At 37.5% G+C, this 68879-nt stretch overlaps 9 protein-coding genes, 1 long non-coding RNA gene, 1 other non-coding gene and 1 pseudogene across 15 annotated transcripts; 7 read left to right on the forward strand and 5 right to left on the reverse strand.

Annotated features, from left to right (window-relative positions):
- Positions 1–1846: 1846 nt before the first annotated feature.
- LOC147922885 (uncharacterized) lies at positions 1847–3232 on the forward strand. Its single transcript, XM_087497825.1, has 3 exons — positions 1847–2010; positions 2154–2758; positions 2880–3232. Exons 1-3 carry the CDS (start codon positions 1847–1849, stop codon positions 3230–3232), a joined length of 1122 nt encoding a protein of 373 aa, XP_087353951.1.
- A 1932-nt stretch (positions 3233–5164) lies between these two features.
- On the reverse strand, positions 5165–6946 carry LOC104761010 (uncharacterized). The gene is made up of 7 exons (XM_010484028.3): positions 6691–6946; positions 6322–6387; positions 6134–6247; positions 6004–6057; positions 5872–5922; positions 5611–5775; positions 5165–5522 (listed from the first exon to the last, which is right to left on the reverse strand). The coding sequence occupies exons 1-7, from the start codon at positions 6862–6864 to the stop codon at positions 5373–5375; spliced, it is 774 nt and encodes a 257-aa protein (XP_010482330.1). The 5' UTR covers positions 6865–6946; the 3' UTR covers positions 5165–5372.
- A 2255-nt stretch (positions 6947–9201) lies between these two features.
- Positions 9202–10404, forward strand: LOC104761011 (high-affinity nitrate transporter 3.1). Its single transcript, XM_010484029.2, has 2 exons — positions 9202–9506; positions 9676–10404. The coding sequence occupies exons 1-2, from the start codon at positions 9356–9358 to the stop codon at positions 10155–10157; spliced, it is 633 nt and encodes a 210-aa protein (XP_010482331.1). The 5' UTR covers positions 9202–9355; the 3' UTR covers positions 10158–10404.
- A 3640-nt stretch (positions 10405–14044) lies between these two features.
- LOC147922886 (uncharacterized) lies at positions 14045–18726 on the reverse strand (annotated as a pseudogene).
- A 2195-nt stretch (positions 18727–20921) lies between these two features.
- On the forward strand, positions 20922–24747 carry LOC104761012 (quinolinate synthase, chloroplastic). 2 transcript variants are annotated; one of them, XM_010484030.2, is made up of 7 exons: positions 20922–22408; positions 22670–22954; positions 23034–23252; positions 23339–23518; positions 23595–24086; positions 24180–24341; positions 24425–24747. In XM_010484030.2, exons 1-7 carry the CDS (start codon positions 21656–21658, stop codon positions 24485–24487), a joined length of 2154 nt encoding a protein of 717 aa, XP_010482332.1. In that variant the 5' UTR covers positions 20922–21655; the 3' UTR covers positions 24488–24747. The 2 variants fall into 2 exon arrangements, with proteins under 2 accessions (XP_010482332.1, XP_087354788.1); XM_087498662.1 differs by having other exon boundaries at positions 22268–22408; positions 22489–22954.
- A 638-nt stretch (positions 24748–25385) lies between these two features.
- On the reverse strand, positions 25386–28413 carry LOC104761013 (autophagy-related protein 16). Of its 2 annotated transcripts, none has more exons than XM_010484031.3 (5): positions 28112–28413; positions 27892–28018; positions 27205–27386; positions 26939–27134; positions 25386–26843 (listed from the first exon to the last, which is right to left on the reverse strand). In XM_010484031.3, coding segments are annotated over exons 1-5 (1530 nt in total). In that variant the 5' UTR covers positions 28114–28413; the 3' UTR covers positions 25386–25820. The 2 variants fall into 2 exon arrangements, with proteins under 2 accessions (XP_010482333.2, XP_087353590.1); XM_087497464.1 differs by having other exon boundaries at positions 25386–26771; positions 28112–28377.
- A 148-nt stretch (positions 28414–28561) lies between these two features.
- LOC104761015 (protein-L-isoaspartate O-methyltransferase 2) lies at positions 28562–29965 on the forward strand. Of its 2 annotated transcripts, none has more exons than XM_010484033.3 (4): positions 28562–28846; positions 28964–29231; positions 29321–29485; positions 29607–29965. In XM_010484033.3, the coding sequence occupies exons 1-4, from the start codon at positions 28682–28684 to the stop codon at positions 29855–29857; spliced, it is 849 nt and encodes a 282-aa protein (XP_010482335.2). In that variant the 5' UTR covers positions 28562–28681; the 3' UTR covers positions 29858–29965. The 2 variants fall into 2 exon arrangements, with proteins under 2 accessions (XP_010482335.2, XP_087353591.1); XM_087497465.1 differs by having other exon boundaries at positions 28611–28846; positions 28961–29231.
- LOC104761014 (RNA-binding protein CP31B, chloroplastic) lies at positions 29855–31431 on the reverse strand. The gene is made up of 4 exons (XM_010484032.3): positions 30870–31431; positions 30577–30678; positions 30218–30502; positions 29855–30122 (listed from the first exon to the last, which is right to left on the reverse strand). Exons 1-4 carry the CDS (start codon positions 31218–31220, stop codon positions 30060–30062), a joined length of 801 nt encoding a protein of 266 aa, XP_010482334.1. The 5' UTR covers positions 31221–31431; the 3' UTR covers positions 29855–30059.
- Positions 31432–36494: 5063 nt separating this feature from the next.
- LOC147922887 (uncharacterized) lies at positions 36495–38956 on the forward strand. Its single transcript, XR_015588117.1, has 3 exons — positions 36495–36630; positions 36724–36833; positions 38821–38956. It is a non-coding gene; the product is annotated as an uncharacterized LOC147922887 (long non-coding RNA).
- A 287-nt stretch (positions 38957–39243) lies between these two features.
- On the forward strand, positions 39244–40532 carry LOC104763322 (uncharacterized). Its single transcript, XM_087497826.1, is given in 2 exon segments — positions 39244–39868; positions 39952–40532. Coding segments are annotated over 2 exon segments (1206 nt in total).
- Positions 40533–49231: 8699 nt separating this feature from the next.
- Positions 49232–49337, reverse strand: LOC147922888 (small nucleolar RNA R71). Its single transcript, XR_015589864.1, has one exon. It is a non-coding gene; the product is annotated as a small nucleolar RNA R71 (small nucleolar RNA).
- A 15890-nt stretch (positions 49338–65227) lies between these two features.
- Positions 65228–66918, forward strand: LOC147922889 (UPF0725 protein At1g02770-like). 2 transcript variants are annotated; one of them, XM_087497469.1, is made up of 6 exons: positions 65228–65388; positions 65626–65734; positions 65816–66002; positions 66092–66189; positions 66285–66371; positions 66475–66918. In XM_087497469.1, the coding sequence occupies exons 3-6, from the start codon at positions 65885–65887 to the stop codon at positions 66781–66783; spliced, it is 612 nt and encodes a 203-aa protein (XP_087353595.1). In that variant the 5' UTR covers positions 65228–65388; positions 65626–65734; positions 65816–65884; the 3' UTR covers positions 66784–66918. The 2 variants fall into 2 exon arrangements, with proteins under 2 accessions (XP_087353595.1, XP_087353596.1); XM_087497470.1 differs by lacking the exon at positions 65228–65388 and adding an exon at positions 65438–65476.
- Positions 66919–68879: the final 1961 nt, after the last annotated feature.

The following is a 68879-nucleotide window of genomic DNA, read 5'->3' on the forward strand; positions in this document are numbered from 1 at the left end:
CATTCACACCGGAAGGCGCCAAAGGATTCCAACACCCCCATTTTGATCCCCTGGTCATCAAAGTAGCTATGGGTGAATTCGACGTTGAAAGAGTCTTGGTCGATACCGGGAGCACCGTCAAGGTTTTTTCTGGCGGACACTAGAAAAAATGGGCGTCACACCAGAGCAGGTGAATCCCGAGACTCGAACATTGACCGGCTACGATGGGATTGCAAAAATTTCGATGGGCGATGTAAAACTACAAGTGCGTGATGGCGGAGTGACCCGGAAAACTAGGTTCGTGGTCATCGATGCACCCCCAATTTACAACGCCATTTTGGGGGAATTTTGGATATACTCAATGCAAGTCGTACCGTCAACTTACCATCTCTGCCTCAAATTCCCGACCACCACAGGGATCTGCACGCTCTACGACGATCAGAGGATGACCCAATCTTGTTCCGTAATCGAAAAGAAACAAAGGAAAGAGGAGGGCGCATAGCAATTACATAGCGGGGACCATCTCACCGGTCCCCATAAGCCGGAGCGAGACCTGCTCAAGTCTCCGAAGTATCGGATCATCCAGGCAAACATCGACCCTTCGGACCCTTCACGAACTATTGGCATCGGGGCCGAACTGGAGGACCATATAAAGATAAAGCTCATCGTCTTCCTGCAATCTTGATCCTCCACATTCGCTTGGTCGATAGAGGACATGGTCGGGATTAGCCCCGAAGTCATCTACCACAGGATCAACGTCGACCCCACGTTCAAACCAATCAGGCAAAAACGTAGGCGCTTGGTTCCAGATCGGGCAAAATCAGTCCAAGACGAAGTCGAGCGACTACTCAAAGCAGACCAAATAATGGAGGTCCAATACCCCGATTGGTTGGCTAACCCAGTCGTGGTCAAAAAGAAGAACGACAAGTGGAAAGTCTCTCTCGACTTCCCCGATCTCAACAAGGCGTGTCCGAAGGATAGCTTGCCTTTGCCGCACATAGACCGTCTCGTCGAGGCCACACCGGGGAGCCAAATGCTCTCGTTCATGGACGCCTTTTTGGGATACAATCAGATCGCCATGTGCTCGACGGATAGCGAAAAAACAGCATTCATCACAGATAGGGGAACCTACTGTTACAAAGTCATGCCGTTCGGACTGAAGAATGTCGGGGCAACCTACCAATGGTTGGTAAACATGATATTCGCTAACCTGCTCGGGCGCACAATGGAGGTCTACATCGACGATATGTTGGTCAAATCTTTGATCGCATATCAAAACATTTAACACCTTGCCGAATGTTTCGACATCTTGGACCAATTCTAGATCCAGCTGAATCCGACGAAGTGCACATTTGGGGTCACATCAGGCGAATTCCTAGGATACATCGTTACCGAACGAGGAATAGAGGCAAACCCAAAACTGATTGAAGCTATACTTAGACTGCCTTCTCCAACTAACAAACGGGAGGTGCAATGCCTGACCGGTCGGATCGCTGCTCTAAATCACTTTATTGCCCGATCAACAAATAAATGCCTTCCTTTCTATCAACTCCTCCGAGGAAGCAAGGATTTTCATTGGGACGAAGGCTGCGAGATCGCCTATCGACAGTTGAAGGAGTACCTGACCAACCACCCAGTGCTAGTCAAACCTGAGGATGGCGAAACGTTATACCTCTACGTCTTGGTTTCCGGTTCGGCAGTCAGTGGCATATTGGTCTGAAACGACCGCGGCGACCAAAAACCAATCTTCTAAACTAGCAAAGCCCTCAACGATGCGGAGTCACGGTATCCCACGCTAGAAAAATTGGCCCTCGCTGTGATCGTAGCCGCACAAATAATCCTCCATAGCCCCCTCCAATCCGGACGTATGGCGAAATGGGCGGTCGAATTGAGTGAATACGATATCGAATATTGTTCTCTTCCAAGCTTGAAGTCACAAGTTCTGGCCGATTTCATCACCAAGTTGTCGATGGTTCATCGTCTCATAAAGGGTCCGGCGTGGGACTTATTCTCTGATCTCCCACCGGCGAAGTACTTGAGCAAACACTAAAACTCAACTTCAAAGCGTCAAACAACGAAACGGAGTACGAAACCATTCTTGTGGGACCTCGGTTAGCACGAGGACTCGGAGTAAAACACCTGAAAGTTTTCTGCGACTCCCAACTGGTTGTCAGCCAGTTTAGTGGCGAGTTCGATGCTAAACACGAGCGAATGGGAGCATATTGTCTGTTAGTCAGGACACTATCGGGGGAATTCGTTTCTTTTTCTCTAACAAAGATCCCGCGAAGCGAGGACGTATCAGCAAATGCTCTTGCGGTCGTGGCGAACTGCTCGGATCCGGATTTGCGGCGCACCATTCCGGTCAAATGCATCGAAGCACCCAACATCGACCCAGCCAGCCTAATCTCCGTCATCAATGACGATTCGGTTCCGATGGAAGTCGACGAACCAAAAGAGGACCTGACGGATGTCACGAAGCCACCCGATGATTGTCAAATCGAGATTAAGCTCTACATTTCCGACGGAGTCGTTCCGCCGGATCGATGGGCAGCCCAACGTTTGAAAGCCCGAAGTGCCAAATACATCCTCTTGGATGGAAACTTATTCCGTCGCAGTTCGTCCGGGATACTCCTTACCTGCGTTGGTCGCGAAGAGGCCGAACGAATCATGATGGAAGTACACGAAGGTGACGGTGGTAACCACTCTGGCGGATGGGCACTTGCCTTAAAAATAAAAAAGGACGGTCATTTCTGGCCAACCATGATTGCCGACTGTGAAGGTTTCTCGGCAAAGTGCGAAGCTTGCCAGCGTCACGGACCGATGCGACACGTCCCGTCCGAGCTGTTGAATACCGTCACAGCTCTGTATCCTTTCATGCGCTGGGCCATGGACCTTTATAGGACCTATGCCGCCGTCAAGATCAAAGAAGTTCATCCTTGTATTAACCGATTACTTCACCAAGTGGGTAGAAGCGGAGGCGTTCACTAAGATTCAGTCTTTAGACGTGACCAATTTCATATGGAAAAATGTTATATGTCGTCATGGACTCCCTTACGAGATTGTCACCGACAACGGCACGCAGTTCACCTTGCTCATTACCAGGCGTTTCCTGAGCAAGTGGCGAATTCGTCTCAGTACCTCGACTCCCCGATATCCTCAAGGGAATGGTCAAGCCGAGGCCACGAATAAGTCGATCATCGATGGACTGAAGAAACGACTCGGGCGAAGAAAGGGAGCATGGGCAGATTCCTGAACCACGCCATACATCCGACTCGAGCGACCCGACTCGCACGTCTTAGAAGATTCTTGAACCGCCTTTCTATCTTGCTGTTTTGTGTATTTGGGTTTTCCTTCGGATATTGTATTTACCCTAGGGTTTATGAGTAGCCACCAAAACATTTTCTGAGTTTGTAATCAAGATTTCTCTTAATCTATTTAGTTTTTGCATTTGATTTCTTCTACAAAGTTGTTTATCGCATCTCTATCTATCTAATCATGCTTGATTTAATGTTTTCTAGGTTTGTGTTCTTGATTATGATGTTTTCTGGGTTTGAGTAGTGTTAGTGTTCTTGAGGATGTGATATATTAGGTGAAGAATCGTAGTGTATAGGGTGTTCAAGCTTAGATTTGTGTGTCTCTAATCAATTGGAACTAGGTATTAGACATTTGAGCACCTACCAAGTGTTTGATGAAATGTCTGATCCAGCTAGTGCAAGAGACTTACATTCCTAGCCTAAGAGATTAGTTATCAAGCATGTATGTTGACGTGAATGAACTTTTTTGTAATGCCTGCTTGATCATGTTTCTCTAGCGAGAGTTAAGTTTGGAAGTGATTGAGTCTGAGTAGTTTCTGTCAAGAGATTGGATTAACTAAGTTGTGATGTTCATTGTCTAGGGATAACTTGATTGTGCTATGTTGAACACTCTGTAAACTAGGAGACTCCGCCTATATCAACTACTCACATCCTAAAGACCTCTACCTTACTAATTGTTATTTCATTCTTGAGACTGTTTTGGTTCTTGTTGTTTAGTTCATACTTGACTCGTTTTAGCTTTTACTTACGCATGATCGCTTATTGCCTTGTATTTTATTCATGTTTTGCATTTTGATCCTTTTAGGTTGACAGACAAAAATCTTCTCTTTAAATTAGCTTGACTTGTGATATCTTGATTGGATCTTGAATGACTAACATTATTTCATTTGGATTGATGATATCTAGTGTACTGCATTAACATGATAGTACTGTAGGATAATTGATAGTAAAATCCTAGTTTCAAAAAGGATCCAACAACAGAAACAACTTGCAATGTTAGTTTCAGACGAGGAAATCAAGTGCGTCGGTAAGTGTAATTCTTTTTTAAAAAACATTCATCGTTAGTGTTGAAAACGTTAGGCTAGTTGTAATTAATTAGAAAAAACTAAATCACTAAATTATAGGATCCGTGCTATAGCACAGATTGAAATTTCTTTTATTTATATTATAATTTTAGAATAAAATATGATTCCGAAGATCACGGTTAATGTTAGGACTTTAAAATTTTTTAAAATCAATCATATAAATTATATTTTATTCTAAAATTATAATATAAATAAAATAAATTTCAATCTGTGCTCTAGCACAGATCTTAATCTAGCATTAAGGTTTAATTTTTAATTTTTAATTTCTGAATAGGATCCCAAAAATCACGATTAATCTTGTTAAATTAGCGAGATTTGAGTCATTTTTTATGATTGAGAGTATATTTTTATCTCTTTAATAACTTTTTTATTGATGTGGTTTATCAATAAAATCTGTGGAAAATAAATTGTTAATATTATGATTCTAGATATTTGGAACCATATTCGTGATCTTTCAAAAATAAAGTTTGGAATATCTATGAACTATCAATTTGGAATAACCCGTTTAAGATTTTCAGTTACAATTAAGTTTTTATTTGTTACAATTAATATATGGATTAATTTATAATCTATGTTTAATCTATTTGTAACTATTTATTAAAATTATAAAATCTACCAAAACAATGTTATGTATTTCCGTTTTATTATAAAGGGATAATGATGTAACATGACATTAATTTATAAGATTATTAACGTTAGTTTTCTATTTTCTTTTTGGTAAGCAATCTCTTACTTGATTGGTGTTCAGTTTTTCTAAATCGAATGATATAATTAAGTAAAAGATCATATAAAAATGATTTATGTTTTAGAAATTTGAGATTAAAGATCATAGTAGACACATGCTTGAGTTGTAATAAAAAGAAAATTGCAATGAAAATTAATTTGTTCCCCCAGTTTGCTTGACATACAAAAAAACCTCCCGCTGATGAAAAGCAATATCGTCGAGTGTGTTTAGTCAACCCAATGACTTTAACTACAATCATTACAAGCCGAGTTATTGTGACGAATCATTATTTGTCTTCCCAAAGATTTTGGTCGAGTTAACCCACTTCTCGAAGCCATATCTTGCGTTTTCGATATATGCCTCCAAGGTAACTTGTACTTTCTCCAAGTGTGGTTTCCCTATGGTCATAACTCGGCTTACCTAGAAAAATAAGACTATGTTCACAACAATGTTTCATGTAATTTCAAAAGAGAAGCAGACGATTGAATAAAGATGGAAACATATTAACCTCAAGATAGTCGTATGAAATGTCGAATGCTTGGATGAGATGTGGGGTCAGAGCCTGCTTACACGTATGGAACAACTTGATGGACTTATCGGTGAAGTATTGAACGTTTGGCTCGAGATAGATGGTTAATGTCACATACGCATCTTTGATGCTTGGAATCCATTTCTGTGAATTCTAAAGTTAATAAGAATAAAACACAAAGAGCTTCTCTTTTAACGGAAACCAAAAACTTCCAGGGTTAATTCTGAGTCCAACACTAACCTTTTGAAGAGTTCGGCTAAGATGTTGATTCCATAGAGTCATAATATATGCCTGAAACCATTGAAAAAGAGGGTCTTATAAAGATTAATCACTAAGATTGTATCGATGTCATGCACCTTGTTTTAGAATTACCAAAGTTTTATTTGGGACTAGACCAAACTTAGACAAGAGCCACTTCCCATCGATCTGTACACAAGGCAAAAAAAAATATAGTAAACTTTTGAATATATACATCAAATCCCAAAGACACCATGTTCCTTACATTTTCAAGCTTTGAGCTAAGTTCCGCAACTTTCTTATCCGCGATTTCAGCTCGAGTTTCCACTTCGAGACTCCTCTTGCGTTGTACTTCCACTTCTTGTCGTAGTTCAAGTATCTGCCAATGCAGAACTGAATTGAGGTAACAAAAAACAAAAATGAAATAATACACAACTCAAACTACAAACCAACCTGTTTCTGAAGTTCATAATTGTTTCCTCCTTCTGCTTCACTTGCGTGCTTCACTGGATTCTCAGTCTAAATAAAGCATTAATAAGTAAATAAGTTTCTTCGACATACATATTTTAGACAAATAAATCAAAAACAGAGATGAATCCAAATCTCACTTCAAGAGACAACCACATCTTATACACGATGCAGACATGCAGCTGAGTAATTGTAAAGTTTTTTCAAATTTGGGAAGAAACAAAACGTTACAAAGTGATATCCTTTTGCAAATATATTAAACCCTAAGAAAACTCAATTTTCTTTTCTGAATTTCTCATAAAACATACAAAGAAACATTTACATAACTTCATATGAAATCCAATGAACCGTTACCTGAGGAAGAAGCTTCTTCGTTATCGGTGTATAATAGTAACAGAGAAGAGGTACGAGTAACAGAAACATGAGTGACTTAGAATACGCCATTTTTGGAGCACTGGAAGATAGAGAGTCGCCAGAGACAGAGTGACAAAGCGTACCCAAGTCACATAAATTAAAGGGGCTTCTCATCTTTTCTTTAATTACATATATCTGTTAATCTACTTTTAATAAATACTACTATATAAATGGGCAATTTACATTATAATTGTGATTGTTTTGTATAAAAATGCAATTGCAAATACAGTATGTGCGTTGGGCTAATTATGCAATTGCGTTACATTTACAAATATGTGGGCAGATTAATTACAGAGTTTTTCAATTATATTTGTGATTTTATTATTTTTATATAGATGAAAATGCACATTTGAGGTAGTCCTGAGACGGAGCCGGATATCCGGGATTTTTCAGGGTATCCGAATCCGGCTTCACATGAAACATGTCGTCCTATTAACATTCCATGTGTCAAACTAAAGATATTTTGCATGTTTTGATGAATCAACTCTTGAATAAATGTGTCGTCGTAACATCAATCTTAATCCGTTTGCGAGATTTTATAGTTCTCTTTTCTTTTTGATTAATTTAAAATATTTTGATTTACATAATGATTTAATATTTTGAAAAAAGAAAAGAAAAAATCAAACAAGGTGAAATATGATGATTAAAAACCAATTCAACTGGATATGATTTTTTAAGAAATTTAATTTAATTGGCTGTTAAACATGTTTTCGTGAAATTATTAAAGGATTTTGGGAAAAGATAAATTTGAAACTAATTAAAATCATTTAGTCATGTAAACCAAATCTAAAACAAAATTGAGAAATGCCAAGAAAGCGAACTAAAACTATATGAAAAGCTAATTTAATTGAGGCTAAAACAAATAAGTAATGTAAAAAAAATTATCAAAAAAAAAAAAAACAAATGAGTAATGAAAGTGAGCCCTCAAGGACTTTGGATAATTGAGTATCATATTTTATGTCGCTGCTTATTGGCTAAAGCAACACTGAGCAAGTCGATGAGCATGGTCGGCAGGCTTAGCTGATGGTCAAAGTTCTTGATGACTGAATTAGGCTTCTGTGTTATATGGGATATTGGGGTGTGAATTCGAGAAGTAAAGAAACATAGTAATGTCAGATTAATAGATGAAGTTGACTTTTGTATCTAAATTGGCACTCAGTCAACACAAACTTGGTTTCTTTTCTTTTCTTTAAAAAACAAAAAGGGGCTTAAATTAGACATATTTGAGGTTTTCTTTTACATATTGATCATGTTTGCGTGTTTTTTTGGTATATATTTTCACCTTCCCTACGATGGTCTCTCAAGACTAGATTTTTTTGTGTTGTCCAAACGGATCGGATCGTTGGCAAATATGTAAACTAAATAGTGCTTTTAGATGATGAGATGTGTTGTGATTTTTTTGGTGTAATCTCATTTGACTTTTAGCTGATATCCTTTTGGTCAGAGGAGCGTGCGCTTTGCCTTACCGAAATGGGCATGTTCCTGCGTCGTACGAGAGAATGCAAAAGGTGAGCATATCTGCATATATATATGGCTCTGTTCTTTTTCGTGTTGTTGGATCAGCAACTGCGACACGTTAAAACGACAGCAATAACATCAATCAAAAATCAAAACGACAACGGCAGTGGCAAGATGATGACGCGGACGTGTTTATTAGAGAGAGAAAAAGTGTTGCGGGGAAAGAGAAGAATCGCCGGATTTTCCAGCGACCGTTGCAGCATCTCATTTCAACAGCACAGCGACTCTTATTTACAACGGCAGCGATGCTTATTCATAACAGTACCAATTTTCCTTGTTTATTTTTCAGTCGCAGTCGCTCATCCAACAACTTGAAAAAGAACAGGGCCATAGTATTGCAGCTTTAAAAGCCTTTCACTACCATATACGGACGTAGGACATGTTGCCTGGAGTATGTCGGGAATATTAATAATTTGTTATCTTCTAACGGTAGTTCCGGCAAACATTATCCACATATGATTAATATTGGTTTTTGTAGTTGAAAAATCCTCAACTATGATATATATTACAGAATTATAGAGGTGTAAAAGCTATTAGTCACAAAAAGAAGTTTCAATTACACCAAAGTGTCTTGCTCATTCCATACATTATTTCTAGAAAGAAAAAATCATTCTCTAAACGATTAGTATATTTTCTGAAGGATTCATAGAAAAAAGTGGATACAATTAGAATATGTAGAGTATCTTATAGCGATGTGTCAAGGAATATTTAATTGTTTGGAATCTGAAACTGAATTATTCAGTTGCTAAATTATAAAACTAAAACTCATATCTCATCCTTTGGCATGTTTAGGAGCCATCTCAGCTGGACGAAGACAACACAGACACTTGTGCCAGAGAGGGAACACAATCTTCCCAAGTCTTCCAAAGGGTAATCTCAGACCAAACCGTTGACTTTGTCCTTATTAATTGTTTATGCTAACCCCAAGATATTATTTGATCCAAGGATATTACCATAAATCACTATATAAAGACATAAATGTGCACCCCACTTTTCTTATCAAACATAAAAGTCAGCAAAACACAGAGGCATATTCCTCTTTTCTTCATAAGCCTTGATATCTTGGTATTCAGATTCAAGGATATCCATGGCGATCCAAAAGATCCTCTTCGCTTCACTTCTCATATGCTCACTGATCCAATCCAGCCATGGGGCAGAAAAAGAAAGGCTCTTCTCCGAGCTTGAGAAAGGTTCACTTGAGGTCACCACTAAACCAAGCCGAGAAGGAGCTGGTGTCGGTAAGTATAATTCTCTTTAAAAGACATTCATGATCATTAGTGTTGAAAAAGTTAGTTGTAATTACTTAGAAATAAGTGAAAAATAATGATGTAACATGACATTAATTTATAAGACTATTAATATACATCAAAAAAGGCTGATCAAAGATGGATATGTGGTGGTTTTTAGTTTTGGATGCCGGAATAGACAAGATAAGCATTACATGGAAGCTAAGCTCCACGGGGTCTAAAAAGGAGGCTGAATTTAAAACCATTAAAGTAAAGCTATGCTACGCTCCACCTAGCCAAGTTGACCGACCATGGCGCAAGACCCATGACGAGCTCTTCAAAGACAAGACCTGCCCACACAAGATCGTGGCCAGGCCTTATGACAAAACCACTCAATCTATTGACTGGATCCTTGAGCGTGACATCCCCACCGGAACCTACTTCGTTCGTGCCTACGCGGTTGATGAACACGACCATGAAGTTGCCTTTGGACAAAGCACGAACGAAGCCAAGACGACCAGCCTCTTCAGCGTTCAGGCTATCAGTGGTCGCCACAAGTCCCTAGATATTGCTTCCGTCTGCTTCAGTGTCTTCTCCGTTTTGGCTTTGCTCGTCTTCTTTGTCAACGAGAAGAGGAAGGCCAAGATAGAGCAAAGCAAATGAGTCTGTTTACTTTGCGTGTTTGTGACGTTGAACCCCTAAAAAAAAGCGTTGACTTTGAACTTTCTTGTTTACCAATTGCTTTTGTCTTGTTGCTTACTTCTTCCCTATGTATTTTTTTTTTTCATGTGTTTGTACCATTACGCCATTCATACGGAGCAAAACTAATCCTACGGTGGTGATGCGTTGTGTGATTTCTGTATTCTTATATACTTTTTGATATATATTCTTACACACTTTGTTTCACAAAGTTTCGAATTTGAAAGTTCTATGTAAATCGTATTCAAAATACCACAAATACAATTCAGCTATTACTTTGTAATAAAATTCATAACTATTAAGTATTAATAATAGTTTTGAAGATGGAGACATATCATGTAAAAATATATATAATTTCAAAATACAATATATGACATTTCTTTTTTCCCTTTAACAAAAGCAAACAAAAAAACAAAAAAAGACTTCTTGCAAAGTTGGAAAGAGATGGAAAGAAACAATTAATGTTTGTCGTCTAAACCTGAAAATTTGATATGCTTATTAAATTTAAAAAGTGATAAGCATGATGAACTGCTGACAGCGATCCTGATCACCATTAAAATCTAGTTTGGGGTTACTTAAAATGTCAAATATGTCGACACATAGTGAAGATTAATAAAGACAATTGTAATAAAATATGATAGATGCACTGACGTCAGTTAATGTGTTTATGATTATAATATATTAACGCACAAATGCATACGTACAATGAGGCAAAAATGTAAATATATAGCTATCGTTTAATATTTCGTTCATGCAAAAGTCATTGTTACGCTGTCTGATTAAAATATGTAAATTGGTTCTCTACAAGAGTTGTTGCCCACCGTCTCCTCTCATCATCTACCAAATTGAGCCACTTGTTGGGGAAACCAAAAGGTCATGTCATAATCAATAGGGCTTATCAATAAGCTGTGCTGGTTATTACAAAATTGCATACTAGCCGATCGAATGACGAAATCATTATTGTGTGGTTTAGTATTATACTATTATCAGTAAACGATACATTGACTTTCGCATCCTTTAGAAGTGGTGGTGGAACCCATTCCCAAGAGACATGGAGCCAAACAAGCCACGTTCACATGGTTAAGTTCTCTGTACGGAGGTAGTACCTTTTTTATGGTCAGCTAAAAACAAACATTATACTATATTTTTATATTTTTCTTAATTTTGCTATATATCTTTTGAACAATGAAAAAGGAAGAAACTGCCAAATTGGTTTTGCAAACCTTATCTTATTAAAAATATCAAGATATAAATGAAACAAAAAAATATATGAAAAGAAGAATGTATAACTGAGAATATGCGGCGACGTGACCCGTTAAGTTGAGTTCAGTTTCCAATCGTTATCATTTTTCTATTTTTTGGAAATAATAAAATGATTAAACCAATGAAAAGAAAGATATATATTTTTTTGAATTTAATGTAAAACTATATTTAAAAGAAAAATATACTTTGTTACAACTGGTGCAACGTTTGTTTAAAAATTTTAAAACTAAAAAATAGACAGAATATTAGAAATATAGAACTAAAGCAAAAAAGTTATTATCGGAATTGCAACCATAGTTGGTATGCTTCATCATAACGGTGATCTCCCATCTTCCTGATTGCAGTTAGCTAAGAAAGATATATTTTCAAAAGATAAGAATATCCCAACTTTATTGTATATATGATAACTCTAAACAAAACAAATAGTAATATATATGTATATTACACACATATACAGTTTATGTGTATTAATATTAATATATTATACAAAGTAAGAAAATAATATAGACATGATAAAAATAGATTTATATACTTTATGTCTATTTATTGACAAAAAAGCGAAAAATAAATAGTAGCTATCCACTTCACTATAGTTAAATTGTCAAACCAAATGCGCATGCACATATTTGGCCAAAGTCAGTCTTGGTATCCGGAAGTAACTTTGTTGTCTGATCAGACTGGTCTTCACTCTTTAAATCCCTTTCTATGTGATTTTTGTGATATATATATATATATATATATATATATATATATATATATATTTTGTTTTTGTTGCTTTAAAACAGTTGCAAAGAACACCTATATAAAAAATGTTAGTCATTCAACAAGTTATCATTATTCATGTTTAATTGTATATAATCAAGTGTGTGAAAAATATCCATAATGATTTATCTTTTGAAAGAATTTTTGAGCATGAAAAGTTGTTAAATCATTTAGCGATATAATATTAATGAGAATAATCCTTAAGTTATGATTTACATCAGAAAACCTATTTGTGTCGTGATGATTACATGTGGTATTGGAAGAAGATGTATATAAACACATGTAAAGTTTGTGTAAGATGTAAGACAATTACTTAAGTTCTTAACTAATTTACCTCTAAAACTCACCTTAAATTGTACGACAGTTACTTAAGATCAACCTTTTGAGATTTTATTGTGATTATTATTCTTCTAACGATTAATGGACATTTAATTTTGTTGTTGGAAAATCTAGAATCATAACTCTAATATGTAATTCTAGATAAATAGCATGATAATGACTCCAATTAACCAGACTCGAAAAATAACTTGATCTGGATTTTAATGAAGAAAGATGTTTTCATCACATACATTATTATATGATTTACCTTTGAGATGATTTTGTTGTACTTGGCAAAGAAGAATTTAATTATTTCAAAGAAAATCACAAATTCAAGTTTTAAGATAAGTTAAAAAAATCATTTATCCACAAATATTTGAATACTAGGGATGGATCCGCACATACGTGCGGAATTATGTTTAATAAAATATTTGAATGAAGTTTTAAAAATTTGTAATAAATTTCACTTAAACCTTGATCGGATCCGCACGTACGTATGAGATGATATTTGTAAAACAAACTTAATATACATTTTAAGGCATGATTGGTTTAAACGCAATAGTTGCAGGAGTTTGTGAAAGCGAGCATTTGCAGTTTGAAGCATGATTCAGCGGTTTTAAAATAGGTGCGTTTCTTAGAAATCTAAGACCGGTTGATCAGCAAGTAAAACAATAGATGATGAAAAAAATATTATCAAAACAAATACAATTTATAATTATAAAGCTTTATAAACACCAAAAACTATATTTATGAAAAAATAGAAAAATCGAACATGAATAATAATGATTAGATAATTATTCAAAAATTAGAAAAATAATTTTTATAGTGAAATACAAATAATTAATGGTACGAAAATATATTTAGCATTAATATATCCCTACATCTTGATGAAATGGAAGGATAATAATAATCTTGACTTAAACTATCTAATTTAATAATCGTGAAGTCTTCCATATTATAAATTTAAAGTGAAGTCTAATAATCTATCCACGATCCGAATAATATTAGACCGGGTCATGTAAGGTCCGCGTCTTTTTACGCGATCAGATTACCAGTTTGTCTCTAAAAAAAATTTTCCTTGTTTTTCTGATTTTTTTGACGTGAGGGCATTATATGGAATCTCGTTTTTTTTACTTTTTTTATGCCTAAGTGTGTTTCTCAATTAATAGTATAGATTATCAAAATAATTGCTATTCTGACTATCCAAAGTTTTAAATAAAATTTGAATCACCAAATTTAATATATATATATATATATATAGTATAATATTAAATGCATCACAAACAAAATATTTTTATTATGATATATTTTTATGTACTTGTGTGAAAGCCTACTTTAAAAACATGGGATTGGAAACTACAAATTACTTAGTTGTTTCATAGGCCACAATATCACATGTTCAATTTAGTATAATAGTTGCAATTCCACCTCACTTCCTATGTCACTCCAACCTAAGTTTGATTCAAATTATCTATTTTTTTTTATCAAAATATTATGAAAACTTAAATTTAACTCGAGTTACATAGAAGGCGGAGAGCCTTTTTTGCCAAACCATCGGCTTGAGTGTTTTGAGATCGGGGAATGAAACTGAAACTACAGAAATCGAAATGCGAAGTTAAGAGAAGGACATCGTGGAGAGTCCCATGAAGTTCCTTGAGTCGGATCTTCCCATGGAGAGCTTGGACTAGCTGTTGCGAGTCGGAAGCGAACGATATGTTTGATATGTTCAAAAAGCGATTGTAACTCTTATCGCAACAAGAGTTGTCATCGCTTTGGCCATCAAGGGTGAAGCTACATGATTTTCGGATGCTGAACCTCAAATCTTCACCTGAGCATGTGGGTCTTTTATTATCCAGCCATAGCCTGCTGATCCAGATTCTGACCATGCCGCGTCGGTAGATCTAGGTTTCTGAACCGTTGCGGAGTGTAGGAGTTGGGAATTTTGCCATTCCTTGGCTCTTGTAATTGCCAGGAGTAGGTTATCTTTTGCTGGGTAAGAATCTTATTGAAGAGGAGTTTATTTCGGGAGGTCTAAATCGACCAGAAGATCCACGGAGTCAGGGGTCCATTCCCTATACCTGTTGGGGGTAAGCATACCAATTTGTTTGATTTTTTTATACCTGTATGAACATTACTGATGCTTTCCGGGTGAAATGATCCAGTTGCAGGTATTAGAGACCAGATACGTTTTGCGAATGGGCAATGGAAGAATAGATGTAGGACATATTCATCTGCATCGCAGTGGGGGCATTTGGCTGAGTCGGTTATGTGTCTGTTATGGAGGTTCCACCCTACTGGTAGGGCATTTTGGGCCATTTTCCATACCAATAGCTTTGATTTTGGAGAGGTTTTGAGATTCCAAATGTTACCTCGCCAATTAAAAGGTGTTGATCCACTGTGACTTGATTCCTCGGTCTCATTGTGGATGGATTCTTGCTTCGTTGCTTCAAAGTAGCCAGATTTTGTCGAATATGCTCCGTCTCTTGTTGGAAGCCATGCCCAGGTATCCACTGCTCCTGTACCGCTTGGTTTTAATTTCAGTATATCCTGTTCATACATAGGGGGAATTTGTCTACTCTAGTCTTTGTTCAAGCTATTTGAATGAGGATGGATAAGGTCGGCCACTGTTAGGTTTTTGGTGGATTTTGTTGGAGGACCTATCGAGGTTAAAGGGGAAGAGAGTGATAACCATGGGGATCTCCATACAGGTATATCAGTTCCCAAGCCCGCAAGTCTGCCAGTATTTGCTTTGAGGAGATCTCGACCCAGGCAGAGGCTTTTCCATCTGTGTGAAGCTGAGTTAGGGGCCAAGCATTCCATCAGGGTGGAATATCTACAATACTTCCCCATGAGGACTTTAGCCACGAGACTGTTTGTTTGGTAAGTAATCGCCAACTCAGTTTTGCTAGTAGAGCCTGGTTGAATAGCTTTATATCTCTAAGTCCCAGTCCTCCCGTTTTCAATGGTTTTGCGATCTTCTTCCAAGCTATCCATGCCATTTTCTTCTTTTCCATCTTAGTATCCCACCAGAAGCGGGTTAGTGCTGATTGGATTCGTTTACACAGGGAAACAGGGAGTTTGAAGCAGGACATAGTATACGAGGGCATGGTGGTTAGGACTGACTTAAGCATAGTCAGTTTTCCGGCAGTGGAAAGGAAGCGTGAGGACCAGCTAAGGGCTCTTTGTTTGATGCGATCTACAATAGAGGAAAACAGATCCTTCTTTTTTCGGCCAAACAATTCAGTTAATCCGAGATACTTCCCCTGTCCTCCTTCCTTCTGTATTTTAAGGATGTTTTTGGCTTTTTGCTTAATTTCATGAGGAGTTTTGCTAGAGAAAGTGATTGAAGATTTCACCTGGTTAATTTTTTGACCTGATGATGTTTCGTATTTTTGCAGGATTCGTTGGAGTGTCAGACAGCTGTGTTGATCAGACCGGATGAAGAACATAGTGTCGTCAGGAAAGAGCAAATGGTTCACTCTGGGGCTTCCTTTTGCCACGCGTAATCCTATCAGGTTTCCATTCTGTTGAGCCTTTAAACACAGTCCTGAGAGGACTTCACTACAGATGATGAAGATATATGGTGAGAGTAGGTCTCCTTGTCGGATTCCTCTCTGAGGGTGGACTAATCCTTTGGCTTGACCGTTTAGCAAGAAGAAGTAGGAAACAGTCAATACGCATTGCATCATCCATCCTATCCAGGTACTATGAAAACCCATTCTCTCTAAAGCTTCTTTGATAAAATCCCATTCTAGCCTGTCATAAGCTTTTGTCATATCTGTTTTAACTGCCATGAAACATCTCTTTTTTGCCCCTGATGTTTTCAGGTAATGCATGGCCTCATGTGTGATAAGTACATTGTCAGAGATGGCTCTTTGGGGGACAAAAGCGGATTGGTTTTCCGAGATGCACTCATTTAGGACATGTTGGAGTCTTTTTGATAAAATTTTTGTTATTATCTTGTAGTATACCGAGCAGAGGGCAATAGGTCTATAGTCGACTGTTTTTTGGGCTGTAGTAGTCTTTGGTATAAGTCTGACATGAGTATGATTGATCTTTGCAGGCAGGATACCCGATATGAAGAAAGTTTGAACCTCCGCAATGATAGCATCTCCCGCTGAGGACCAATTTGACTGAAAGAAACTAGCGGAGAATCCATCCGGGCCTGGGGCTTTGTCAGGGTGAATGTCAAAGCAAGCCTGTTGGATCTCCAAAGGAGTTGGCATGGATATTAGCGTATCATTCATCATGGAGGTAACACACGGGGTTATTGCCTCCTGCACCACTGATCGCCTTTCTCCCTCCTGCGATGTGTACAGATCATGGTAGTACAGAAATATTGTTGATTGATCTCCTGTTTTTTGTAGCTGCATGGAAATATTCTGAGTTTCTATCACCTAGAGCTAGCCAAAGCTGTCTACTCCGCTGTTTCCAGAACTCTTCCTCTTGTTTATACGCGATAGTGAGTTTCTGGTTTATGTAGTCAATGGTGCTTTGATCTGAGTTGTTATCGCACATGGTTTCTTCCAGCTGATCTTGGAGAGATGATATTTCTTTTTGACTGTTGAGGTACTGTTCTTTACTCCATTTTATAATCGCCAGTCTACAGAGTTGTAGTCGTCTATCAATTGGGGCACTTGGTTCCAGTTCCCATGCTTTTTGCACAATATCTCTTATTTCCGGTTTGTCCTTGAATCTTCTATCATACCTGAACAAGCTTTTATGTTGGCGTTTGACAGGGTCGAAAGAGGAGACTAGGGGTCTATGGTCTGAACCTTCGAAAGGGAGGTATTCACTCCTACCAGACGGGTAGGCCTGGATCCAGTCGCTATTTGCCATCGCTCTATCTAGTCGACATCTAACAAGATGTGAATATCTCTTTCCACGCTAGGACAGAAAATTTCCGGAATGCTTCAGATCATAGAGATCGCAAGAGGACATACAAGTTCGAAGATCAATGAAGGAGCTTTCAGATCTTACCGGTCCTCCTGCTTTCTCATCATTACAAATGATATCATTGAAATGGCCGGTTAGAAACCAAGGACCCGTTCTTGGTGAGACATAGCTTTGGAGATCAATCCATGCCTGATATCTTTTAGACCTCTCCAGTTCACCATACAAGAAGGTAGCAAAGAATTCTCTTCCTTTTGTTGTTATTTTGGTATCTATAAAATGATGATTTGAATTGATGATTTGTAGCTCAATATTAGATTTCCAGAATAAAGCAAGTCCACGTGCAGCTGGGGAAGCTGGGGGAATCAGGTGTTGATGAGGGTAGTCTAGCCACTGCAGCGTTTTTTGAACCACGTCAGGTGCGTTTTTTGTTTCCATCAGAAATAGGATATCTGGGAAAATCTTTTTCCGAATGGCCCGGAGTCTCTGAACTGTTATGGGGTTCCCCAACCCACAACAGTTCCAACTTACAACTCTTAAGGAAGAGGAGGTGGCAGATTCTGAAAATCCACCTTCTTCTTCTTACTCGCAGGTAATAGGGCGACTCTGGGAGGATTTGAAGAACTAGTCGACTGCCTACTTGTGTTGCCTAGCTGGTGATCTCGATGCTGACTTGTACTAGTGACCGTTTTGGAGCTTATCTTTTGATTTGATATTACTGGACCCGAGTTGGATTTAGAATTGGGAGTGGAGGGCTTGCGCGGTGAGCCTTATGTGAGGTTTCTTTTTTGCGTTTTTGCTCCTCGTAGTGGGTTAATGCTTTTTCCTCCCTGTTTTTGTGTAGGGGGCGTCCTCTTCCACGTTTACTTGTTTCTCCAGTGGTACGGTGGGTCTTAGTAAGTGTTGTTGCCAGGGTGGAAACTTGTGTGGTTGTCACTTCCTTGTCAGGGGTAGGTTCCTCCGGGAAGGTAAGTGCTAGTCGGTTTGATGCTAAAATTGCGTTTGCGGTTTCCTCCATGATATTTTCAGAGTCACTTTGAATGACTCTCAGTCTCCTAGCAGCACTTTCTATTGGGTCTGGACATGAGATGTATTGTATTGTTACTTCTTGGAGATCGTTCATGACTTGTTCTTTGGACTGTTGCTCACCTAGATGTTGTGAGGTTCCTATCTGCTGGTTGCATTCCTCCCTATGTTGGTCCCCTTCAGGCGGGGGGGGGGGGTGACAAGATCCGGATTTTCGAAGTTTCTCTCCAGGGGGGTCTTCTTGCTCTTGAAGAGACTGATGGTTCTCCATTGAGATCAGGAGATGATCTTGTTTTCTCTCTCCATTGAAGGCTACGCCTTGGTAGGTCTGAGGTCCTTGTGAGGTAAGTCTCTCTTGGTCTGTAGCTTTGGGTATTATGATCTCTCTAACTGTGTGATACTGTTCTCTGGCCTCATACTGATCTGTCTTTATAAGTCATATCTTCAAATTGTCTCTTCTTTGGATAGTACCTGGGACGGTGTGGATTGGGTCTATCAGGGGACTGATGGCTAACTCTTGGTGGTAGAAAATTGTCTTGTGGAGTGTAGTAGTTCCTGGAGGCAGAGGGGTGTTTTGATGTGATTGTATCCTGTTTTTCTGAGGGGTTGTGGACTTGCCTTGGACAGTAGTTCTTGTCATGTGTAAGCCGTAGGCAGTAGAAACAGTGGTTTTTGAGATTTTTGTACTCCAGAAAGATTAGAGCTTCACTTCCGTCCGCGAACTCTATTATTGTTTCCTTCGTTATAGGTTCTAGACCGTTCAAGAGGAGTTTGAGTAGAACAGAAGAGGGTGTGATATCCCAGTCAAGAATCTCGCCTAAAGCTTCACCTATTGAATGAACCATCTCTTTTTTCCGGTAGTGTTTGGGAAAACCTTGGATCTCTAACCAGAAAGGGATTTGGGACGGGAAATAGGGTGATATAACCGGTTCCCATCGTTGGATAATGACCATCTAGTGATCAAAATGATAGGGTCTATTAGCTAACACTTGGTTGATATCATCTTCCGATTCAAAGGTGAATTGGAAAATACCTTGGCCTAGATCTGATCCGTTTGCTTTTCCTTGCAGGTTCCAGCGGTTAAGGAGGAAGGGGAAGATAGCCCACATTCTTTGGATCTTGGGGTTTGTAAGTCTTCCGATGAGGGTTAAGGAGTTTTCCCGTATGAGATCTGTAGTATCCAGTTCAGGGGCTCTGATTCGCTTCTTTGGGGGAGGAGAGTAATCCCGTTGAAGTTCCTTGCCTTTTAGGTATTGCGGGATACGGTTTGCCATTTTGAAGGTTCAATGGTTTGCTGTTTGGAGGATTTGAAGCCGTGGAACGGAAGAAGGTGGGAGTAACGAGGTAGAAACTTTGAGTTGTAAAACGGTTTTAAAAGGTTTTGGTATCTTGCTGTTGCTGAGTTAATGCGTTGATGAAGTAGCAGTAAATGCAGCTTAGCGGAACAGAAACAAGGGTTAGAAATCGATTGAGAGAGCTATCAGATCTGCAAATCTCGTTTGAAATTTGAAAACTTCTGTTATGGACCAGCGGTTATTGGTGAGGGTCATGTTTCATTGGTGGTTGAGATCCGGTTAAAAGGCTTCCTCCAGCTCTTCGGGGAATGTGCTTGGAAGAATTTTTTTGCGAAAAAACGTTTTTCTTTAAATGACAATTCAAATTATATTATGTTCAATATATTTTGTTCTTTCTCTTAATTATGTATGGGTGGGGGGAGAGGGGGAAGGGAATTTAAGGAGATGGAAGTGCTAAAAAGACCATTAGCTCCAAAGTTGGATATGAAACTAAAGTGGTCCACTAAGTGGTAGTGTGTGAATGACATATGTATTTCTATGCATATGTACGTCTATATTTTAGAATCACACTATTTTTTCCTACAATTGTTCCGCACGTTGTTACCACTCAGAACCAACCAGAATATATTGCGCTAATCAATATACAAAAATTTAGCGGTTGAGTGAATAACGCAGCTCTATACGAAAATACATTGTTATTTATATTGGAATATAGATCAACTAACTAAACACCTGATTATCACATTTGTCAGTGAATCTAGAAGATTCTTATAGAAAACCAAAAGTAAGTGGACGATACTTACCTATTAATTAAACTGTGGGAAAATCAAATTCTAGACAAAGTTATCGTTATGAGTCGTTTTAAACGGCCCAACGCCCAAGCCCAGGAAGTAGTGAAAACTCTTTAGTCCTTTATTAATGTGTGTCGACCGTCGTCTCGTTGGACTTGGACCACAATTTCATATGATGCATAACAAACAAACAAACCAATTGGGTTACACAAGTTGTACAGTACACCTTTACTTTTCTAAGGGTTTCTTTTGTTTGTTTGTTTTTTTTTTTTTTTTTTCCTTTTTATATAGTTAAACAAGTTGGGTACGTCTTCTTGATGATGCAGTTGATGCTATTCATATAAAAAAAACTCCACCCAAAAACTCCAAAAAATATTTGTCCCCCCCCCAAAAGAAAAGGTTTCTCCAAAAAAAAGGTTAGATTTCTCGGTTATCTTTTTTATCTACTTATCTAATATTCCTTGTTAACTGGTTTACATGCTTAAACAAGGATTATTAGAAAGCCAAAAATGGATTGGATACAAAAGTTTTGAAGATGTCGTTCTTTATTTGGTAACTAAATAACAAGCAAAAATTTCATACCCAAGTAAACAAAAAATACGACGTGTAATAATTAGCTTGATTTTTTAAGGTAATAGTAGAGTCAGCCTTTCTGTACCATTGCGGCAGTGCCTCCATCAACGATGCTTTCCCGATCAGGCAAATATAATAATTAGAAAGAAAACTAAAACTCATCAGAACCATAATAGATTCTGTTTTTCTTTTCTTTTTTTTTTTTTTTTGTCGAAAGAAAAGTTTCATATTATTCTTAGGACCAATTAAAAAAAAAAGTAGAAAAATACTATTAGAATATATGACTTTCAAAATCCCAATAGCCAAAAAACATTTCTCACACACCACCAAACTTTAGCATATTTTAAGAAATAAATTTATATTGGAAATGGTATTTCCTATTAAGAAATAATAATATGTTGCATAATATAAGCTTTTTCAAAGGTGGAACACTAGTTGCATATTGCATTGAGCATTTAAGTTCCCCACCATCATCTCCTCTGACTACTTCTCATCCTCATCATCGTCTAAACTCTAAAGATTCAAGCTTTTGGGTCTTCCTATGGCGTTAGCTCTCTCCATTGCACCTACAATTACATCTTCTTCTTATTACTCCCTCATCTCTCTGAACCCTAACGCTTCTCCCAATTTCAGAACAACCCATCTGAATTTTGGTTCTCAGAGGAGAATTCACAACACTTCTCCTCCCTTTAGATCCTTTAAATGTCTTAAATCACCTTCGAAAGACGTAAATGCGTCACCTTTCTCAATCTCTGCTATTGCTTCTTCGTCACAGACTACAGAGCTTGTGCCTGAGAAGCTCCAGAGGTTAGTTAAGGAATTCAAATCCTTTACAGAGCCAATCGATCGGCTCAAATGGGTTCTTCATTACGGGAGTCTTATACCTCCGATGCCCGAGTCATCCCGGACTGAATCAAACCGAGTCATGGGCTGCACGGCTCGTGTTTGGCTGGACGCTGAGTTGGGTTCAGATGGGAAGATGAGGTTTTGGGCGGATAGTGATTCGGATGTGTCCAAAGGGATGTGTTCGTGTCTGATTCAAGTTCTTGATGAGGCTTCCCCTGAAGAAGTGATGGAGTTGAAGATTGAGGATTTGGCTGAGCTCAATGTTGGATTGTTGGGTGTGGAGAGATCGAGGGTGAACACGTGGCACAATGTTCTGGTGAGTATGCAGAAGAAGACTCGACGGTTAGTAGCGGAGAGGGAAGGTAAAGTTCCATCCTTTGAGCCATTTCCTTCATTGGTGTTAACGGCTGATGGGGTTGAAGCTAAAGGTAGCTTTGCTGAAGCTCAGGTGAGAATCTGTCTCTGCTTAATTCTCTGTATTTGAAGTATTAAGAGTTTGAGGATGAACAAAGGAGCTTTCTTTGTTAGTGATTGAAGATAGTCCGAACGTATCTAGCTGATTTTTGAAGCAATGTAGATGTTACGATGGCACAATCCAATAGTATTTCTCACTTGACCTCTTTTGCAACTCTGTGTCACTTTTGTGCGAATGTATCTAGTTGAGTTTTGCTGTGAAGATCTGTTGTTTGGCTTCTGTTTTTACTTGCAGGCGAAATATTTGTTTCCGGAGGAGTCAAGGGTTAAGGAACTTGTCAATGTGTTGAAAGAAAAGAAGATAGGAGTGGTTGCTCATTTCTATATGGATCCAGAAGTACAAGGGGTCTTGACTGCTGCTCAAAAGCATTGGCCACATATCTCTATATCTGATTCTCTTGTCATGGCAGATTCAGCTGTCTCCATGGCTAAAGCTGGATGTCAGTTTGTAACAGTTCTTGGTGTTGATTTCATGTCTGAAAATGTCCGTGCTATCCTAGATCAAGCTGGGTTTGGAGAGGTTAGAGAGCCTTCTTTTATCTCTATTATTTTGTTTTGTGATTGTGAGCCTTTTTTCATTTTTTTTTTCGGATTTGTAGGTTGGTGTATACAGGATGTCTGATGAGACCATTGGTTGTTCACTGGCTGATGCTGCTTCTGCTCCTGCTTACTTGAATTATCTTGAAGCTGCTTCTCTTTCTCCGCCTTCATTGCATGTTGTTTATATCAATACATCTCTGGAGACAAAAGCTTTTGCGCATGAGCTTGTACCTACCATTACTTGCACTTCATCTAATGTTGTACAGACGATTCTGCAGGTCTTGTTTCTTGCTTTCACTCACTTTTTTTCTTCTTTTGCTTCATTCTTGATGTTCTAAACTCTTTCTCTGTCTCATGCCATTAGGCGTTTGCTCAAATGCCGGAGTTAAATGTTTGGTATGGTCCTGATTCTTACATGGGAGCCAATATTGTAAAGCTATTCCAGCAGATGACATTGATGACTGATGAAGAAATCGCCAAGATTCACCGTAAGCACAGCTTAAAAACCATTAAATCATTGCTGCCGCGTCTTCACTATTTCCAGGTAATTTTTGGCTTTTGTTGTTTGTGGCAGTACTCTAGTGTCAGAAGAAGTTTTTGCTTATATGATTGTGTTTCAGGAAGGAACATGTATTGTACATCATCTCTTCGGTCACGAGGTAGTGGAGAGATTAAAGTACATGTACTGTGACGCCTTTCTTACTGCTCACCTCGAGGTTCCAGGTGAAATGTTTTCACTAGCAATGGAAGCAAAAAAAAGAGATATGGGTGTTGTTGGATCCACACAAAACATACTGGACTTCATCAAGCAGAAGGTTCAAGAAGCAGTGGACCGGAATGTGGATGACCACCTACAGTTTGTTCTTGGAACAGAGTCAGGAATGGTAACATCTATTGTCGCGGTGATCAGGAGTTTGCTACGTTCTTCTGCTAATTCAAAAGTGAAGGTTGAAGTAGTGTTTCCTGTATCATCAGAGTCGATGACAAAAACTTCTTCAGATAGTTCAAACTCCAATAAAGTTGGTGATGTGGCATTACCGGTTGTACCGGGAGTAGCAGGCGGTGAAGGCTGCTCTATTCATGGTGGATGTGCATCATGTCCATATATGAAGGTCAGTTCTTGCTTTATCATCAATTTGTTCGATATAGATCGCTAGATGAATCTCTTTACTCCACTAAATACAAAGCTTTTTGTGATAATGCAGATGAACTCGCTTAGCTCACTCTTGAAAGTTTGCCACAATCTACCTGATGTGGAAAACATATTCGGGGGATTCATAGCAGAGCGATTCAAAAAACAAACTCCTCAAGGAAAACTCATCGCAGATGTTGGGTGTGAGCCAATACTTCACATGAGGCACTTCCAAGTGAGTTATCAAATATGTTTCATCTCTTATAAAGTTTTTCAGTAATGTGATTAAAGTCCTGAATCTATATCCCGCTTTTGCAGGCGAATAAGGAGCTACCAGAGAAGCTTGTTCATCAGGTATTAAGTTGGGAGGGCAAGAGATGACTTGCCTATATGAACAAATTGGGAGAGTTCATTAGTTATCAACAAAGAAATAATGATCACAAAGAGATACACTACATTTATATACACAGAAGAGGCGTGTGGATATATTAGAGAGGCTTATTGATGTATTATTATTGTTGGGAGGCTCTTTGCAATGAGCTTAAAATGTGGCATTGTAACAAACTTGAAACGTTTTCTACATTTCTGTTGTAAACGTGTTTTACCTAAGTTGGTGATGCAAGGATCTCCTTTAACATGCATTTAATAACCAATATAGCAAATGGGGTTTACAGGATGGGCCTAGCGCCTAACGAAAAAATCGGAGATTAAACGGGGATTAATCGGGAACTAGTTTTTGGATTATTTAATGAAATTAATAGTAAATTAAAAATATATAGTACTAAATATATTTATAATTATGTTTATGTGAAAAGTAAATATCAAATAAAATATAAAGCTATAGTATTTTTTTAAAAATTACGGTAAAAACATAAAAACGTAATATTAAGAAAACAAATTATGATTTTAATTAAAAGTTTGTACATTTGTTATTGTAAAACATCATAAACTCTTAATTTAAATATCTAAATAACAAAAAAATATATATTTGATTTATATTTTGCTCCAAAAATAATCGGTAGATACAAAATTATGCGGGAATTAATTGGATTAGACGGTATAATCAGATAATCGATGCTAGGTGGGGATTAGTCATTAATCGAGGCGGAGAGAGTGGGTCTAACGATTTTACGGAGCGTAATCGGTGCTAGGCGAGGATTTTTAAAACGAGGTCTACACGTATATAACAATTTTTTTTAGCATATTAAAACCTTAACTTTCTCCCTATCTACCAAAATACAGCTTTTGGATTTAAATGCTATTATTATTCCCCAAAAAAAGAAAAATCATCAAAAACTCTCATTATATGAAAATTCATAATCATATTGACAACAGTGTATGGACCCAATATAATTCTCGACATATACCATACCTATTCGAGTCTTGAGGGTCACGGGACATCTAAATTCAACATCCTAACTTCCTAAGTACAGTATTTGATCTTAACTTCAGTATCCGAAGCGTCACTGAACATACCCAAATAGTGGTGCTCATGGTGCTGATAATTAAATATATTTTTTTTTGAAAAAATTGAGCAATAAACTGAAATGAACCTTAGAAAACAATCATATACGGTATGAAACATTTCATCAAATGCAAGTTCTTTAGAGGGAAAGAATTCACCACAAGACAAAAGTATACACGCCCATCCATCCTTTTGGGAAGCATACGACGCATTGAGTTAACAAACCAGTGTGTTCAAACTGTTTCATAATCATGTCCATGTGAAAACGTATCCGTTTTTATCAGCGGATGCCAATGGTTTCCCGATCCCACTCCAAGAACAACACAGTATAGGAGATGTTTGCTCCTTGAGAATGCTCACTATATTACCTTTAGACAGTGACCATACATGAACCGTCCCATCCGCAGATCCCGCGGCCACATAATCATCATCTGGACTTATACATGATCGGCTCCAATTCGATGCCAATCTGTTCCCTGATGCTCTCAGTGTCCCACATATTTCTAAAGTCCGGGTATCGAATACATTATGCACGTTGTCTCTCCCGCTCGTCAAGATCCTATTTCCATTCCGGGACAATGATACCGAGGTCACAGCAGAAGAATGTCCAGCTACTTCAGACAGAAGTTTACCAGTTTGAATATCCCATAACCTAAGATTCCCATCCATGTGGCCTGAGAATACCGTAAGCCCATCTATGCTGAGGCAGATTGCATTGCAGTTACTGGTAAAGAGTACGGTGTTAGTGCAGTAACCTTTCTGCAAATCCCAAAGTTTTATGGTACGGTCATATGCTGCACTGACAACATGTCGGCTGGAGAATTTGCTCACATCCACAGCACAAACCTTATCGGTGTGGCCTGTGAGTGTATGGCGTACCCTACCCGAGCTTACATCCCAAACAAACAAATTGTTTGAGCTGCTTGCTGCGATCACGGATTTATTGTCATGGGTTACGGCAAGATCAAGTATATTCCCCAAGGAACCGAATAAGCTTTTGATTAACGTCCCGCTATTGGTGTCCCACATTTTTACAGCTCGGTCTTGCCCACCAGTGAACAGAGTACCCGAGTTGTATTCAAAGATTATTGAACCACAGCCACCTTCATGAGCATGGATCCGGTGTCCACATGTTGACGGAATGGTTGACTCAACAAAGTGATCGGTTCCATCTTCATTGCGGCGGACAACGCCATCAACCTGTTGCCGAGCAAGATTTTCCAAACCATTTGCCTTCAGATTAGCTAGCATTTCTTCATAGAGATCATTTGCCTAAGTAAGAAAAAAGAATTAAGGCCAACCTAACGAAAGGGGTCTAATAAACTCTGCCATTAGAGACTCTCAATGAAAAGGAAGTCCTTATGTACCTCGTTAAGACGTTCAGCATCCTGCATCTTCTGTAACATCCACCGATCAATTAACATTTTATTCTCAGACTCTGCCTTTTGCGCTCTATCAGTCATCTCCTCCAGCTGAGACCGGATTTCCTGGTTTTCAGCAATAAGTACATCCACCGTCTTGGTCTTTTCCTCTAATTCTTCTTGTAATCGTGTACACTCTTCCCTACAGAACAACTCTAGTTTTAAGAATCGCACAACTTAATTCCTTACACTCAGTGCAAAACAATTCTTACCTTGTTTGGGTTAATTCCTTCTGCGTGTCATTAATTAACAACTCCTTCTCCTGTAAAGAAGCCTTTGAAGTTCTTGATTCAGCAACTTCTATCACAAGTTGTTCAGACAGTCGGGATTGAGCTTTGTAACATTGCTGTAACTCTGTTTCCAGTTTTTCTGTTTTCTCCTTCCATTCTGACCCCTACATGCAGAAAGACATAACCAGATCAGGAGTTCAGGACATGTTCCAGATAATTGTAGAGAGATAAGACCAAATCTACTGCCAAGCTGAACCAAATCAAAAGGATCCAATACAAACTTCGAGGCATGCTACTCAACTGAAGCAAGCATCAACATAAAACTAAACTAGACATACTTTTACACTACTCTGTGACAGAAACAGTACAACAACACAACCAAAAACACAAAGCAGATTAAGAGAAATGGATCAATGTTTTATATTATCCAGTGCAGGAGACACAAGCAGAGGTCAAGACAAACTCACAAAATGCACTGAACAAACAACATACAGAGAGCTACAATTTTGGTTAAGAAATCCAAAGAAGAACACTACATAGCATTTCTTGCAAAGTATTCCATAGTGCAAATTATATGAAAGAACCTTAAACCTTTCCATGTTTACTAGCAATATGAAGATGAAAATGGCGAAATATGAAGCAATTGATATTAGGAACGAACAAGGTTACCTGAGAAAGAATAGGCTTAGAGAGAGCAGAAAGCGCAGGAGCATGAGCTCCTTCTTCAAGAAGATGACGCTTACGCAAAGCTCTCAGAGCGTCTTTGATCGCTTCCATAGCTTTCTCCTCAAGTGACCTGAAAAAGTTCCGACGATCATCGGAATCAAAAAAAATTTCAAACAATCAGGGAAAAAAACCTTATTTAACAAAAATTCAAATCAAGACTTACATCTCTCTTGATCGGATCAAAAAAAGAGTCGTGGAGTTAGGAATTAGGGTTTGAGCAGAGGTTGATTTTGATCGGAAACGGTGGCGACTATAAGTTCCACCGCCGCTTTACGATTCCCCAAAATTACAACAATACAAAAAAACTGCAATGTTTTTGGATTTTTCCCAACAAAATTAGTTTATTGATAAATTGATTAAAATCAGATTTTGTAATTAATGATTACTTAATGATTTTTGATCAATATATATAGTATTGAACAAGAAAATGAATTTGTCTACATGAATTTCGTAATTTCATTAATTTAAAATTGGTAAATTATATATTAATCATTTATTTATTATCACACTATTTTTTACGTGAAATTTTTGTTATAGTAGCAGCCGGAAAGCCACATCAAAATTTCAGCTTATTGGGCCTATAAAAGCCCATTTATATCGTTACCTGAAAAGAGAGTAGATCACGTCATGAGGCTACGTGGCGACATATGAATCCAACTGGTGTATGAACACAACGAACAGAGTAAACAGAACATGAGAGAAGAAACTAGAATCTAAAACAAAACAAAAAAGAATGAGAGCTCAGCTTTTAATATGCCCAACAATAACATTAAGAGCATATGGTCATCTCTGTCATACGCCACGTAGACTGTACCGCTACGGTTCATCATCTCAGTTTCTAAATCTCAATCTCTCTTGCTTCTCCCGTCGTCTCCTCACTTCCTTCTTCCACATGGAGGTATGTTTCAGTCTTATTCCCAACACTTTATCCTCACTGTGGTTACTTCTTAAGGATTTGGTTCAATTTGTGACTGGTGTGCTTATAGACGAATTTAATTTGTGGGGGTGATAGCAGTTTCAGAGTGGAGCTGGCTCGAGTGGCAAGAAATCAATGGTGGAAAATTTGAAGCGGTACGGTGTGATATCATCGAAAAGAGTAGCTCAAGTTATGGAAGATTTGGATAGAGGTCTCTTTTTACCAGCTGGTTCTTCAGCTTATGTTGATACTCCTGTGCCTATAGGTTATAATGCTACCATTTCTGCTCCGCATATGCATGCCACTTGCTTGCAACTCTTGGAAGATAAGCTTCAGCCCGGGATGCGTGCTTTGGATGTTGGTTCAGGTTACCTTTATACTTAATGTTATGTAATAGTCTAAGCTGTTTTGAGTTTTGTGGAGGAGTTGGGTTAACAATCAGCTATATGTTTGAAGGAACTGGGTACTTGACTGGCTGTTTTGCTCTGATGGTTGGAGCTGAGGGACGCGTTGTTGGCGTGGATCATATCCCTGAATTGGTTGATACGTCTATTAAGAATATAGAAAAGAGTGTCGCTGCTTCTTTGCTTAAGAAAGGATCTCTCTCCCTTCATGTGGGTGGTAGGTGTTTGCTTACCAAGTTCAAAACATTGCGTGTTTCACCCTCATGGATACATACTGAGGACTAGAACCTTCCCTTATGAGCAAACTTATCTTTTGACTCATTCTTATCTTATGGCAGATGGAAGAAAAGGTTGGCAAGAGTTTGCACCGTATGATGCAATACACGTAGGAGCAGCGGCATCAGAAATCCCGCAGCCACTTTTGGATCAGCTAAAACCCGGTGGGAGAATGGTGATTCCACTAGGAACTTATTTTCAAGAGCTCAAGGTAATTGACAAGAAAGAAGATGGTTCCATCAAGGCACATACAGAAACTTCAGTCAGGTATGTGCCCCTCACTAGCCGTGACGAACAGTTAGGAGGATTCTAACCAAGAAACAAAACTCTATATCCCACATCTTAGTGTACATACATATAGAGGTTGTGTAATGTTTTGTAATATGTTTTGATGGGTAATAAAGAAAATATGTTTACAAAAGCTTGAACTCAAGTTTGATTTCGCATAGCTACATCGGAGTTGCAAGTGAGAACATTTACAATCATATCTCACAATATTAAGACTCACTGAACTTTCAAAATGCACGCCTTGGTCGTTCCGCAGCCACGTTCACTTTAATTGCTCTGCCTTCCAAATTCTGCAAACACAAAAGGAACAATTAGATAACAGAAAGCCACAGGCCACAAGAAGATAAACCAAATAAACTCATGGAGAGAGTGTTTCCTTTTTTACCTGTCCATCAAGAGCAGCAATGGCATCATTAAGTTCAGTCTCGTTAGACATTGTAACAAAGCCAAACCCACGCGAACGACCCGTCTCTCTATCGTACACCACTCGAGCATCAACCACTTTCCCGTGCTCGCTAAACACTTGTTCTAAACGACCATTATCCACATCCCATGGCAGATTCCCAACATAGATCCTAAACGCAGCATCATCATATACACGAGGTTGTCGTTCCGGTCTTGATCCTTTAGGAGCTGCTATGTTTACTGTCAAAAGCCTCCCATTCACTTCCTGCAGTTGTTGTACAAATCAACCTCAACAATCAACATCTAACTTTATAGACAATGATGATTAAATTGGCTTACATAGCGATTGAACTTCGCAACAGCTTTCTCTGCTTCTTCAACTGTACTCATTGTCACAAACCCAAATCCACGACTTTGATCAGTGTCCCTATTGTATATAACCTGCAATTCAAAACAGACCCATGAAACAAAAATCATTCCTTTAAAACAAATCAATCTATAAAACCAGATTTCAAAGCAGACCCATGAGACAAAATCATTCCTTTAAGGCCAATCACACTATAAAACAAGAAGTAACAATGCCCACACCATTTGGATTCAATGTCAAAAAAACACACAAATTAGAAATTTACCTCTGAAATCTCAACAGTACCAGCTTGCTCAAAGAGCATAGCCAAAGCTTGGCTATCAACATCGTACGGCAAGTTTCCGACGAACAATTTAGCCTCTTCCGGTGGCTCCGGGAATTCGCCACCGTCGCCTCCGATGCTCCCATCCTCACCTTCTTCTTCCTCAGCAGAATCCGAAGTTTGGGAAACAAAAGTAACAACAGGAGATGAGTTACGGAGAGTTTTGGATTTGAGAGAGAGTGGGAGATTAATGGGTCGTGAAGGGAAGTAAAAATTGGAGCGGTGAGGTTTAGAGGAAGAGATGTTGAAGATAGAAGGAATACAGAAAAGGGTCGAAGAGGAAGAATTGGACATAGCTAAAAGCTATGTTACAAGGTGAAGGTCGGAAGAAGAGTAAAAGTGAGAGAGGAGGAGGACGGGAGGGGGTTTGTAATTAACAGAAAGTGAAAGATTATAATTTCTCTCTTACTTCAGTTTTTCATAAACGAGATGGGCTTTTCGTTTGGTAGATGATTATCTAAAGGTTTTTAATTTTATATTTACAAAAAAAAAAAAATTGTTGAATAGTGTTTTTTTGTTGTTGTTGAGGCTGGGTATATATATATTTTTTTGGTTGAGGCTGGGTATCTTTACTGAATTTTGGAAAATTTTACAATTTTTTGTTCTAGAATATATTTGGATCTAGCCTAGACAGTTATGTAATGTTGTTCAAAGAACTAAGATTTTAAAATCGTTGTTTATGTAAGTTTTTTTTTTTTTTTTTTTTAAAATCATAATCACATATAGTGAAAATAGTTTGTTAAATATCGATTGCATGTACAATTCTCTAATATATGACCAAAACTATGTAAATTGTATTTTTGTAAATTAAAATACTTATATATCTCAAAACTAAAAAATTACTAGATAAATACCCGCTACGCTGCGAGAATATTTTAGAATTTTTTTAAATTTATTTTAAATTTAATATATTTTTTTTATCTAGTTACAAATTTTCAAACAAATTATTTAAAAGACTTATCGCTAGAACAACGTAAACGTTCGAAAATTGAATATCAAAAATTGCAGCATAATCTTGAATCCAATCCATAGTTAATCTCTACTACATAGGAATATAGGATAATGTGACTTAGTAGAATCGAACTCCAATGAAGTTGGTCGTAGAGATTGTGCTGTAACTACTTGACTAAATATATTTTTCAAACATCACAACATTATACTTATACAACATAAAATAAAATATGTATATTTAAGAATTTTAAAATAGAGCATTAATAAAAATATATTATTGAATAAAAAACACCAAAGAAATATTATCTCATTTAGTTGATGTTTCCCTGTATCATCTTGTACATAGATCTTATATTATAATGTTCTCATGTTTTAAAACAATGTATTGGGTTTAGAGCTTAATAAGTTATACCCCTCTGAATCTCTCAAAATCATTAAATTTCAAAAATTTATTCTCATAAGCATTTGCGGTTCTAAATTATAGCGAGTGGTTCACTAAAGAAATGAAAAGTAAATCACATAAACAATAAATAAAAATATATAATTTTTTTACTTATAATTTCTTATTATATATATTTGTAGATTTGCTGAACTATATATTGTTGCATATTGTATCAACCTCTATATAAATATACATTATTTTTCACACACTAATAATTCTTTAATTCATTAGCTTTAATTTCCCAGTATGAATAATTCTTTTGTTTAAATTTACAATTCTTTTTTAATTTTTGAATAACTTAGTGACTTATTTATAATTTGGTTTATAATTAAAGTTTATTAAAAATACTAAAATTATTATAAAATAAATTAATAAATTTCATATTGAAATATTTATTACTTTATGCATTTGACTTTTCACCAAAAAGTTAATCAAGTAATGTGATAATTTACAAAACATATGCTTTAGATCGTAGATCTTATATTATAATGTCCTCATGTTTTTAAAATGATGTATTGGGTTTAGAGCTTAATAAGTTATACCCCTCCTGAATCTCTCTAAATCATTAAATTTCAAAATTTTATTCTCGTAAGCATTTGCGGTTTTAAATTATAGCGAGTAATTCACTAAAGAAATAAAAAGTAAATCACATAAACAATAAATAAAAATATATTGTTTTTACTTATAATTTCTTATTATATATATTTGTAGATTTGCTGAACTATATATTGTTGCATATTGTATCAACCTCTATATAAATATACATTAATTTTCATACACTAATAATTCCTTAATTCATTAGCTTTAATTTCCCAATATGAATAATTCTTTTGTTTAAATTTACAATTCTTTTTTAATTTTTGAATAACTATTTAGTGACTTATTTAATATTTGACTTTTAAGTTTTCATTATAATCATATTCAGTTTTATTATATTTTCATAAATATTGTTGTTGGTGTTTTTGAATTTTTATAATTATATATTACATTTATTTTGGTATTTTTTTGTTGAGGTTGACAATGCTAAAGTGATTTACTAGCAATTCAGATGTTGAGGTTGATTGTGTATTGACAAAGCCAAGGTAAAATATTGATTATTGCATAACTTACATTTTAACTTTTCTTTTGTTAATTTGTTTGTGTATTATGTTATTCCCTTGTGGCTGCCCATGAATTTTTGAGGGTTTGAAAATAATTTTTATATTCTTGAAAGTTCAAATAAATAAGGTGAACAATGTTTTTTTATCAACGACATAATATTGCAACTGAATTAGATTTTTTTTTTAACTTTTTGTTTCTAATATATATGTAGGTATATCACAAGACATTTATGTAGTGTACTAGTGTTGCTCAAAGAATTGTGATTTGAAATCGTTGTTTATGTAAAAAGTTTATATCATAATTACATATGCTGCAAATAGTTTGAATATCATCATAATAGTATAGATCAAAATATCTCTAATGATAATATAATTGATGATACATTTTAATATATATATATATATATAATAACAATATAACAATAATTTCTTGTTTTCTCTCCAACTACATTGCCTAGACTGTTAATAATTAATAATCTACTACCCAAATAATGAGATTGCCCATTTATTACCTAAATTGGGTTGTAATAACTTATTAGATTTTTATTCAGATTCTTGTAATCTTCCGGTATGGTTGAGAGAACCTTTGTATCTTGAACGATTTTATTCTGAATAAATTACCCTTTGCAGAAAAAAAATTTTATTCTGAATAAATTACCCTTTGCAGAAAAAAAAAATTAATAATCTACTACCAACAAACGCAAAAGGAACAAAATAATTCTAATTTTATGAAAACCAAGATCAGCTTTTGAAGTCTCTAGAATAGAGGACCTATGATGATTTTTGAACCAGGTCAACATAACTAAATACAAAAATTTGAGAGAGCAAATATGTTTTTTTTTCTCAATAACAATTAGGAAAATTGAAAAAATTACCCAGGTTATCTGAAAAAATTACCCAGCAAATATGTGTCCGCTCTCTGCCACAAATAATTCTCAAAATTTGATTTAAGATTTCTATGATTCAACTTATCATCAGTACATTAATTTAGCGTATGAAACTCACTCATCTAAAGTTATTCTTCTTAGAGCGAGTATAGAGCATACTTTTGAATATCTTGGAAATAAATATTTGAAATCATTCAGCAAGAACTAAACACATTTAAAACAAAAATTCCTCTGTTTCAGCAAGTAGGCAATTACAGAACAGATATATGAAAACATAATTTCTCAGTCAAACTAAACCAATATAATTAAGGAGATGCTAGCAGAACTACAACCTACTCCGATCGTACATTTGTTTTAGGAAAATTTCAATGACTTATAGAAAGCTTTATTTACATTTAGTAAAAAGACAGACCAAAAGCGAGTTCATCGATCATGATGTGGCCATGTGGGTCAGTTTCTTTCCTTTTCGGAAAGCTTATAAACATAACGAGCGTGTTGTTACCATCGATCAAAAGCTTCCAGCTGATGGACACTCAATAATTCCTCAAAGTCCACTTCTTCTACATTGAAGTATGAATAAAAGTATGAATGAAGTCAAATTACCAAGTCAAATTGTATAAAAATTCAAACATAAAAGTATGAATCACGGCTCTTACTTGTGGTAAGAATTCTGGACTATACACGAATTAATCCTTCATTGCATATGTGCCACTTTCATCCGAGTCTCACAAAGAGAGGTCGAGCCAGTCTCTTGATAATAACCACAAGCATACGAGATAAGACCAATCATAATATTATATCTAATATTTTATAAAAAATGAATCAAAATTAAATTAATAATCAAAACCGATTAAGGAAAATTCTGTATACTTATAATTAATAAAAGTTAAATATTGGCTTGGTTTAGATTTTTAAAATTAGAACACAATTCTGTGTCAGTTTGGATTTACAAATAAGCTGATTAGAGTTCAGATTTTACAATTAAAACAAAATTATATGTTGGTTTGAGTTTACAAATAATAAGTTCCTCACATTAAATCACAAGGTCAAGGTAAATTATTAATAAAAGACCAATGTACTTGATGTTTGGAAGAGACAAATTTTTTGTTTTCTTGACTCTCACATAACGATTTTTGTACTGCAGTTCTGTGGGGTTGCAGTTGCATCGGTAGGAATGATCAAGCGAGAACTGAGAAGAGTCACTGGTGATTTGTTTTAATATTTTTTACAAATAATCTTTTTTTTTTTTAATTTCTGATGAAATATTATATTTATTTAGATTTTTTTGAACTTATATGCGATGTGCCATTAAATTTACATCGGGTTAGTGTTAACTGGAATCTTATTTTTTTGTAATTGTTTATTTCCTAATCTCCTCGATCATATTCATACTTCATTTTCTTCCATCTTTAATGAGTAAAATGGTTACGTAGAAGATATATAAACAAATCTTTCATTATCATTGATTTGTTTTAAGTTAAAAAAAAAAAAATTCAGCCGTAAGCGTTAGCAACTTTTGGATTTCAGTGGTTCTAAGCGGTTAAGAACGGTTGAAAGCAATTAAAAATGGTTTATATGATTAATATCAATTGTTAGCAACTACTACCAAGTAGGAAAACCAATCAACACCTTAGTCTTAGTCTTGCTCTTTCACCCTCTTAGAGCATTCCCATCGGTATAATCGATGGGATCTGTTTAGTTTCTTTATTAATAAAATGAAAAAAAAATAAAGTTTTAATCCTTTTATTTCTTTGAACTGTGTCTCTGCACAGATGAAAATAGATACTCAGAGACCCTCAACGTGTCAAAACTCTATTGTTTGTGTTTGTTTTTTTTTCTTTTCTTTTTTTCTGCATTTGCCTCTCTCTCTCTCTCTCTCTCTCTCTCTCGACACAAACGAAGAGTGGAAAGCAAAAATCGATTTCCAGACAAAATTGATTCACAACCCAATCGATTGATTCACAACCCAATCGAAGATCTTATCGATTTCCAGACAAAATTGATGTCTCCTCATCGTCTTCTTTTGATGTCCGATTCCGCTTAGTTCTTCTCTGTTAGGTAAGAAGCTGATTTGGTTGACACAATCAAAGTAATTGCTGAATAATCTTTGTTTTCTACAAGTCCACATACGTCTGGTTTTTGAGTGAATCTGTTTGTTTCAAATTGTTTTGAGTAGAATCTGTTTTGAGTGAATCTGTTTTGAGGAGCTAATTTTGGGTATTAAACTTTTGATTTGTGAGGGATAAAATTGAAAATTGGGATTGTAAAGCAGAAGTAATGAGCTCCAATGGTTGTGGCGACGTCTATAGCACCAAAAGCTTTTGGTGAGTCTCACTCAAATTATGTATTTAATTTTGTAATTTTCAGAGCTTCTATGTTTGAATTGTTTTTGAGAGGTTTATCGGGTTTGTTTTTAGATGGTTCGCGAGAGATATAAAATGACTTGCAGTTGGAGAATTGGAGGCTACGAATGTCAAGTTTTGAAGCATTGGGACTGAAGCCACTGTCATGGCTTTCTTAGTCGAAGGTTTGTTATTCCTCAGACTTGTATCTACTTCAGCTTCAGCTTTGCTTCTCTTCTTACGATTCTTAAACATTAAAGCTGTTTGTTTAGTTGTTGGTTGAATTATATTTCTTGCTAGAACAAAATTTAGGGAATTAAATTGTCAAAACTATAAACAAGAAACAGAAAGTCTTACATTGTGTTTTGTGGACGTTTTGGTTTTAGTTGTTGGCCTCATAACATTGCGGTTACATTGTACAAAACTTAGTTAAAGCAGTCTTGATTCGCCTCTTGTTTTGGTTACCTTGTAAGTCTTTGTTTAAGTCTTGTTTGGTTGTTGACATTGATAGCTTGTTTTGTCACACTTTAAACACTAATTGCTTGGTAGTTGTAATAATTAAGCACTTATTGTCGAGTAAGTGCTTAAACTCAATGCTAGGTAGTTGTGTGTTATGTCACACTTAAAAACAACAAGCACTTAAACCTTACCTAACCACTTTACCATAAACACAACAACCAAACACTAGAAACACTTAAACGCTTGAACTATATATATGCCGCTTGTTGTTCTCTATCCACCAAACCAATTCTTCTTTTCTCCATTTTTCATATAGTTTAGGCTATGGGTTCTAGCAATTCTTATAGTTTTCCTATAAACTTTACCAATCTCTTGAATAGCCAACAAGACATGAATAATCCAGAATCTCTTCCTTCTTTTTCTCCTCCTATTCAAATAAGCTCATCACCTATCCCTCAGTTCAGTTCACAATTTAGTGATGTCCAAGACCTAGATGATAACACAAAAGAAGCTAGACACAGATGGACTCCGCAAGAAGATGTTGTCTTGATCAGTGGTTGGTTAAACACCAGCAAAGATCCAGTCGTGAGCAATGGGCAAAAGCTAGGTTCTTTTTGGGATCGAATAGCATTCTATTATGGAGCAAGTGAAGCAGTAGCGGGTAAACCAAAGAGAGGAGCCAGTCAATGTAAGCAAAGATGGAAAAAAATCAATGAGACTGTCAACAAGTTTGTAGGATGCTACAACCAAGCTTCGAGTCGGAGAAGTAGTGGCCAGTCTGAAGATGATGTTCTCCAAATGGCAAACGAGTTGTACTTCAATGATCAGAAAGTGAAGTTCAACCTAGAGCATGCTTGGAGGGAGCTACGCCACGAGCAGAAGTGGTGTACTTCTAATGCTTATAGAGGATATGAAAACTCCAAAAGAACTAAGCTTGATGTGAGTGGCACATACTCCTCAAGCTCAAATACAACATCTCGTGTTGAGGAAGAAACTGAAGAACGCCCTCCAGGTGTCAAGGCATCCAAAAGCAAAACAAAGAAGACTGCTCGTGGTGAAGCTACTCAAGGTGATTCCTTGCCAAAGTTACAGCAGGCGTGGGAGATCAGAGAGAAAGAAATAGCTGCGAGAGAAAGAATATCAAAGTAGTGACTTCTAGAGACTCTCGTCGGCAGAACTGATCTATCTGAACCTGATCTCAACCTGAGAAAGAAGCTAGTAGATGAGATGTTAGGATAATTTGGTTACTACTTATTCGTAATAGTCTGTTTCAGGTTTGTGTCTTAATTATTGTCTTCTTTAGGAGCCGTTTACTAGTCCTGAAATCAATCTTCTTGTTTGTGTCTTGTTTATGAGTCGTTTCTATTAGTCAAATCTTATGTTTCATGTTTCTTCTTGTTTGTGTCTTGTCTATGAGGTGTTTTTATTACTCAAATCCTATTGCTTTTAATGTTACGTGACACATTCATAATAGTCAACAACGAGCTCCAACTGATAATTGTAAACAATATTGTCTTTCTCTAAATGTACTTCGATAAGAGCCTTTTCACCAATTGGAGAACTACTATGCGACCACTATTTGGTCGTTTTATGTTTTATTAGCAATGGAACAAGAATCTCAGCTTTATGATTTGTTATGCTAGGTTTGTTTCTTCCTTTTTTTTGTGAAACAAAACATGTGTGTGGTCTGATTGTTTATGTTATGTTATGCAGCAAACCCGTGATTGGGAGTAGTCGGCACAAGACAATAAAGACTCTGCACAAGACAACCCGTGATTGGGAGCAGTCGGCACAAGACAACAAGACAACCCATACAAGACAACCAGTGTTTGTGAGCAGTTGGCACAAGACAACACTCCAGTATGCTTGTTTTTTTCTAAACCCTGTTTCATGGTTTGTTTTTTTGTAACCCGTGAACAAGACAACCCGTGGCTAATTTGTGTTTTTCTTTCCCAACTTGAGTTGAATCACCGTGTATATATAGTGTTGATGATCTGCTTCTCTATTTTGTAAAAACAAGACAACCCGTTGCTACTTCTTTCTTTTAAGTTTTACATATTTTCTCCCAAATCTCTCTTGCTAGCTCCCAATTATTTTTCTCACCATAAAATCCTAGGAATTTTATATTCCAACGACATGTCATCTCCAGATTTAGATGATGAGTATGATGAAATTTTTGATGAAAATTTTGATAGACTATTTCAAAATTGCCTAGATGATTATGGCAATGATCAAGAGACAACTAGTTCAAGGCAGCCAAGAGCTTTTATTGAAAGAGGACGCGAGGAAGGTCACACTCTTTTATGGAATGATTATTTCCGCGAAAAGGCTACTTACTCTCACGCTAGTTTCCGTCGTCGTTTCCGAATGAACAAGTCATTGTTCATACGTATTGTTGATGCATTATCCAATGAAGTACCATATTTCCAACAAAGAAGAGATGCTACAGGAAGGTTGAGTCTCTCTGCATTACAAAAGTGTACAGCAGCCATTCGTATTTTGGCATATGGTTGTGCAGCTGATGCGGTGGATGAATACCTCCGCCTCGCAGGTAGCACCACAATGCTATGCTTGGAAATTTTTGTGGAGGGAATTATATATTTGTTTCAGGATACGTACCTAAGAAGACCTACGTCAGAGGATCTCCAACGATTACTCAATCAAGGAGAGGCACGTGGATTTTCCGGAATGATAGGAAGCATTGATTGTATGCATTAGGAATGTTAGAATTGCCCACCAGCTTGGAAAGGACAGTATTCTCGTGGATCTGGAAAACCTACAATCGTTTTAGAGGTTGTGGCTTCCCAAGATCTCTGATTTGGCATGAATTTTTTGGACTTCCAGGTACTTTAAATGATATCAATGTTCTTGACCGTTCACCAGTTTTTGATGACATAATAGAAGGTCGAGCTCCGAGAGTAGATTACTTTGTCAATGGTCGACATTACAATATAGCTTACTACCTCACTGATGGTATATATCCGAGATGGGCAACATTCATCCAATCAATTTCACTTCCACAAGATCCGAAAGCATCATTATTTGCTCAATGTCAAGAATCTTGCCGAAAAGATGTTGAACGTACTTTCGGAGTCTTGCAAGCTCGATTTGCAATTGTTAAAAATCCAGCACTTTTTTTGGATAAGGCAAAAATAGGAAAGATCATGAGAGCATGTATCATATTGCACAATATGATTGTAGAAGATGAACGAGATGGATACAGTCTGTACAACATAGCAATATTCTATCGAGGAGAAGGAAGCGGGACTTCACATGTCGATTTAGCATATTCTACCGAAAAGATTACCGATCTGAACAATGTGATGACCGCTTGGAATCAAGTTCGTGATACAGTGATACATCGACGGTTGAAAGCTGATTTGGTTGAACATATCTGGCAAAAATTTGCCACAACTCAAGATTAAACCGATGTTAATTAAGTTATGTGATAATGCTTTTATATGTTTCTATCATTCTATGTTTTTGTTTTTTTTTATTGTATCCAGTTTTTAGTTTGTTTTTGTTTTTTTATCATTGTAATATATGTTTTAAAGTTTTAATAATGTATATTTTTTAATTAAATGTATTATACTATACCTACAATTTCTAGTTTTATTTTCTTAATATTGTATACATTATATACCAACATTTATAACATTATACCAACATTTAAAACACAATTATAATAAAAAGTTTTTAAGACACCCATGTTTAAGGATGACCAATGGAAGGAGATAAAATAGAAACATTGGATTAAGGATCAAAACTTAATTAATATTTTTTTATTCTTATTAAAAGTTTAAGACATTAAGATGAGTATCACCAATGGGCATTTAGAGTGTTAAGCGTTAGTTAATAGTTATTGTCTAAAAAGGTAAGTCAGAAAGGTCAAAACCGTCAGACCGACTCTTTCTTCAGTTCCCATCAGATAGATTCAAATCTACCGTCGCGTCTTCCTCGTCCAAAAATATAAATAACCAAATAATTGATCAGTCAAACTTAAATATCATTTTACAGAAGTCCTCTAATCATGATCAATTAAATAAAATTTTATTTTTCCATTGTGTATATGTAATATGAAAAGGTCACTTTTGGTGACTAACGACTTATATACAATTTAAATATTAAAAAGAAATTAATGAGTAAATTATATTTTCTCTTATGTTAATATACTAAACCCATTTATCAAATTGCACAGCGGATACTAAAAAAAAAAAACAAACAAACAAAACAGACACTAACTTAACCAACCAAAACCAACAATTTAAGCCAAATCCGATAATATTATATGCCAATAAACAATCAGTTCCCGTAACAAGACTCAAGTGGTTTTTTTTTTTTTTTTTTTTCATGAATTACTAAGAGGTTTCGAGTCTAAACCCATACATTCGTTTATGCCAGAGACTCAAGTAACTTTTAATAATTTCACAAGTGCCAATATCAATGGATACACAAGTCATACGTGTATGCTTGGAATCAATTCAATCTAATTTTATGCAGCTTTGACAATTATTCATTTTTTGAAACAAAAATCTAATCATTATTTATCCATTCAAATAGTCCTATATGATTCATATTCAAATTCTATATTTCTGTAAACCTTCTGTGGAATATTCAATATACTCTAATTGTTCGTGACTATTCATATTGAATTTAAGCACTTAGATCAATGGATTGTATTCATAAAAGACTTACTCTTCTGTTGCTTTAGAAACATACTCAAAACTAAAGCTCTCACAATCTTTCAAAACTCATAACTTATGCAACACATTGAGATCTCCTTGTATAGAGAAACTTAGACAAATCCTAATCATATCATGCAACACATATGATTAAAAAACTCCTAAATATTTCTTATAATCCTAATCCCTTTAGAAACCACAACTTGGTAGGATTAGGTTAAGCTTGTGACTCAAGCTATCATCAAGCTTAAGTCAACATAGAAACTTCTTCAAGATTATTGAACTGCTGTCAATATTGTTTGCAGCTTCAACTATAATCAAAGAACTTTCTTCATTTCAAATCCCTCATATCAACTGTTCACCATGCAAACAAGGCAAGGAGCCGAATCCCGAGTGTTTCTGTGTGTATCCATTCACAGGAACACTCTACTTCATAATACCTTCCTTCTCTGCTTTAGTGAATTACACGACCTACTTCTCGATTCTCCAGAACGAGATGGCGGAGTTCCTTCAGCGATTTAATCACCCGGTGGAAACTATAGTGATCAGAAACATAAGAGGGAACAAAGATATTGCTGTTTTTCCATGGCAAAGAGGGCTTCTCACATATGGGAATGACATATATTGGCTTCGTCTTTAGCAAGAATGATTATAAGCCGCCAGCCTTGTTTGGCAGTTACACCTTCAAAGCTGATATGTACCACAAGTTCTATGGTATGTTCTCATGCACACGTTTTAAACTATTATTTGTTCGATAATATAATCTATGTGGTGATAGGAGCTTCCAAGTCACCACATAAGGAGATCATCATATTGGAACATCAGTTGGAGCTCCTCAGTGCCGTGCGTAGATTCATATAGGCTTACGGTAAAAAAAAATGGTTTTGTTCTTAAGAAAACTTATAATATATATATACTAGATGGTTACCCATACAATACGTAGATGATATGTATTTTTAATATTTATATTTTTATATTATTTTGTAACTATGATAAAATCATATATATATATATATAAATTATTTGATCGTTTGATACATTGAGTATAGTTTACATTAAATTTTTTATAAATATAAATTTTAGGTGTGATTGTTTATATATGGCAACAAATTAGACATTTTTTGGTTTTTTGAAGTGTTGAATATATATTAACAAAAAATTAAGCAAAAACATATGCAAAATATGAACAAAACATAAGTAAAATATTTTTAGGTATGTGTTTTATAATGTATTACATGTTTGAAAGTAAAATTGAAAAACTACATGAAAGTTGAAAGTTTGCAACTACACTAACAAAATGCTATTGTGACAATAAAAATAGATGATATGATATTTGAGAGTCTATTTTATGTGTTATTAAGCATTACCATTTTGTTAGTTCATTAAAAATAGAGAAAAGTACTCAAACAACACTTATAAGTTGTTTGTTTACTCAAACAACACTTGCAACCAAACTTTTACTCAAACAACATATATAATTTGGAAAAAGACGTTAAAGCTTTAGGTCAAACTGTTATTTACAATCATGCCATTATAGTTAAAAATAAACCTTTTACTTTTTGTGTTATATACTTCATGCCATTAGTTAAAAAATAAAAGGATTAAAATCGACAATATAAACAAATTATTTTGCTCATATTATAAGAGCAAATTAAAGAGAAGAATCACACCAAATATGCATGTAATCGGTGGTGGAGCTTCCTAGAGTTGATGATTTTTGGAGAAGATTTGAAGAGCTTCATTCTAGAACCGGAAGAATTTGATGCATCTCTTGGATGGATCTGAGATCGGCAGAATAAAATTAACAGAAGAAGAGAAGTTCTCCATTGATCAAAGGATGAATCAATCAATCTAGGAACAAATCTATAGTTTGGTTTGTTGGTTTTTTTTGATCTTTTGTAATATTTATATTTTTCTGATGATAGATTCGATTAAAATGCCAATTTTAATGTTAAGGTTTGAACTGGTTTTGGGAGATTTTCGAATTATTTTAATTGTTCACATGTCTCAATTTGCATAATACAAATTGTCTTGGATAACACATGAATAAAAACATGATTCGTTGCTACAAACTATCAATGGATTCTTTGCAACATCAGGTTATATTCTTATGATTCGGAGATTAGCAACTAATTCGGCGACGACGACCATTAACGCGGCGAGGAGGCGGAGGTTAGCCGCCGTGACTTAGTCCAAATCGTTAAAAAATCAGGGAAAAAAACTCCTATTACTACAATTTTGGCTAAAAACTCATAATGAAAGATGTATTTAAGCTTTTTTGGACAAGAAATGTGAGAAAGTGACGGAAAGAAAAAAAGAGAAACGAAAAAATCTGATGAACAAAATGCATGAAATGTGTAGCGGCCGCTAGGGTTTTTGGGAAGAAGGTGACCTGAGCAAATTTTGAATTTACCCTTTTCAATTAAGTTTTAAAAAAAAAAATTGCCAACTACTAGCTTCAAACCATATATTTGAAACACTTTTAAACTACCTATAACCACTGCACTACCTTATCTTAAATTGTTATCATCAATTAAAATCATATATAAACCTAATATTAAGTAAAAACGCAGCAGAGTGTAATTTCTCTTAAAAAAACAAAAAAAAAGCCTCCCATTCACGATTTTCGAGAAACCACCTTGCCGGCGTCGGGACCTCATGGTCTCAACTACTACTTGCTTTTGATCTAATTTTATGAGTGTTCTTCTTAGCAATTTTTTTCCCCATTTCTTCATTTTGGTTAACCCTTTTCATACTCCTTTGTCCTCTGCCTCCAAACCAAAACCAGACCTTTGCCTACTCTCACTGGACTCGCGCTCACCGGAGATGCTCTTTATCCGGAAAAAATCTCTACAAATCTTAGGGAGCCGCTCCAACTTTCCATCACTTTGGCGTTTACTTATGAAACCAGGATTTTTCCCAGTGGACCTAGTTTCTAAAATTGATTCAACTCATGGCCACCTTCTGCTTCCGCCCACCATTCACGCACTGGAGATGCTTCAAACCTCTCCGTCAAGTTCGGACAGACATCACACTCAGCTCTTATTTTGGCTAGAGGTTGTGACACTAGGGTTTTCCCCAGTGGACCTAGTCTCAAACCCCGAATCAAGCCACGACCACCGGCTGCTCCCGCCGATCTGTCATTCACCAGAGATCCCCCTTGCGGCGCAAAAATCTCTGCAAGTTCCTTGGCTTCCGCTTGGGAAATTAGGTTCCCTTCTAATGGGCCTCATTTGCTTCGGCCCACTATGCTCACCAATAGCAAAGCCTACATCCTCTAAATCCAGGTCCAAAGCCTCTAAACTTTTTCTAAACCCACTTCCACGGTTTGGGTCAGCTATTTTCTTTGTTTGCAAATCTTGGATCGAAGCAAGTCATCGATGAACTCTGCATATCAAAGCTTATGGCATCTGGGATTTTCGCGTCTAGTTTCTAGCCACACCGAGGGATTGAGGAAGGACGGCATTATGACCTCGGTTCCATGGAACGATGGTTACCTTCACCTCCCCAGTCCCTTGCCTTCATACCCCGGGATCACCGAGCCTAGTCTTGTTCCATCTATAACCCACAGGGTCGTCTCCCACTCAATTGATGCTCCAACTTCAAATCCATGTAAGTCCAGATACGATCCTTTCTTCCATGTGCTGAAGCCAAATTATAGCCAATTTTGTGATCAAGATTATGGACGCTATGGTATCCATTTGAGAAGTAATTCATCATTGTTGCTTTGGCTTTGCTTTAATTCCCCGAGAATCATGGTGGTAGTTTCCTGTTTGGCTTTGTTGTTTGAACCCCCGTGCTTTGTCTACGACTTAGGCCTGAACAGTGTCAACCTACATCCTGCGGCAACTCTAGCGCTTATTTTCAAACCTCAGAACACTCTAACCCCTGCTCGACCTAGTGTCAAGCCTCTACTTCGTGTAGAACTTCTTAATCCCGCGAGAAGCTTAGCTTTGACCACTTCCTTAACACCAACTCGTCTAATGACTATGGCTATTTCCTCTTCTATTGATCTGACTATTGAAGAGCTTGTCGACAATCTTGATCTCACAGGTACCAAGTTTCTTCAAGAAATTGGCTCAAAGCTCTCAAGAACCTATTACCGATTAATCCTATCTTTGCTTTATCTTCTTCTTGTTTTGGCATTAGGGAATGCCATCTTATCTTGTATATTAAGTAATGCTTGTATGAACTTTAACTCTCTTGAGTAATGAAATGCAAGTGTTTTGACAAAAAAAAAAAGAGTAAAAACGCAGCATATTTTGTAAAATGCTTTGTTTTACCTAAAACATCAATAGTATAAATATATCACAAATTAAATAACTCTATCAGGTCTATATATATATAAATTTGTCAAACACATTAACTCTATCACGCCTAAATGTATAACTCTACCTAACTTTTGTTATTTCAATAAGAAATATGTCTACCACTACATTAACTCATAAATCGATCGCTTTTAATTATATTTACCCGTCTGGAAAGATCTACCATCGCGTAAAACTATATCTGTCATATAAATCTATCTCAGTGTATATGTCTGCCATAATAATTATATAAATTTGTCAAACAAAACTGCTACTCGACATAAGCCTATTAAATCTGTCACCATTGTAGTAATATCTCTATCAAAAATCATAATTCTATTATCATTACGATATATCTATCCAATATATCTACCGCCCACCATAAATCTGCCAACGTTTTTAATGTCTACTGTCACTAATCTTTGTCTGCTAATTTAATCTACTAAATTCTAAAACTCTATCAAATAAGTCTGCCAATATTTATATTACTTTGTCGTAATATAATTTTCTATCGTTAAATAGATTATATTAGCGGGAGTTTTTCCCTCCAAAAACTTTGAACGGTTATGTAAAAGACAAATACGTGGCCTCGCTTTTTAATGGCTGATGTCACTATATTTTACCATATTTAAGGCCTTGTTTGGTTCATGTTTTGCATCATATAGAAGTGATTCATTAGGTTTTATAACCATTTCTGTCCAAATATGCACTTAGGATGTTTAGAAGCATGCATTGCAGACATTTGTGCATTTGGAGTATTATTAGGTGTTATGGAGCTCTAAAAGGTTAAAGAAGGACTTGGTGTTATTTCTGGAGCTAAACAAGAGGATTGGACGTATCAGAAAGGGAAAAGAAGGCACTCGACCATACCACTCGAGCAGGCACACGGTCGAGTACATGGTCGGATTCATAACGGGCTCCTCAAAGATCGATCCTAATGAAGATCTTACTTTGCGATTCAGCTTGAGTACCCTTCATGAGAGTTGTAGGACATGGAGTTAAATTTCTAATGCCGGTGGTTTCAAGTCAATCGGAGGTGTAGTTCAAGAGTTATCCCGATTTTACTGAACAGATATCATCTCAGATCGAAGACTCGAGTTACGTGACGGACCAACCACTCGACCATGCACTCGACCGAGCACATGGTCGAGAAATTGCAGCCGACTCTCTGTTTTGTCCTCTAGCTAACTAGGGATTCTCTCTCTTTACTATATATATGTGTACTGGCACTTGTGGCTGAAAAGTCAGACCCTGGAAACACCTCATAACCTAGTTTTTGCCATTTTTAGCTGCTTTTACTTTATTGCATCATCTCTTATCTTTTCTAGGATTTTCATAGATTTGTAATCTTCATAACTTTGAATCTATTGAGTATTTGCTTTCACTTCTTTGTATTAAATTGTTCATCTCTCTCTTATCTATCTGATCATGTCTGTTTTAGCAATTTATGGGTTTGTGTTCTTCATGATGATTTTTAGATCTTATTAGTGAACTAGGATTCTGGAGATGGATTAGGCTGGTTTAGGGCTGTGGTTGTTTAGATTAGTTAAGCTTGTTTGATAATATATATCTTCAAGATTAGATATGCTCTATGCTGTTCTTATATCTGAGAGGGTAAGGATAGATCTTAAGCTTCTTAGCATCATACCAATGTTTAAGTTGTTCGATAAAGTTAATACTAGAGATTATCATTCTTAACCTGAGAGATTGGATGTTTAAGGTGATTTTTGACATTGATGATCTGAATCTTAATGTCTGCTTTTATATATCTTAGCTAGTGAGAACTAGGTCTAGGAGTATCTAAGCTTGATTGTTATTGTCATGATAATGGATTAACAAGTATTAGAAGATCATTGTCTAGAGATAGCTCACTTTTGATTGAGATTTGTTAACTAGTTTAGATAGCCACAACTTGAACACCAGCCCATGAATCCATCTCTAGGAGCCTACTTTGTTATTTGATTGTTTGTTATTGCATCTAGTCTTGTTTCGTTGCATTCTGTTCTGTTTTAAGTTGTTTGGAATTGCTTTTGTTCTTCTGTTCTGAACCACTCGACCCCCCCCACTCGACCATGCACTCGACCGAGTGCATACTCGAGCGCCAGTTTATTTCCTTGTTTATCTTCTGTTTCATTCTAGTTTGCTTCAATTGCATTTGTTAGTAGTTTTATCTTGCTTAGCATAATTTATCGCACTTGTTGAGTAGCTTAATTTCTGCATTAGTACTGTCTTAAGTTGCTTTAATCTTTTGCATCTCATTTCTGTCATTAGGTTGTTAGAAACAAATCATAATCATATTTGGCTTAACTTGAATGCATTGATCACATCTTGACTGATTACATATCACACTCTTTATGGATTGACATCCTTTATGCTACAACATCATAAGGGCATTGAAACACCTTGCATTACATTCTGATCATCCATACTTATGTCTGTTTGTTTGATTGCATCATCCATTCATTCATAGGTTATCAATTGAAAAAGTTCTTGTTTCAATTGGCGTCGTTGCCATTAGGGTGTTTATATGTTCCAGTTGAGATTTCATTGTTTCAAGATTAAGCTATGTTACTTTTTATTCTATTACTCACCTCTTTGTTGTTTTGGTGTTCTCTTTTGATTCTCAGGTACCACTCGACCAGGCACTCGACCGAGCACCTCAAAGCAAATGGTCGAGTACTTGTTCGAGAACCTGGTCGAGCACCTGTTCAGAGTCTAAAAAAAACAGAAGAAGAGGTGGAAATGGAACTACAACAAGATCAGATTGAACCTCGAAGGAGAAGGAATATTGGTGATAGTGATGCTCCCACTACACATACTCAGAGATTTGGGATAGTGCCTCCTCCTGTCCACAACACAACATTCACAGTCTGATCTCAATGGTTCAGAGCAACAGATTTCATGGCCTTCCCACTGAAGACCCCCTTGCACATCTTGATGAGTTTGATAGGCTCTGTAGCCTCACCAATATAAATGGAGTCAGTGAGGATGCCTTGAAGCTGAGGTTGTTTCCTTTTTTTCTAGGAGATAAAGCCCATCAGTGGGAGAAGACTCTACATTCTGGAAAAATTACCTCTTGGATTGATTGTAAGAAGGTATTCCTTGCAAAATACTTCACTAGTTCAAGGACTGCACATTTGAGGAATGATATTTCAGGATTTCTCCAAAAGAATGGTGAATCTTTCAGTGAAGCATGAGAGCGCTTCAAAGGCTACCAGAGACAATGCCCACATCATGGATTCAACAATGAATATTTGTTGTGTACTTTGTATAGAGGTGTTCTTCCCAAGATTAGGATGCTCCTAGACACAGCCTCCAATGGAAGCTTCATGAAAAGAGATGTAAATGAAGGTTGGGACTTAGTAGAGAACCTGGCTCAGTCCAATGGAAATTATAGTGAGGAACATGGTATAAGCTTAAGGGGAAGTGTTGATTCTAAGGAAGGGCATAGAAAGGAACTACAAGGCTTAAATGAGAAGCTTGAGAAGCTAGATAAGCTCTTTCTAACCCAGTAAAAACAAGCAGATGTTTGTGAAGATGAGCAGTTTATGGTTCCAGTCTATCCTGCACAACAACCCCAACAAGCTTCTGCTCAAGCTCATGAGATGAAGAGTATGCTTCAGCAACTCCTACAAGGCCAAGCTAATGGAGATATAGAAACAAATAAGAAGCTCACAAAGATGAAAAACAAGATAGATTCCACATATGGTGCCCTTAATATCAAGATTGAAGCTTTAACTTGCAGAATGCTTCACCTAGAGAGCAAGAGTGGATCTTCTTCTTCCGGACAACTCCATGGGACAGCAATTACCAATCTAAAGGAGTTTGCCACTGCCCAAACTATCTCTCTCAAAGAACTACCTTCAAAGCTTACTGAGGACAGTGACAACCAAGATGGGGAGGATTTTCTCCAACTAGAGGTGCAGAATGAGAAGAGAACTGAGTTTGAGAAACCACTCGACCATACACTCGACCATACACTCGACTATGCACACGGTCGAGCATATGGTCGAGTGCCTAATCGAGTCATTGCTCAAAATGCTAACAAGCCGGTTCGGTTCATTCCTCCTCCCTATCAGCCACCTTTGTCATTTCCAGGACAAGCAATGATGGTCTTGAGTCATGAACCTTTATTAGAAGATGCTGAAATGAAGGCTAAGCCACAAGTTAAAGAGCTTGACCAGAAGAAGCCAACTATTGCTGGACAGACCTTCAAGATTGAAGAGAAAGGTCATGAAACTGAGTCCAAAATCTTTGAGGATATGAATGGGGTGGAAACAGAGAACTCGACCTACTGCTCGACCTACCACTCGACCGAGAACCTTTGGTCACTCGAGCGAGTGGTACCAAGTCACCCTAAATGCCCAGACTTCATCCCAAAGCCTCACCAACAACAGGAGCCAAGAAATCCTTCCTCTGATGGTTTATCTGAGCTTCAAACTATCAACATTCTATATGATTCAATGAGAGAGTTAACAACTAAGGATGAGGATATAAGTGGGCAAATCAAGAAGCTCCATGGTACAGTCAAAAGTTCCTCTCCAATGAAATCAAGGGAAGGTCTAAGTATTATTAGCATACACAACTCTTTTAACATTGACCTAGGAATAAGAGGAGCAATGCAATATTTAAGAACAGAGGGGACTTCATCACCTCTCTATGACCCTTTCAAACCATAAGAAGTATGCAAAGTCAAGCTTAGAGACTTTAAACAAGCTCATTTGGGAGGAAGTCCCAAAGGTATCATTGTACATATTAGTTTAAGTTTCTTGTTATTTTGATCTTGTTTTCTTTAGTGTTTTGGTTAGTTAGGTAGCATGAAGATACAACAAATGAATCCCACCCTCAGCCTATCCCAAGTAATAATCCAACTCTATCTTTGTATCTACCATTGCATTTCTTGTTTTGTGTTGTTTCTTGATTCTTAAATCCTCTTTTAAATTTCTCTTACACAAGGGACTGTGTAATTTAAGTTTGGGGGAGGGTTTGAGATGACATTTGATGTTGTGTTTTGTTTTCTTATTTCATAATTTTAGCATAATCATGTTTGTACTTGCATTTCATCTATGGCATAGAAAAACCTAAAAATTTAAATTTTTTTGCAAAAATCTTTACAAAAAAAGAGTGTTCATGTAGTTTGCATTGCATATTAGGATGTTAGTATGTTTCATGTAGGACTGTTTCATATTTGCATTAAGGATCTATGATGAGTTCAGCCTTGTTAACTTGTTTAAATTTGCTAGACTAGGATCAATGTCCAAGTTAATAGTACTTTGATGCTAGTTGAGTGAGTTAGAAGCATATATCGTATCCAATCATATCTCCCAAATATGTAAAGTGTATATTTGTAATAATGTGTATACCCTAGTCCTCCTAGCTCATTCCCTTGTATAAATACTCTTGCTATGGCTGTAATAAGAATCATCACATTCTCTACACCTATATGGTATTAGAGCTACGCTCCTAAACCTAAAAATCTCTTCTTTCTTTTTCTTATTTTTCGCTTCTCACCATGGCTACTAATGGCACGACTGATCCTCAGGTCACCACATCCACTGATGCGGTCCCTCTCACCACTTCCTCTCTTCTTCATATTAACATGACTAATGTCACCAAACTTACCTCCACCAACTACCTCATGTGGAGTCGCCAAGTTAATGCCCTCCTTGATGGCTACGACCTTGGTACCTTTCTTGATGTTGAGGCCACCAAACCAGATCCAATGATCACAACGGCTGGATCTACAACGGCTAATCCTGCCTATGCTGTGTGGACACGCCAAGATAAGCTCATCTACAGCGCTCTTCTTGGTGCCATCTCCCTTGCTGTTCAACCACTCCTCTCTCGTGCCTCCACCTCTGCTGACGTGTGGACCACACTGCGAACAACCTACGCCAAACCTAGTCGCGGCCACATTCTGCAAAATAAACATTAACTTAGTGAATGGAAAAAGGGCACTTGTACCATTGACGAGTATGTCCAAGGACTCACGATGTGGTTTGATCAACTGGCTCTTCTGGGCAAACCTGAGGATCATGAGGACCAGATCCGTTACATCCTCAAAGGTCTTCTTGAAGACTACAAAACAGTCATTGATCAAACTGAAGGACGTGATGTGGCGCCATCGATTCCAGAACTTCATGAAAAACTCCTCAACCGTGAAGCCACCCTTCTCACATCAGCTAATGTGGTCTCTGCCCCCATCACTGCGAACTATGTCCACAACAATCAACGCTCCAAGTCCTCCCATCCACGACAACATCAGCACAACCAAGATTGGTCCAACCAACAAAACGGTGGTCAACATCGTGGATCTCGGCCTTACCTGGGTAAATGTCAGATCAGCGGCACCCAAGGCCACTCTGCTAGGCGTTGCCCACAGTTCCAGTCCCCACAACTTCAGCGACCACTTCTGCCCACTCCTCATGCAAACATGGCTCAGACTACTTGAAAGACAACATCCCCGACCATCTATGGCCGAAGAGGTTCTCCCGTCCCATTACACTACTTAGTCATATTTTAGGGCCCATTCCTTTAAACAATGTTCGTTTGCACATTCTGTGATTCATACATAATCCTTATGATATAATACTTAGAGTAAGTAAACATTCGATATTCATTAAGTAATCAAAGGATTCGATACAACTTATGAGTTTTCATAATAAGCTAGTACAAGCTGTATAATCGATCCTATCTACCCTTCACACCACCACTCATCTTCCCGGCCATGAGTCCCGCGCCTAAGCACTTCCTTTCCCGCGATCACCCTCCTTTCCTGAAACAAAGTAGGCATCAATAACATTCCCTTTTCCGCCGTACATGTCATGCAATGCACGCTAGGTACTAATAACCGTCCAGTACAGAGGTCGGCCGGTAGAGAGTTATCCCGCGCATCAGTTCGGACGGTGTACTGGGGATATGTACCGATCCCTGTCCAACTGCCGAGCCGCGTTTACTTTTCTCCGCCCGATCCGTCCGTACTCAGACACCCCGGATGGTATGCTGATCGGTAGGGAGGTAGCATGCGCATCAGTTTGGTTGTTTCACGGCGAACCTGGCGGTTCCCGATCCACTTCCGAGCCGCACCCCCTTTCCTCCGACCAACCGGACCATCCGAAGCATTACTTATGCTTATGTTTGGTGCACTACCCCAATACCCAGAGCCTATATGGACGGTACTGTACCGTACCTCCGACCCTTATTACCCTTCTCGCCGAACTCTTTATCTCTCGGATCCTTCTTCCTGATCTTTACTTGTACTCTCGAGTGTTTGGTGTATTTTTCTGTATCCGATGGTGTCTTTGGAATGAGAGGAGCACCCCCTTTATATAGGGTCCTGGGCTGCGGTTTTGGCCCCAAAAGGCACCCTTCGGACGAATCCGTTCATTCACTCATGTTCGCTCATGTACGCTCGCCGTACCCGTTCGGCCATGGCCATTAGGCCGTGCCCTTTCGGTCCCGAGCTCTCAGCCGGCCAGTGAACTATCCACTGTCGTCCAGCTGGTCGATCTGGGTCGAGCTGGGTCGAGCTCCCTGGCAGCTGGTCGAGCTGGCACTAGCTGGCCGAGCTGACCGCAGCTGGCCACAAGCTGTCCGGAGCTGTCCGGAGCTGACCAATCCTTGTCCCATACTTGACTCGTTTTTCCCCCTTGACCGAGCTAACAAGTAGCTCTTCCCCGACTTGTCCGAGATCACCCTACCATCCCGGACCAAGCCATGGCCTACGATCCTATTCAGGATCGCGGGCGTTACACTATTGCCCCTTGGATCATGGACTCTGGTGTCACGCATCATATTACGTCCGACTTAGCCAACCTCTCACTTCACCAACCTTACACAGGCGGTGAAGAAGTTCTTGTTGGCAACGGAGCTGGTCTTCCCATCCTTCACACGGGTTCTGCTTCTCTTCCCTCTCTCCAACGTCACTTGTTACTCACTAACGTTCTTCATGTCCCCAACATTCAGAAAAACTTGATCTCCGTTTATCGGCTTTGCAATGCAAATAATGTGTGTGTTGAATTTTTCCCGGCTTTTATTCAGGTGAAGGATCTCAGCTCGGGGGCCCGGTTGCTCCAAGGACGGACTAGAGAGGAACTTTACGAGTGGCCAATCCCATCGATGGCTCCAGCGGCATACTTTGCTACACCTACAATGAAAGCGACTGTTTCCGATTGTCATTCGAGGCTTGGTCATCCGTCTCTCCCTATTTTAAAAACTGTTATCTCCAATCATTCTTTACCTCTTTCTGATTCCCTTTCAAAAACATTTGCTTGTCCTGATTGTCACTCCAATAAAAGCCATAAGTTGGCCTTTGCTCAAACTACTATCTCATCCTTTCGTCCCTTAGAATATCTTTTTACGGATCTCTGGACCTCTCCCATAATTTCTGTTGATGAATATAAACATTACCTGATCATGGTGGATCACTTCACCAGATACACTTGGTTCTATCCTCTCAAACTCAAATCTGATGTCAAAACCATGTTCATCTGCTTCAAAGCATTAGTCGAAAACCGCTTTGCCACCAAAATAGGCACCTTCTTCTCCGACAATGGTGGTGAATTCATCGCACTCCATGACTTTCTCTCCACTTCTGGCATTCAACATATGACAACTCCTCCCCATACACCAGAACACAATGGTTTGTCTGAACGATGCCATCGCCACATCGTCGAAACAGGTTTATCTCTTCTTCATCATGCTCAAATTCCAAACACTTATTGGTCCTATGCCTTTGCCACCGCCATTTACTTGATAAACCGCATGCCTACCCCAGTTCTTTCCCTTCTCTCGCCATATCGCCAATTGTTCTCCACTTAACCAAATTACTCAAAACTCAAAATCTTTGGTTGTCTTCGTGATCCATGGTTACGCCCATACCGCTCCCACAAACTTGAACCCCGATCCAGCCCTTGTGTTTTCTTAGGATAGTCACTCACTCAAAGTGCTTTCCTCTGTCTTGACCCCTCTACACATCGAATCTATGTTTCCCGACATGTCCAATTCGTAGAAACTTCATTTCTGTTTCATCAGCTCTCTTTTAAGCCACCTGCTCCGCCAATCCCGACCAATTGGACTCCGTCGCTCTCGCTGATTCCCATCTCCACTGCTCCACTCATAGAGAATTCTCATTCTCCTCCTGCGGCTCTTGCGGCTCCCGGCTCTGGTTCTTCACCGAATCCCTCGCCGTCAGTGAATGCTCTGCCGTCTCCACCAACTCCTCCTGTCTCGTCCACCGGTGACAGTACTTTGTCTTTGTCACCTCCATCGCTGGGTTCCCCAACCTCTGATCGGGATTCCAATATTGTCTCTAACCATGAATCTTATCCCGCTTCTCCATCGCAAACACAGTCCTTTGCGACAGAAACCAGTGGATTCCCAATTCGACAAAGTGACTTGGACTCTCAGCCTCGGCCCACGAACTCAACAGGCCCAATAAGCGAATCTGGATCCACAACATCCTCATCTGCTAATTCCATCCCATCAGCCACAACAACTTCATCTTCGACAACAGAACCACAGCCACCTCCACCAGCTTCTAACATTCACCCGATGACAACACGCGCCAAACATGGGATTGTGAAACCGAACAACAAGTATGCACTCACCATAGCCACCATTGACGTCGAACCTAAGACAGTCCTTCAAGCTCTTGCTGACGACAAATGGCGTAATTCTATGTCCGACAAATTCAATGGCCAACTACGAAACTTCACATGGTCTTTGGTTCCGCCGGCTCCCCAACAGAACATCATTGACATTAAATGGATCATTAAAATCAAATACTTACCTGATGGCTCTGTTGACAAGCACAAGGCGCGTTTGGTGGAAAAAGGTTACAATCAACAGAAAGGCATTGATTATAATGAAACGTTCAGTCCGGTCATCAAATCCACCACGATACGCATTGTTCTTCAGACTGCGGTTGCGTGTGATTAGCCTATTAAGCAGCTTGATGTCAACCAAGCATTTCTTCAGGGGACCTTGGAGGAGGAGGTTTACATAAAACAACCGCAAGGGTTCGTTGATGCTAATCACCCCAATCACGTGTGTCGCCTGCATAAAGCACTATACGGTCCAAAGCTAGCACCCCGTGCTTGGTACCAAGAACTCAAAACTTATCTGCTTCAGGTTGGTTTCGTGAACTCCCTCGTCGATGCCTCGTTATTCATTCTCCACTAGGGTCAGAGTCGGATCTATCTGCTCGTCTATGTTGATGAAATTATTCTCACCGGGAACAACAATGTTGTTCTTCTTCAGATCCTTGACTCCTTTGCTACTCGTTTCAGCATTAAGGAACTGGAGGATCTTCACTACTTCCTTGGTCTTGAAGCTCACTGCACGCTGCATGGCTTGCATCTCACTCAAAGGCGGTACATACTTGATCTTAACTTGCTGCAATATGCTTCACGCTAAACCAGTTGCTACGCCCATGGCAACATCTCCGGAACTCACTCTCAACGCTGGCACAATCCTATCAGATCTGTCGGAGTACAGAACCATCGTTGGTAGCTTACAATATCTAGCCTTCATAAGGCTGGATATATCTTATGCTGTAAACCGTCTCTCACAATACATGCACAAACCAACATCGGAACACTGGCAAGCTGCTAAGCGTTTATTGCAGTACTTGGCCGGTACTGCCAATCATGGGATCTTCTTTCATCGTCCAAACACCACTTCCATTCATGCGTTTTCAGATGCTGATTGGGCTGGGGACACAGACGACTATGTCTCCACGAATGCACATATTGTCTACATTGGTCGGAACCCTGTTTCTTGGTCTTCTAAAAAGCAAAAGGGGGTAGCAAGGTCCTCCACTGAGGCGGAATACCGATCCGTTGCTAATACTGCTGCTGAAATCCTGTGGGTATGCTCGCTGCTTCAGGAACTTGGGGTGACTATCCTGTTACCTCCGGTGATATACTGCGACAATGTGGGTGCAACATATCTTTGTGCAAATCCCGTATTTCATTCTCGCATGAAACACTTGGCCCTTAACTACCGCTTCATCCGGAATTAGGTCGCCGATGGCACTCTCCGTGTTGCTCACGTTGCTTCCAAGGACCAGCTCGCCGATGCATTGACAAAATTGTTGGCTCGCGCTCCTTTCTCCAAGCTTTCTTCCAAGATTGGTGTGTTCAAAACCCCACCATCTTGAGGGGAGATGTAAGGATATCATATCCAATCATATCTCCCAAATATGTAAAGTGTATATTTGTAATAATGTGTATACCCTAGTCCTCCTAGCTCATTCCCTTGTATAAATACTCTTGCTATGGTGTAATAAGAATCATCACATTCTCTACATCTATAGCATAAGATTGAACCAAGACTTGAATTTCTATATTGCATTCGGGTCTAAACTGAAGCATGTTGTGATTTGATGTCATTTCCTACATATAAGAACCTAATATTGACTTGTAATTATCTGGTTGTGCATTGCTTTAAACTCATAGATACCATATACATATTTGGGTCATCTTTCTCCTTTTTACCACTCTTGTTGATCCAAGTAGCTGATTTCACTTTTAAATCAGTTTCCCCTACCCTTAACCTACCTTTCTTTCAAGCTATATTTATTCTTGTGTGTGTGAGGCCTTTTTGAGATTGAGCTTGGTAGAAAGTGTTAGGTTTGAGCTGATAGGAATAAAGCCTTGTGTAGTTCTAGTTTGCATTTTTCAAACTAGATAGGACTAGGTGGTATTTACTTTCTAGGTCTGGGACTTGGTTTGTTTGAAAAAAGAAAAGAAAAAGAGGAAAATAAAGAAAAAGAATGAGAAAAGGGTAAAGTCTATAGGAGGGGAACGTGTTTTAAGCTCTAGTGAAAGAATGGAGAAGTATAAAGTTTATAAAAGATGGTTCTGGTCAAAGAAAGAAAGAAAAGAAGAGTATAGAAAAAAGCTTTTATGTCTTAAGAAGTAAGAAGAAAAGGGAACCATAGTAAATAAGAAAGAAACCACCATTCCAATAGAAAGTTCAAGTAAGAAACCTCTCCTAAGGCTTAAAACAAAAGAGAAAAAGGGTATTTGAGAAGAGATGAAGTTAAAGGGTAGAACTAGGACTATTTGGGATTAGAATGTTAGGATCAAACACTTTTGGTTCCTTTGGATAGACAAGGTTTTGTTCTTGTATATGTCTATTAGTTCTTACCTTTAGCCTTCTTCTAAAGCTCAATCCATTTTTATGAGAGAACCTTGATTTGATAAGCACCACTCTAAAGAGAGACCATCCTTGTCTCTAAACCTTTATTACCCAGCCAAATGAGTTTAAACAATTCACAATCTGATTCATGTTCTTGCTTAATGAATGTTAAAGGAAATGATCGATCTGAATGCATGTGGATGTCTAAAGCTTGAATCAGTAGAGGTTGTTATAGGTTTGCCTAAAGTTTTTAAGTACAGCTCATTCACCTTGCATTAAAGTACTAGTAACTTGGACATTGATTCTAGGTAGCTCATTAGCAAGTTGTTAGGTTATGAGATCCCACTTTCAAACCTCACTTCCCTCTCTTTGTCTTGTTTGTTTGCTTGAGGGCAAGCAAAGACTAAGTTTGGGGGTGTTGATGTCACTATATTTTACCATATTTAAGGCCTTGTTTGGTTCATGTTTTGCATCATATAGAAGTGATTCATTAGGTTTTATAACCATTTTTGTCCAAATATGCACTTAGGATGTTTAGAAGCATGCATTGCATACATTTGTGCATTTGGAGTATTATTAGGTGTTATGGAGCTCTAAAAGGGTAAAGAAGGACTAGGTGTTATTTCTGGAGCTAAACAAGAGGATTGGACATATCAGAAAGGGAAAAGAAGGCACTCGACCATACCACTCGAGCAAGCACACGGTCGAGTATATGGTCAGATTCATAACGGGCTCCTCAAAGATCGATCCGAATGAAGATCTTCCTTTGCGATTCAGCTTGAGCACCCTTCATGAGAGTTATAGTATATGGAGTCACATTTCTAATTCCGGTGGTTTCAAGTCAATCGGAGGTGTAGTGCAAGAGTTATCCCAATTTTAATGAACAGATATCATCCCAGATCAAAGACTCGAGCTACGTGACGGACCAACTACTCGACCATGCACTCGACCGAGCATATGGTCGAGCACTTGCAGCCGACTCTCTGTTTTGTCCTCTAGCTAACTAGGGCTTCTCTCTCTTTACTATATATATGTGTACTGGCACTTGTGGCCGAAAAGTCAGACCCTGGAGACACCTCATAACCTAGTTTTTGCCATTTTTAGCTGCTTTTACTTTATTGCATCATCTCTTATCTTTTGTAGGATTTTCATAGATTTGTAATCTTCATAACTTTGAATCTAATGAGTATTTGCTTTCACTTCTTTTTATTAAATTGTTCATCTCTCTCTTATCTATCTGATCATGTCTGTTTTAGCAATTTCTGGGTTTTTGTTTTTCATGATGATTTTTAGATCTTATTAGTGAACTAGGATTCTGGAGATGGATTAGGCTGGTTTAGGGCGGTGGTTGTTTAGATTAGTTAAGCTTGTTTGATAATATATCTCTTCTAGATTAGATATGCTCTATGATGTTCTTATATCTGAGAGGGTAATGATAGATCTTAAGCTTCTTAGCATCATACCAATGTTTAAGTTGTTAGATAAAGCTAATACTAGAGATTATCATTCTTAACCTGAGAGATTGGATGTTTAAGGTGATTTTTGACATTGATGATCTGAATCTTAATGTCTGTTTTTATATGTCTTAGCTAGTGAGAACTAGCTCTAGGAGTATCTAAGCTTGATTGTTATTATCATGAGAATGGATTAACAAGTATTAGAAGATCATTGTCTAGAGATAGCTCACTTTTGATTGAGATTTGTTAACTAGTTTAGATAGCCACAACGTGAACACCAGCCCATGAATCCATCTCTAGGAGCCTACTTTGTTATTTGATTGTTTGTTATTGCATCTAGTCTTGTTTCGTTGCATTTTTTTCTGTTTTAAGTTGTTTGGAATTTCTTTTGTTCTTCTGTTCTGAACCACTCGACCATGCACTCGACCGAGTGCATACTCGAGCGCCAGTTTATTTCCTTGTTTATCTTCTGTTTCAATTGCATTTGTTAGTAGCTTTATCTTGCTTAGCGTAGTTTATTGCACTTGTTGAGTAGCTTAATTTCTGCATTAGTACTGTCTTAAGTTGCTTTAATCTTTTGCATCTCATTTCTGTCATTAGGTTGTTAGAAACAAATCATAATCATATCTGGTTTAACTTGAATGCATTGATCACATCTTGACTGCTTACATATCACACTCTTTATAGATTGACATCTTTTATGCTACAACATCATAAGGGCATTGAAACACCTTGCATTACATTATGATCATCCATAATTATGTATGTTTGTTTGATTGCATCATCCATTCATTCATAGGTTATCAATTGAAAAAGTTTTTGTTTTAATGGCACACTTGTAATTCTTTTTTTCCTCACTTACCATTCAAAGGGTTTATATGTCATTAAAATTTACAAAAAAAAAAAAAAGACATTCTAGTCATTTTTGACCTTTTCTAAGTCATTACAGTAAAACTTCCTTAAAAATATCTTTACGTATAAAATTTTAATAAAAGATTAAGAAATATGAAATAAACAAAATATCACAGATTTTTAAAATAAAAATCGTAAAAACGTTTTCAAATCAAATACATAACCTAACTAAAAAAAATATGTGGCCTTACAATCTTTTTCTATTTGTGGCCTTGGGCAAATGCCCTTTTCAATACACATGAGGCACGGCACTGGAGCTTCTGTTCTTGTACTGCTATATAGCAGTAGCTGGAATGTATGCCTTCATGCTGAAGAAGAGAGCAGCCAGGGCAACTAATCAAAACAACCCTTTTGGTAAGACATGGTTATGTGTTTCCAAAATTTTCTCTCTTACTAACAGTTTCTCCTCCATTGCAGCCATGTGGGATATGAATATGAGAACTATTGATGCTCCGCGCCTAATGGGAGCAAGAGCTTTCAGTTTCCAAGAGCTGAAGAGTTTTACAAAGAACTTCTCAGAGGAAAATTGTGTTGAGGGTGGAGGCTATGGGAAGCTATGGATCTTTGCCACTCAATGGCCTTTAAACGTTGCATTATGATCCTAAACTGTTGGTGACGCAGGTATACAAAGGACTTCTTCCTACTGGGGAGGTAATAGCGATCAAAAGAGCTAACCAAGACTCTAAGCAAGGAGACTTGGAGTTCAAAACAGAGGTAGAATTTCTTTCAAGACTTCATCACAAAAACGTCCTCAAGCTCTTGGTATTTTGTTTCGATCAAAAGGAGCAGTTTCTAGTATATGAGTATATCCCCAATGGCTCTCTTCGTGATAGTCTATCAGGTAAGTGTAAGATTTCTCTTCCTCATGATTTCTGATAGTTCTCCAATAACGAATTTGATATTAATGCAGGTAAGAGTGGGATTCATCTGGATTGGGAAAATAGGATTCAAGTCGCACTTGGTGCAAGCGAGGGGTTGGATTATCTCCACGAGCATGTTGATCCTTCGATCATACACAGAGACGTCAAATCCAGCAACATACTACTTGATGAGAGTCTATTTGCAAAGGTAGCAGATTTTGGAAAACCTCTTTACATTATCTGCTTCCTTTCACTAATAAAGCTGTCGAAAAATTGGAAAAAAAAAAAAAAAAAAAAAAAAACATAGCAAATAGAAAAACAGAGGAGGTGACTCTTATTACCGTGATGCTAACCACAGACAGAAGCCGTCATGGAGCTTTGAGCCATGAATCTGCAGCGAGAGTAACTTGTTTCTGACAGTCCGATCAATGTTTTTGACAAGGTTAGCCGAAGGATTTTAATCTTTTTGCCCCCTACATCTCTATTTCCATTCTAATTAGCCCCCCCCCCCCCTTATAAGAAAAATATTATTTTGATTTAGATAATTAGTAAAAGACTAATACATTTAGATCTTTTGACATATTTACAGACCCAACCTTATTTTGAATGTAGAACCATATCAATTTCGGATCTTAACCCCTAAATCCTTGGATCTGAAGAAAAAAAACTCGAATTTCTTTTTTTTTTTCTTCCCGTCTTCTTCTTCTCCGACTCAAGTCCACGGACACAGAAGAAGTTCAATTTCGTTTCTTCTTTCTTTCTTCTTCTTTTCTCTTCTATCGATACTCTTTCCTCTTCTTCTTCTTTTTTCGTTCGTCCGTCTCTCTCAATCCCCTTTCTTCTTCTCTTTGGAGAAATCTGCGGTGAGAAATCAAAATTTACCGTCCGTTTCTTCTCATTTGTCAGTCATTGTAAGCAATTCTCTTTGTTTCTTTCTTTTGATCCCTCTTTTCGATTTATTGTTGGGTTTAGCTTTCTAAATTATGTGAAAAAAAAATTTGAATTTTGTGAGTTCTAAGTTTGGGATAGTGAAATGATTTCGTGAAAAACATATTTTATTTCTTATAATTATGTAGATAGATAATAAGATTATGTGAGATTGTGTGAGTTTAAGTTTGTGTTTATGTTTGGATTGTGTGAGTTTGTGTTTGTGTCTGGATTGTGTGAGTTTATCTCTTTGCTTTAGATAATGAGATTGCTTTTGATGTTTGATATTGAATTTGTTGTTGAAGGTACCAATCCCAATGGTTAAAACCAGAGGAGGAGGATCTAATGCAAGATGAAGTGAAAGCTCACCCTCTATTCCAAAGAAGGAGAATTTGTGGTTGACATGAATGAAGGAACAAGAAAGAGAATAGAAAAGAAGGAGAAGAAGGAGCATTTGTGGTTGAGATGGAAGAAAAAACAGGAAGGAGAAAGTGAGGCAGCTGGTGGTGTGATTGTGACAATCTCAAACTCATGAGGCTGCTAATGGGATGCCCAATAGACGAAAGTTCAAGCAGTGCGTAAATTTAGTGGATGAAGTATTTTGGTACAACTGAGTAAATGTAAGTGCAACTATGTCTTAGAAGAAATAGTTATCTCATTTGAAAATTATTTTGGTACAACTGAGTAAATCTAAGTACAACTATGTATTTTGTGTTTAACCTTTTGTGCCGTCAAAAGACCACATTGTGACATCTGGCGCCGTCAAAGAACTGACATGTGAAAATTAATTTTTTTTTCCCAGCAAAAAGTCATATAGTTGTTCAGTTGTACACAGTTGCACAAAAATGAACATAGTTGTTCTTTTTTTCTAAAAACCATAAAAATTAGTTGTTCTTTACTCTAAATCAACAAATTTTAGTTGTATTTATGATATTATGTAATCAGAATACATTTACTATGTTATCTTGTATTTAAATGTTTGAAACCACCATTATTTCTTGATTTTTATAATTTGTGGTTGTTATATACAAAGTAACTTTAAAAGACTAAGGTTGTTTATGTAAGAATTTGAATTTTTATGATTTAGATATGTTTTTTACATGTGAAGTAGATCTATATGTTAAAATTTTGTGGTTGTTATATACAATGTAATCTTAAATGACTAAGTTTTTATAGTTTGGTTCTAAGTTTTCTAATTTAATAAAATTCTGCAAATTAAGCAAGGCAATATAATATAGTTGTACCAATTGTATTTAGTTGTACCAAGACAAAACAACTCAAATTTGTACAAATACCACAATGAAATTAACTAGAGTTGTACCTATTAAAACTTAGTTCTATTAAACACAAACACTATAATTTCTAAACATAAACACTATCCTACTGAAAGCAATCAAAAATATAATTTGGTATTCCCTTATTGTTCGGGAATGAAAAAGGGAAAGTAACTAACTCTCAAAATTTTCATAGCCTCATCTACCATTATCCTACTGCATATCTTCTCAACCAACTTAGCATATGATACATCAGTAGTGATGTCTTCATAAGAAAAGAATACACTTCCTTATCTTCTCTTGAAATATATCGTATACTTTTTCTGATACTTGAATAGTATCCATCATAAAGAAAGCATATGACTGTAGTATTTTCATTGTCAACTACAAAAGAAAGAGAAAGAAAACGGTCTCTAATTTTACATTTTTTTGTAGCAGTCCATAAATATAATTATACTCATTTGTCTCAGTTGCACCAAAATTTTGTAACAGTAGTTTTCTACATAATTGTATCAAATGGTCCCAGTTGTCCAATATCTGCAATTCCTAAATTTTTCTATAAAACTCGCATTTTTTTCCGGTTTAACAAATAATGAGAGAGGAGAGAGAATGTTTGTTATTTGTTTTTTTTTAATTTAAATTTATAATATAATATAAGAAGGGTATAGTGGGATTTTAATAATAGTGGAAAGAAAAAGGGTAGTAAGAATAATTGGGGGTTTTTCAAATTAGATTTGAACCAAAAGGGGCTAGAGAGATTAAAATCCTTAGCCGAAGGGGTTGCAAGCTCACCATGTCGTCGTCGACGATTGCGTTCCCGCCAGAGAGAATGAATTGCAGACTGGAAAACATATTGCAGAATGAATCGAACTACATATTTCGAATTTAAAAGCCTTTTCATCTACCACAGAAGCCGACGTCGTCTCCAAGGCAACTGTTTTTAAAGAGAAATTGGCTTTCTTTGCTGTATAATCCAATTCAACATAATAACTGATAAGAAGAAGTTTGCACTCTTTGCTTTGCTGAAGAGCCTTGTGTCTTTCTCCAAAACCCTTGGACGTGATCAGAGATCGCGATTTCACGGGAAGCCTCACCATGATTTCAATTCGACGATAAAAGATATTTGCAACCTCTCTTTTATGTATGAATCTTCGCAACCTCTCTTTTTCTTTTTTCGATTGATTTCTTTTCTTGTGGACGAAGCAACTTGTTTGATTGGAGCAACGAGTTTACGAGTCTTCTCCATCGATTTCATGTTACTTCTTTAGAATTATGAAACATCCGACATCTTACTATCATGATTATAGGTACAGCCAATCGAATCCCAAATCGATCTGAGATAAAAGATATTCTTCCACTCGGCAATCCTTTCAACCCCCGGAAGAAAAATAAAAAAGGAAATTTTGATACTAAAAATCCATATCCGATTCAATACATCTAAATCCAAAAAAAACCCGATGTAAAAGTATATTTAATTAGAATTATCTTGAGAATTATAATATTATTATAAATAAAAAAGTGTAGCGGTTAAATACACAGGCCAGTTTAAGCCCGTTTATTCTAATTAAGCCCTAAATAACAGTGTATATAAAATAGGACATGCTTGCTGGACAAACATCCCACACACCACCGATAATATGTGGCTGGTAAATCTTGAACAAGACGAGGAATATGTCCGTCGGCTGGGTAATTACTGGCGCCAAGTCAATGAATCCGAGGTATGTGATTCTTCTTTTAATATATGATTTTCGTAGAGTTTGATCGATCGATGATTGTGGATTTGGTGGAGATGACTTGGATCTATATGTATATTGAATCCCATGAATGAAATTCTCTATTTTCATCTCCTTAGTTGAATCCGTTTAAATGATTAAATTGAATTCCATGGATCAAACTTTGTCATCTCCTCCGTTTAATTGAATCGGCCTAAAGTTTTTCTTCTTTTTTGTTGATAGGGTTTCGACATCGAGGATATCACTGCACCACCAGGTACTATGGATGGATTGATGCGCTTCAGCTGTCTAGGCTTGTATCCTTATCGTGTCTTGGTCAACGGTGAAGGAGGTATAAACTAGTTTCCTACGTCTTTCACGTTATCATACCACAGTCAACACTAATTTCACCTTTTTTTTTTCGTTTTTTTAGGTTACCAACTTCGAGCTCCATCATCTAATCAAATTCAACTTCCGGTTCAGTGGTGCTTCTTCTTTCCTCATGACTTTGGCTGCAGTTGATCCAGTTGCCAATAGTCTGGTGCAAACCTTTCAGGTTCAAGTTGATGAAGCGAACTGTGGCTTTTTGGAAGTGATTTGTTCTATCTCTAGAATTAGAGGTAATTACTTTGAGTAAATCTCATAATTGTTCATTTTTTTATATACAAATAAGAGTATAAATCTGACTTTGAATAATTATGTTGCATAGGAGATACCACCAGTGAGCGCTTCTCCCCTCTTTATGACAATGCTCGATCGCCTAATTGGCCCTCACATAATTTCATTGATAGCCAACGGTTTTACGTGGTAAATATGGTTTAGTCTCCACAGTTTTTTTTTCTTTTTTTTTCATTATCACGTGTGTGATTTTTTTAAGCTCATGATCAAGTGTGTGATATTAGGTGCAGGGATCAGAGTTGCCGTACCCACACTGGATTTATTTGTACTTGGAGCTTGCAATTCTTAAATATGATAGGACGATTTCAGATGTAAGTCTATCGTTTTCTTTGTTTTTGCATAAGTCTATCGTTTTCTTTGTTTTTGCATATCAATGCACATACCACCGAGGGTGACTGTTGGTTGTTGTTGCAGGATGTTTTCTCCAACTTGGAGATTGTTCAAGTGGCTATAGAAACTACTGAGGAGGCGCCGCTCCAGGCCAAAAATTCAATCCTCTACATAACTTTTAAAGGATTGGCCACTGGTGGTATTGGCCAGCATGTCGAACGCAAAGCTATCATTAAAAGCTTCTTCAGTGAGCCTTCAGGATTCTTGTCTCTCAAGGGTCACTTGTGCAAGGAAGAAGAAGAAGATTTGAGTCATACAGCCACGATTAACCGTTTGAGAGAAATCTCTAGGCGAAATCGGGAACTGTACTTACGGTCACGCACAACCGTTTAGGAAACTATGTATGTTTCGATCAGATTAAGATATGCAGAAGTTTGCTAACGATTTTTATTTAAACGGTACTCACTGATGATTGGATTTTTCAATTATAGTTTTGTCATTCCATTTAATTTTCTCAAAAAAAAAAAAGTAATAATAATATGTTGAAGATATTGCTACTTTATATTACTTACGTACATCGATTAGAGTTTAGTCAATGGGTTTAGTCAATATTTCTTTGCCCCATTTTGGTCTTTTCCTTTGTAAGCTCTTTTAATTAGGCTTCATCTTCTTCTTGTATAAGTACTGGCTTTTATCGCCTGAATAAGATCAAGACAACAAAACACAATCTCTGCTTTTTGTCTAAGTTTTAACATGGTATCAGAGCGTAATCCTGGTTTTCTTTTCTAAATCTGTCTTTGCTAATTTCACTATCAAGTAATGGCTGAAACTAAAGCAACTCCGATTGTGACTGTAGCTCAAGCGCCTCCGGTAGTGGCTGAGGTGAGAAGGACGATCTCGCCGTATGATTTGACGGCGGCTGACAATTCTGGAGCTGTGATCTCCCATCCGATTTTGAAGACAAACAATTATGATGAATGGGCGTGTGGTTTCAAGACAGCCTTGCGTTCACGAAAGAAGTTTGGTTTCCTTGATGGAACCATTCCTCAACCACAAGCGGGTTCACCGGATCTGGAAGATTGGCTAACGATCAATGCTTTGCTTGTCTCTTGGATGAAGATGACGATTGACTCAGAGCTCTTGACAAATATCTCCCACCGTGATGTGGCGAGAGACTTGTGGGAACACATCCGTAAGCGTTTTTCTGTTTCGAATGGTCCGAAAAAATCAGAAAATGAAAGCCGATCTTGCTAACTGCAAACAGGAAGGTATGACGGTAGAAGCTTATTACGGAAAACTCAACAAGATTTGGGATAATATCAATAATTATCGTCCACTTCGCACATGTAAATGTGGAAGATGTGTGTGTAATCTAGAAGCTGAACAAGAGAAAGATAGACAGGATGACATGGTTCACCAATTTCTCTATGGGCTTGATGAAAGTAAGTTTCACTCGATTCGATCTAGCTTGACGTCTCGTGTTCCTCTTCCGGGGCTAGAAGAAGTCTATAACATCGTAAGGCAAGAAGAAGATATGTTGAACAACAGAACGTTTAAAGAAGAAAGATCTGAAGTTACTGCTTTTGCTACTCAGTCTCGTCCGCGTTTTGATACAGGCTCCGAGAAGCTTCAAAACAGAAAAGTGTGCAAGCATTGCAACCGAGGAGGTCATTCACCGGATAATTGTTTCGTTATTATTGGGTATCCGGAGTGGTGAGGTGATAGACCACGAGGACAATCTGGTCAAGGGAGAGGCCGCTCTGGTCCCAATTTCAGTGGAGGACAAACTAGAACCATGCCTATGTATGCGAATGTTGTAACAACTGGAGTAACATCGCTTGAGCGTGCGAACCGGGTCATCACAGACCGTGATAGGGATGCTGTGAGCGGTCTAACTGATGAGCAGTGGCGTGGAGTTGTTACACTCCTAAACGCAGGACGAAGCGGTGAGAATAACATTAAAACCAGCGGTCATGAGACTTTGACAGGTACATGTTCTGAATTTCCTTCTTGGATCCTAGATACAGGTGCTTCCCACCATATGACCGGAAAGCTGGATTTGTTGACTGATTTACGCACCATGTCTCCGGTTCTGATCATACTAGCAGATGGAAATAAGAGAGTGGCTGTTAGTGAAGGGACAGTGCGTTTAGGTTCACATCTGATTTTGAAATCAGTTTTCTATGTTAAGGAGTTGACATCGGATTTGATCTCTGTTGGGCAGATGATGGATGAAAATCACTGTGTTGTCCAACTTGCTGATCACTTTCTTGTGATACAGGACCACACTACGAGGATGGTGACTGGAGTTGGTAAAAGAGAAGAAGGGAGTTTTTTGCTTAGAAGTATGGAGTCGGTAGCTGCGGGACACACCAGCGTTAAAGGTTCCATGGATCTTTGGCATAGGCGTTTGGGACACGCATCAAGCAAAGTAGTTAGCTTGCTACCTAATCATATTTTGTCAAGTAATAGAGAGATTTTGGACAGTG

The sequence above is a fragment of the Camelina sativa genome, chromosome 18 (assembly GCF_030686135.1).
Source record: "Camelina sativa cultivar CO46 ecotype springtype chromosome 18, ASM3068613v1".
Lineage (NCBI taxonomy): Eukaryota > Viridiplantae > Streptophyta > Magnoliopsida > Brassicales > Brassicaceae > Camelina > Camelina sativa.

What these genes read in the sequence shown, in the direction of transcription:
- LOC104761011 (XM_010484029.2), top strand. Translation starts at nt 9,356, where the DNA reads ATGGCGATCCAAAAGATCCTCTTCGCTTCACTTCTCATATGCTCACTG. An exon ending in CCGAGAAGGAGCTGGTGTCG is followed by an intron (nt 9,507 to 9,675) that starts GTAAGTATAATT and finishes GGTGGTTTTTAG; the next exon opens with TTTTGGATGCCGGAATAGAC.
- LOC104761010 (XM_010484028.3), bottom strand. Translation starts at nt 6,864, where the DNA reads ATGAGAAGCCCCTTTAATTTATGTGACTTGGGTACGCTTTGTCACTCT. An exon ending in ATTATGAACTTCAGAAACAG is followed by an intron (nt 6,248 to 6,321) that starts GTTGGTTTGTAG and finishes CTGCATTGGCAG; the next exon opens with ATACTTGAACTACGACAAGA. An exon ending in TTAGCTCAAAGCTTGAAAAT is followed by an intron (nt 6,058 to 6,133) that starts GTAAGGAACATG and finishes CCTTGTGTACAG; the next exon opens with ATCGATGGGAAGTGGCTCTT.
- LOC104761014 (XM_010484032.3), bottom strand. Translation starts at nt 31,220, where the DNA reads ATGTCCAATTCTTCCTCTTCGACCCTTTTCTGTATTCCTTCTATCTTC. An exon ending in GTACTGTTGAGATTTCAGAG is followed by an intron (nt 30,679 to 30,869) that starts GTAAATTTCTAA and finishes TTTGAATTGCAG; the next exon opens with GTTATATACAATAGGGACAC. An exon ending in TTGCTGCTCTTGATGGACAG is followed by an intron (nt 30,123 to 30,217) that starts GTAAAAAAGGAA and finishes TTGTGTTTGCAG; the next exon opens with AATTTGGAAGGCAGAGCAAT.
- LOC104761013 (XM_010484031.3), bottom strand. An exon ending in CTAAGCCTATTCTTTCTCAG is followed by an intron (nt 27,387 to 27,891) that starts GTAACCTTGTTC and finishes TTCTGCATGTAG; the next exon opens with GGGTCAGAATGGAAGGAGAA. An exon ending in ATGCTGAACGTCTTAACGAG is followed by an intron (nt 26,844 to 26,938) that starts GTACATAAGGAC and finishes TTTCTTACTTAG; the next exon opens with GCAAATGATCTCTATGAAGA.
- LOC104761012 (XM_010484030.2), top strand. Translation starts at nt 21,656, where the DNA reads ATGGCGTTAGCTCTCTCCATTGCACCTACAATTACATCTTCTTCTTAT. An exon ending in TTGTACAGACGATTCTGCAG is followed by an intron (nt 23,253 to 23,338) that starts GTCTTGTTTCTT and finishes TCATGCCATTAG; the next exon opens with GCGTTTGCTCAAATGCCGGA. An exon ending in TTCACATGAGGCACTTCCAA is followed by an intron (nt 24,342 to 24,424) that starts GTGAGTTATCAA and finishes CCGCTTTTGCAG; the next exon opens with GCGAATAAGGAGCTACCAGA.
- LOC147922889 (XM_087497469.1), top strand. Translation starts at nt 65,885, where the DNA reads ATGACTTTGGCTGCAGTTGATCCAGTTGCCAATAGTCTGGTGCAAACC. An exon ending in TTCTATCTCTAGAATTAGAG is followed by an intron (nt 66,003 to 66,091) that starts GTAATTACTTTG and finishes TATGTTGCATAG; the next exon opens with GAGATACCACCAGTGAGCGC. An exon ending in ATAGCCAACGGTTTTACGTG is followed by an intron (nt 66,190 to 66,284) that starts GTAAATATGGTT and finishes GTGTGATATTAG; the next exon opens with GTGCAGGGATCAGAGTTGCC.
- LOC104761015 (XM_087497465.1), top strand. Translation starts at nt 28,682, where the DNA reads ATGAGAGCTCAGCTTTTAATATGCCCAACAATAACATTAAGAGCATAT. An exon ending in CTTCCTTCTTCCACATGGAG is followed by an intron (nt 28,847 to 28,960) that starts GTATGTTTCAGT and finishes TGGGGGTGATAG; the next exon opens with CAGTTTCAGAGTGGAGCTGG. An exon ending in TCTCTCCCTTCATGTGGGTG is followed by an intron (nt 29,486 to 29,606) that starts GTAGGTGTTTGC and finishes ATCTTATGGCAG; the next exon opens with ATGGAAGAAAAGGTTGGCAA.
- LOC147922885 (XM_087497825.1), top strand. Translation starts at nt 1,847, where the DNA reads ATGGCGAAATGGGCGGTCGAATTGAGTGAATACGATATCGAATATTGT. An exon ending in TCTGATCTCCCACCGGCGAA is followed by an intron (nt 2,011 to 2,153) that starts GTACTTGAGCAA and finishes ACTGGTTGTCAG; the next exon opens with CCAGTTTAGTGGCGAGTTCG. An exon ending in CATGATTGCCGACTGTGAAG is followed by an intron (nt 2,759 to 2,879) that starts GTTTCTCGGCAA and finishes GGACCTTTATAG; the next exon opens with GACCTATGCCGCCGTCAAGA.